Source organism: Hakea prostrata, chromosome 1 (genome assembly GCF_041222555.1).
Source record: "Hakea prostrata isolate BN-2017 chromosome 1, UWA_Hpros_2, whole genome shotgun sequence".
NCBI classification, from domain to species: Eukaryota; Viridiplantae; Streptophyta; class Magnoliopsida; order Proteales; family Proteaceae; genus Hakea; species Hakea prostrata.
In genome coordinates this window covers 66,782,229-66,834,737 of record NC_142600.1, presented here as the reverse complement: position 1 = coordinate 66,834,737, position 52,509 = coordinate 66,782,229, and the positions used below count along the sequence as shown (strand labels likewise).

General features: G+C 37.7%; 4 protein-coding genes across 4 annotated transcripts; all 4 read right to left on the bottom strand.

Annotated features, from left to right (window-relative positions):
• Positions 1-15,433: 15,433 nt before the first annotated feature.
• On the bottom strand, positions 15,434-16,641 carry LOC149029485 (expansin-B15-like). Its single transcript, XM_089143476.1, has 4 exons — positions 16,446-16,641; positions 16,229-16,341; positions 15,921-16,108; positions 15,434-15,803 (listed from the first exon to the last, which is right to left on the bottom strand). The coding sequence occupies exons 1-4, from the start codon at positions 16,639-16,641 to the stop codon at positions 15,434-15,436; spliced, it is 867 nt and encodes a 288-aa protein (XP_088999602.1).
• A 3,515-nt stretch (positions 16,642-20,156) lies between these two features.
• LOC149029484 (expansin-B15-like) lies at positions 20,157-21,351 on the bottom strand. Its single transcript, XM_089150944.1, has 4 exons — positions 21,165-21,351; positions 20,919-21,031; positions 20,618-20,805; positions 20,157-20,487 (listed from the first exon to the last, which is right to left on the bottom strand). Exons 1-4 carry the CDS (start codon positions 21,349-21,351, stop codon positions 20,157-20,159), a joined length of 819 nt encoding a protein of 272 aa, XP_089007070.1.
• Positions 21,352-24,320: 2,969 nt separating this feature from the next.
• On the bottom strand, positions 24,321-26,288 carry LOC149029483 (expansin-B15-like). The gene is made up of 4 exons (XM_089143470.1): positions 26,090-26,288; positions 25,879-25,991; positions 25,580-25,770; positions 24,321-24,663 (listed from the first exon to the last, which is right to left on the bottom strand). Exons 1-4 carry the CDS (start codon positions 26,286-26,288, stop codon positions 24,321-24,323), a joined length of 846 nt encoding a protein of 281 aa, XP_088999596.1.
• Positions 26,289-44,384: 18,096 nt separating this feature from the next.
• Positions 44,385-45,681, bottom strand: LOC149029482 (putative expansin-B2). Its single transcript, XM_089150931.1, has 4 exons — positions 45,486-45,681; positions 45,238-45,350; positions 44,832-45,019; positions 44,385-44,715 (listed from the first exon to the last, which is right to left on the bottom strand). Exons 1-4 carry the CDS (start codon positions 45,679-45,681, stop codon positions 44,385-44,387), a joined length of 828 nt encoding a protein of 275 aa, XP_089007057.1.
• Positions 45,682-52,509: the final 6,828 nt, after the last annotated feature.

The following is a 52,509-nucleotide window of genomic DNA, read 5'->3' as shown; positions in this document are numbered from 1 at the left end:
TTTATTTTCGGACCAGAAACGTAAAAAGCACATTGAAGTGTCAGACAGTATCATTTCAGCATGGCAATGGATAGAATTGAGAATTAACAGGCCTCCCTTCAACCCTTTAGAGCCCGAACTTCCTACATGCCCAGAAACCTCAAAAGTTTTTAACAGTCCTTTTTTCCTCTCTACAAAACTAGCATGATCTCGACATTTAGTTTCACAGAGGAAAACCAAATCCGGTTGATGTTTTTTCAGTGTTTTCATCAAGCATTGTTGAGTAAAAGACCCATTAATCCCCCTAACATTCCATGTCATGAGTTTCATAGTGGCTACGAGAACAGACCCCCTATCGTAGGTTGAGACTCCAAACGAACTACAACAACTCCACTTCCCCCACCCCCAGATCCTTACCCTCTCAATCCACTGAGTACAGCACAGATATAAAAACAAAACAGACCAAACTGGATTAAAAACTAAAGACCAACACAACAGTTTCCAACTATAGACATACATATAGAATAAGTTATGTGAAAGAAAAGCAAGCAGACTAAAGACGATTCTAATTAAGCATAGAACCTATTCCTAGATTTAGGATCCAGCTTTTTCCTCCACACATTAAGAATTGCAAGAATAGAGATAAACAGCACAATGCAGAAATCGAAAAACTCAGAATATTTGTGATATGGGAAAACCTGTGGAGGGCCCTGGGGGATATCGACAACCGGATCCGCTATCGCCGTGGACATCATAGGTTGAGAATCATGTTGAGGATGCACCATTTGCTGTAGTGGCATTGCCAAAATGGGATTGTGCATATATCTGGCCTCCATAGACCCCCAAGCTTCAAAGAAGGTAGATCTAGGGTCTGGGGCTTCTTTTAGCAAAGCATCCAGAAGAAGGTTGAAACGCTCATTAGGACTGAGTTGCATGAAGTTAGGTACCTCGGGAATTTCGGGTGAGGTCCTACGGTGCTTGCGGCTAGGATCAGAAGATAATGCATTCGAAACTCCGAGACCAGTCCCCACAGTAGAATCCTCAACAGTAAGGGTCACAGCTTCAAGATCAGCAAGGGAAGGGTCCAAGCGATCCGGTTCACCACCCTAAGTGGGGTCAGCATTACCCGGACCTCCATTAGTCACAAACGTCACTGATTGGGTTTTCAGAGTTTTGATCGAGACTCGATCGAGCTTCTCAACTCTTTCTAGTGCAGCAATCAGCTTGTTCACCAATTCATGATCACTTCCTAATTTCCCCTCATCCACCTCGATGTGAATACCTTCTTTCTTTCTTTCTTTTTTCCCCATCTTCTCATTCAGGGCAATTTTTCCTTTTGTTTCTTTTTTCCCGTTTTTTCCATATTTTCCATACTGTTCCTCACCGTGTTTATTTCATTTCGTTTATCAAGACCCAAACCCAGTTCTTCACAGTCTCCGACAGCACCTTCGATCGTTCCCATTTCCTCAACTTCTTCATCTTTATCAACTGGCACCAATTTTTGGAACGGATCCACGGAGATCGACTTTTCCATGTTTTGAATGAATTCTTCCAGATCTAGGTCTCGAAACCCTGAACTCAGGAAGGAAGAATCCTTCAACATAGGTGTTTTCTCGATGTTCTTCCCACCCGTCTCACCTGCATTCAGTTTCTGCAAGCACAAATTCTGATCGACGACATCGGAAGGCGGGACTGGGTCAACCAGCATGACACCCTCAGCCTCCGTCTCCATCTTCTTAGCGTCGAGGATAGCTTCCTGATCCTCCGAAAGTGCAGTGCCTTTTTTTGTTTTGGAGATCGCATTACCATCTCCATTCTTCTCCCTTGGTTTTGATGTCCTCCTTGAACTGACATCATTCTTCCTCACGCTTTCCTCAATCAAACCTTCTTGATTAATCAGACCCCTTCCCATACTCTTAACCGGCACCGGCAAAGAGAGCAGATCAATCAAAACCATCGTAGAGAGGACTCGATTAATCCCAGATTTAATAGGTCTAGTGATGAGATTGCAGTAAACCCTCTCCATCACCCAATCAGAAACATCCCCAGCTTGTAGCATCGGACATCTTCTCGACGGATGAGTGATTTTACCACACAGCTCACATAAAACCCAGAGTTCGTAAACCACTTTTACGTTAACCCATTCACCGTCACTGCTGCAGATTTGCGCCATCACCTTCACCGGGTTGTTGATATTCAACATTATCTTAACCCTGGCCATCCCTTCAGGTAGATTCATATTTCCCATCTCAAGTTGTATCTCCACTATCTTCCCCATCTCATTAGCTGCATTTGAAACCGAAGCATATTCGAAACAGTCCGTTCGAATGCCTTGAAACTGTACCCACACCGGAGTAGGTGGTAGGAGTTCTCTTCCTCGGAAATCAGGGATCGGGTCCAGCGATAGAAGCAGCATCACTTCTCCTAGCCACCATGGTGCCCTGGATATTACACTGTTCCGATCCTTTTCTGAAGCAAAAAGCACCCTCACCCCATCTTTGCCGACGATCGCAACATCGACCGCCCCCATAGGAACCCAAAGATCGACAACCAAATGACATACCTCCGATACTGCCATCACAACATCTCCTATAACCTTTCCGAAGAGCGATCTTGACATCGAGTACCGGTCAGTCCCGAGAGCACTACCCTGTTCTTTCCTGCCTCTAAACGGCGCCCCACCCCTAAAGCCATCCACGCTCCACACTTGTTCCTTCCCAGAAGCATTAGACCCATAATTGTTCGAAGAGTTTGATTGGAACCAAAGACTCTTAGCATTCCCAGATCAACTAGCCTGCGCCATAGTCCCTCACCCTTCTATTCCCAGAAAAGGCAAACAGCGCTGCAGACGGAGTTTGAGACAGGGTCTTGGTCGAAACCTGCACCAAAATAGCAAAAACACGAGGAAAGCACAAAGCAGGGAAGAAATGTTTTCACAGTCTATGCTAGTTAATGCACTCGAAGACAGGCAAGCATACTGAGCCGGAGATGGGATGTTTAATAAATGCGATGTATAGATTTGGTTCAGGGGAGAATTAAAAAGCTTGGGGAGGTAGGAATTAATGAAGTACTGGGAGGTGTCACTGTAGCTGAGGGCCACAGTAACTCCCGGACGGAGGTAGGTATAAGCACAATCCATTTTCTATTTGCTTTGTGATTCTCACTCCCACAATACTCCACTAGGCGATAGCATAACCGGTGTCGACATCCCCCAGTATGAGCTTAGCTCATATCCGCCGTAGAACAAAGACGGAGCACCGAGAGTGAACGGCGGAGGAAGAAGGAGATGAAGAACCCGGGAGAAGGGCTACTCGTTTTCATACTCACACCAACTTGATAGAGGGAAATAAACTTGATGACCACCACCATATGCGGGCTTTGCTAGGTATTGTCTCTGTTTTCTCTCACTCTTATAATATCTTTATTCTGATTGCACCTTTTCTTTTATCTGTAAGTTTATCATCTTTAACGACCACCCTAGTAGTGGCAGCAGCAGTAACATCTTTAGCAACCACAGCAGCAACAGCAGACGTTGAGGTATCTTCCTTTATTTCTTTTTGTGATTCAATCAACCATTCGTCTACCCGTTCTCTCCACATACGAGTTTGAAATCTTGCCATTTCACGAACTCTCTTCGAGCTATGTTTCGTCAAAAGCTTCACAGAAAATCCAATTAGGGTGGCCTTGAGTGTTTCGACAGAAATGACCAACAACTGAAGTCTCCTTAGAGGTTCCATTAAAACCTCAAACGGTTTATCGACGTTTGCTTCGATTTCATCTTTAATCCTCAGAACCTCTCTAACGATCATTGTCTCTCCCTCACGGTTGATTTTGTAAACGTCGGCTGGCTATGACGTTTTGTTTGTCTTGATCACCAGAATCGCTCCAACCCAACTCAAATTCGCCACTCTTCATGGCAGTTGAATGCTGAATCGCCAGCCAAAACACACAACACCGCTGCAACAGAACGCAAAAGCTCAAACTAGTAAAAAAATCCAAATAGCTCACTCTACTACTTGAAAAGAAAAACGGAAACGTCTATGATTTGTTTGGACGTTCTTCTATTTCGATTATGATTGGAACTCCCATATGAAACGCTAAACCTTATCTGTATGTTCCCGCCAGAAAGCATCAAAATAAAGAAATTCTTTATAAGAGTTGTTTTGGATAACTTAACTACCAAGCTCACTCTACTTAAAGAAGATCGAAATGTCTCTCGATTCAGTTAGGACTTAGAATCGAAATGTCTCTCGATTCAGTTAGGACTTAGGATCTCAATTTCCTTACAAAATTAAATGTTTACGTTTTTTTTTTTTAAATCGTAAGGGATGATAGTGACAGTCTAAAGCAGTTAACCTCTTCTAGACTGTTCATTCCCGCCAAAAATTTAAAATGAAGGCACTTGATTAGTAGTTTAGAAATATTCCAACAATTCAATTTAGAAACGCGTTTACTAACGACATTTTTTTCATAGTTTTTATCTTATTCCAAATTATGAGCCTAGGCAACTTTAAATGTTCTTTCTAGACTTCTGTACGAAACAAATGTTATTCTATCTAAATAATTATAAAATATTATAATCTAGAGGGAAAAAATCAAAAATCAAAAATCAAAAATAAAATAAAATAAACAAACAAGCACCAGAGGAGACGGAAACCAAACAGAGAAAACCGAAAACACAAAGGACGGCAGAAGCCGACAGGGGGAAACGGCCAAAGCCAGGAAAGGACAAAGCCCCGCGAGAGGGCGCCACCCCTCTAGAAATAAAATAACACAACACAAACGGAGGACCAGATACAGCCCATGCCGGCGTAGTCATCTCAACAACAAACCACGGGCCCACAAGTATCTTGGAAAAGTCATTATGCCGAGCCCATAGCATTGCTTCCCTTACAACCAATGCTTCACCACATAATACTTCATCGAATTCCATTGGGATTGATATTGCATATATCACTGCTCCACAGTAGTCCCTATCTACAAACTCAATTTCACTCTTCCCATCCTCCAAAGAGCAATCACAACAGAGCATCGTTTCTTCTCTTTGGATGTTTAGCTCCTCCATGGCCTGTTGAGCTTTCTCCATCTCTTTTTTCTCTTCTCCAAAAAAGTCCCTTGTTGCCCAAAATTTAGATAAGTAGCTAGAACTTCTAGCTATTACATCTTCAGCCAACGGACCTTTCCCATTAAATAGCAATTCATTCATTGCTAAACATATAGCCCAACAAGTGAATGTCACTTTTGCTAATAGCTCTCTCCTTCTTGCTTTTGATGTAATTTTTATCTTTTCCCATTTTTCTATAATCCCATTTTTCCCATTTTCCTGTTGTCCTCTACTTACAAGAAAATCAATGTTAAGATCAAACCAGATTGTCTTTGCATATGAACATTTGAAATGATATGATTGATTGACTCAATCTTTGCATAGGAACATTTGAAAATGATATGATTGGTTGACTCAATCTGCTCCCCACATCTCCTACATGAGAAGTCCAACTTCAATAGGAGATTTATAACCCAACAGAAAATCTAAGTGGAGGGGGCGGTCCCCATTTTTTCATAATATAAATCTTATTCTTTCTAGACTTTTGTACGAAACAAATGTTATTCTATCTAAATTATTATAATTAAGAAAAAGAAGGGGAGGGGGAATACAAATAAATAAACAAGTCACCTAATAGGAGATTTCTACCCCCAACAGAAAATCTAAGTGGAGGGGGTGGTCCTCTATTTCCTAACGCCCTATGTTGCATCTGTTTCTCATATGTAATGGTGTTTTATTTTGAAATTCAAGAGTCAGTTACAAAATCTATGATACTATAAAGTCTTCGCCCAACCTACCCTGGCCCTGTCAAACCTATTAGGGATAATGGATGCACAACCACGAACAAAGAAGAACACAAGCAAAGAACACAAGAGAAATTTAACGTGATTCGGCAAAACCCTACCTACGTCCACCAGAGAGAAAAGAAGTTAAGTCTAAACACCAACATTGATCAAAACACAAAGATACAAATTTGGAAACAAAACCTTCCATAATAGTAACAATCAAGGTTTTTGATGGAAAACATAGTATGGACTGAAAGAAAAATCAGAGATGAAGAGATTTTTGTTCTAGTAAAGAATAATCAGAGAACATACACTAATCTATCAAGAAAAACAAATCTAAATATGATAAGAATCAAATCAAAGATTGAATCAAAGGATGGACATTTTTGATGATGAGGCCTTCGAATAAGTTGGTAGCATTGTGGTCGATGTTTGGACTTTTTATGATTGCAACTAGAGATGTATTCCACACAACCTGAGCTTTCATCACTACAAATGGTTTTCAAAGACTATTCCATATACTTTATACCCAAGGTTTAAAGTAATTGGTATCGAATATTGTATTAGTCAGGTGATTTTAATAGACGCATTGTTTGGTATCGAGTATAACATTATACTGGCCAATATATTTTGGTGCAATCCAATACATACCATTCATAAAGTAAAATAAAATAAAATAAGGAAGAGAGAGACGTGTCAATATTTATCAAATCGGATTTATTCATTATAGATGCCATGAGCATAGCTCTCTTAGGGCCAAGGGGGGCCATGTCCACCCCCCCCCCCCCACACACACACACACCCAAACCCTCAAATTTTTGAAAATTTTCATTTGCTCTTCAATTTGTTGAAATTCTTCTATAGAGACTCTTTTTGCTCTCTTTCCTTGTGTGAAATATCAGCACTTAGCTCTCCGTTATTGGAAAAAAAATTTAATGATGAAGACAATGGATAAAAGGTCATTGTGTTTTTGTGGACTTTTCACTAGCTCCTATTTTTGTAAGAAAACAATATTAATTTTTAATTAAAATATAATAATTCTTTTTTAAAATATGATGTGCAGGGAGGCAATACTAGTTATTAGGTTAGAGAGAGAGGCATAGCCCGTAAGTTGGCCCCCAAAAAAATCCATTACTTGATAAGGATTTGTTATGCGCGATATGCCGACAACTCACTACTGGGAATCGAGGGTGCCGTAGAGCTTCTCATAGAACTACAAAAGCGCATCACCCACTTCCTACATTCCGGCTTGAACCTTTAGGTAGGCTCTGTAGGATCAACAACAATAGCTACATGGAATACGGTAGAATTCCCTAGTACGATCATTCAGGAAGTCCCTCCGCCTATTAGCAATATCTAGCTTAAGTTGTTTATGGTGTGATTGTTCCTAGCATCAAACATATAAAAATAAATAAATACATAAATAAACTATGGGATTCTTTGGATGTGTTGTGAGCATTGAAAACATCTTTGATTCATTACTTTTGCCCTTGTTTTCAGTTTACAGTTTATTTATTTATTTTTTGTCAAAAAAACTTAGATTAAACTTTCCATGTTGAAATAGAATTATCTACAATGAAGAAGGGGTGATATTCCACCACATCCTAATTAATGAAAAAAATCTAGCTCCACAAGCTAAGTAGTTTGTATAAGCATTATGTGATATATTAACAAAATAGAAATAAACAATTGGAAATAAACAATTGTGTCAAAGTTTCCTAGTATATCTCAAAGTTTTAAGATAAAAGAGTCAAATTATACATGTAACAAGAAAGTTGAAGTTGTAAGGGATAACAAGTACCCCTCATCAATAGCTTCAACCTCACATCCTAATTATACCGGCTCTGTTACCATGTTAGAAACTCATTATCTCACACAATGAAGGAAAAAGGAGAGCAAGAATTAGAGAAACAAGTATAATTTTACTTGGTTTAACTTCTAGTGTAGAGAACCTATATCCACAGCATAACAGCCCTCATCTCATCAAGTCGCTAATGAGGGGTACTTGTTATCTTTAATTGAATGATATAAAGTAGAATCCCTTACAATTTCAACTTTCCTGTTACATGTACAATTGAACTCTTTTATCCTAGGACTTTGAGATATACTAGAAGATCTTGACATGTAGTTTTTATCTCCAACATAAACACTAGAAAAATTAGAACCCAACTTCTTGATCTCCTTAAGTAAACTACAACTTGCCCAATCAAGAAAATGAACACTTGTAGTTATGAGAGATGTTGGAAAATGTCATGTCAGCATTGATCCATCAACCTTCATTAGTATTGATGATAACAACATGAAGTACTAATGTCTATATTGAATTATATATGTCCAATTAAATATAAAAGCAAATGGACCTAATCCAACTCACCAGATGCTCAAGCTTAAGCAAAGATGAACATAAAGTCTAAGTCAAAATGAGCATGAAGAATGGAGTACAAGAAGAGTCAAAAATATCAACTCAAGCTCAAGCAAGAACTTATAAAATTTAGGACTTAGGACACATCTATGTATTCCCTTATGTAATCGCACTCAATTGCATTAAAATCACATATATCATGTCATTAGATTGATCAAGAACATGTTAGAAAAGTGTATGAAGACAGAGGGTAGGCAAGAAATCCCTAAAGCCCCTTTATGTACTTATTAGGAGTTCTGTGATGATGACAAATGTTTGTTTGGTTATAGAATACCAGGCGAAAATTCTATTTGGTCATAGTAGCTCAAACGAAAATTTTGTCTTGTTAAAATATGTTTAGCGGTTGTATTTGAATTGCCCCTACTTTCTCAGACGGAATTCCATCAAAATCAAACAACAATCTGTCTAGATTAAAAATTCATTGAATTTTATATCCGTTGGGAAGTTGGACCAAGCAATTGAATATCATTTTTATAAGCTCAACCAACCCCATTTACAAGCTTCTACCTTGCCAATTGAGTTATTGATCTCCAACTACTCTCAAGTTTTCAAAATTTTCAAGATTGACTTACTACTGCCTTTCATCTTCTCAAACCTTAAAGAACATATCAAGGTGTTTAAGCAAACTTATTGCAACCAAGCTTGAGGTGATCGAAGGCTATTGAAGTTTCATTGATTGTGCATATCATCTTTCTTGAGCATACATCTCATATTGCATCACTTCACACAAAATGTAAAGTGACACACCCCTTGTTAATTAATATCATTTCATCTCTTGCATTTTGTTTGTTCAATTCTAGTCTAGATTTATTAGAATTGGTTAATGATGCCCTAGTCCTATTGAACATAGATTGTAAGAGTTTGACTCTCTAACCACCATATTGAAACAAAATTGCTAATTGACAAAATAAAAAAAAAAAAAAAATTGCTGATAGAATACTTTGTTAAGGCCAAGAGAGAAGTGGATATAGACTTATAAAATTAAACCACTATAGAATCCTTGTGTTATGATTAATTACAATTGTTTGCTTTTATTTTAATTTCATAATTATTATTCAATTTGCCATTAAATTGAAAAAATTAGGTAAATCTACTAGTTGCAGCCTATTTACTCTCCCCCCCCCCCCCTTCAAGAGATTTACACAAGGCATATTGAGGCAAGCACGTACCATTGCCAGGGCAGCCTAGAAGATGTCTTCCATATGAGATCTACTCAAATACAAAGTCAAACTTCTATGGTTACAAATAAAAATATAAGGATATATAGAGCACATTGCCATCAACAAATTGTTGTTGTCCTTGTTATATTAAAATATATTCGAGTGACCTGGTCTTTGTGTTTTATGATGAAAGTAAATTCTATTTTTTTTTACTCTTCTTTTTTTCTAAGAAATATGAAAATCTCTTTGTTGCCCTTTGACAACCAGTAGAAGAAGGTTGGTATTGGAATTTAAATAAACTATTGCTCAAAAGTTATATTTCATTCATAGGCCTCAATGGGGGTATTTATAATTACAATTTGATTAAATCTCATCTTGAGTAGAAAAAGAAATACAAAGAATAAGGAGAAAAGTTTATCATAGACTTATTAGGAAACCAATACAAAAAATATTTTTCAACTAAGAGATTTAAAGAGGAATCCTATTCAAATTAATAAACTTTAGTTATACTTTCAACACCCCCCCCCCTTTAAGTTGAGGCACATACATCACACGTGCCTAATTTGGTTAAAATAAGATAAAACATCTCTCCATGTAAACATTAGCAAAATGATGTTCAAACTTCATTAGTTGCATATAGATTATGCTCGCCTTCAAATTTTTTTCTAATAAAATATATAGATTTCTATTTGCTTTGTCTTCCTTTCTGCCTCAACTAGGTCTCTAAAATGCCCACGAAAAAGGTAAAACCTTCAAATATTGAGAAGACCAATTTCTACATAGGTCTAAGAGGAAATATATTTCAAAGGGTAACAATTATTAGGGTACAACAGGAAAAGTAGAATTTCAGATTTGGCATATTAGATCTCCAAAAGGGAATTTTGTCAAGATAAGAGGCAAACTCATAGGGTAACAGAGATTAGATTTTGCACAGGTCAATATATCAGATCTGCAACAATGTTAGATCTCTAAAGTGGAAGGTTGTCGGTAACAAGCAAATTTCCAAGGGTAACAGAGATCAAGTTTTGCATAGCTCTGAAGAAAGGCACTTCAACAATAATATGATTCACTATTGAGTCCATAAGATTTTGAAGTAGACATTGAATCTGTAGACATCTTCAATTTTTCCTTCACATGCTTTATACGTGAGCAAAATAATGACCAAATCTCAAAAGAACTGGAATATAAAACTTGATATATCTTCAATATCCCAACACAATGACAAATGAAATCCCAAGGTGGTATTGTCCATGGTCTATCAAGGTAAGATAATGGTCCAAATGTAATTAGGAAAAATCTCAGAAGACACAAATTAAAACCAATGGGTAAAACTTGAAAAGAAAGAAATTTTAATGGCAAACATATAAACAATTTGAAAGGTGTAGGTAATAATTAGAGTGAAATTCCTAAAGAAATTGAAGAAGAATTAATCAACATAATGTGGCAGCTCAAAAATTATAGGAATGTAAAAGATGGAATACAAGAAAGGGCACGGACAATACTATCAATTAGAAAAAAATTTTAAAAAATAAAATAAAAATACTTAAACCCAACTTCCAACTACCATACCTCAAGAAGAAGACAAAAAGTTCTCTGCAACTTTCTCAACCTGATCGCCACCTCCAACAATCGCAACGCCTGAGGCGGAGAGGCTCGCCTGGTAGTCTCTCCGCCTCGCGACTGTTTCCATCTCTGCTTCCTCTCTCCCTCTCTGTCTATTTCTCCATCTCCCGGCGCCTCCAGTCTCTGCCTCTTCTTTCCCTCTCTGTCTCTTTCCCGGCCGCCTCTTCCCGCATCCCGCCTCCTCTTCCATCATCCCACCTCCGCCTCTCCCCCTCCGCATCGTCTTCCCCGCTTCTCACCCCTACCGCCTCGTCTCTCCCCATCTCACCCTATTTCTTCTCCCATCTCAGCCTCTCTTCTTCTGTTTCTTCTCCCATCTTCCCCATCTTCTCACTTCCCATCTCCGCCTCGCCTCTCCGCTTCCATCTCTCCCAGATTTTCCTTTGTCTATTTCCTGTTGAGGAACACCAGATCTGGTGTTTCTTTCCCGTCTCCGTTTCCCTCTTCCCCATCTCAGCTTCAATAACCAAATCTAGGGTTTCCCCTTAGATATGTTTTTTTTTCTTCTTCTGGGGTTGCAGCACTTTGTTTTTCTTTTCTTTCTTTTTTTTACATAACTACTCCTTTGATTGCAGCGGCTCTTTGGTGCACACCGCAAAACAACTCCAAGTCTCGGTACAAGTTTTTTTGCGTCGAGCTTGACCGGTACGCCTATATGGCATCGCTGGATGGGAGGTCTGAACCTTATCCGCACTTTCGCTGCTACAATCACTGTAACTGTAGGAGTTGTGGGTCCGCCCTTGAGGAGTGTATTTTGTCCCCCTATGTGGGTGTTATGTCCGCCCTTGAGGCGTGTAATTTGTCCACCCTTGAGGCGTGTAGTATGTCCTCCTTTGAGGGTGTTAGTGCTTTTTTGGTGTTCTTGTTCTAAGGGTTTTGTGGACGTGATCCACTTTCGGCTTGACCCAACCCTTACCCTAGCTAACCCTGTCTATTGCATGTATGACAGTTTGGTCATTTGCCGCTCCTTGGTTCGGTTTGAACCTTGTGTACTCATGCAGGTGTGTTTGTACTTTTCTTAGTTATCTAAATGAACTGTTGTTTACCAAAAAAAACTACCATACCTCAAGAAAGTGTGCATAACTGTCAAAAATAGTAAGTTAAATACTTTAACTTGACATGGAAATTCTTGAAGGAAATAAGAGTTTGTTGACGAAGTAGGGAAAGGGATCAAGCTTAGAACCAATAAAAAGACATATAGATTTGGAAGAGAATAGAATTACTAAATATTATGTTGCAACTGCGCCTAAAAGGATGATGATGGTAATGTTGTTGCTAAACTGCCGAACTGTATTTTTTTGTATTAAATCTTTTGGGAACTCTGGTTCATCTTTTTCATTGAATTAAGGTTCGTTCTTCAAACTAGAAACCTAAATGACTCTCAAAGAGACAATTTTAAGGAAGCTCTGATATCATGTTGGAATTTGAAAAGTTATTACTCAAAAGATATATTTCATTTATAAACCCCAATGAGGAATTTATAGTTACAATTTGAGTAAATCTCACTTTGAACATAAAAAAGATGCTCTTATCCTACGCTTATTAGGAAATATATTTAACACCAAATAGGAAAGTTATATAGAAATCTATTAAAAAAAAAGAAAGCATAATTAAAATAAGAGATTTAAAGAGGAATCCTATTTCAATTAAGAAACCTCAGTCATACTTCAAACAACTGGCTTTTAATGTTTACTAATTGAGATTAGATATGAATTTCAAATAAGATTCCTAACAAATTACTGAGTGAGTACAAAATTAAGGTGACAATTGATTCCTTAATTTTAATAAAATGACCTATGGAAGCTTCTAGAGAAAAGAAGAAGCATTTCAGGTTTTCTTATCGATGAAATCCATATGGGTTCTCTTTGTAAATGGGATCTTTTTTTCCCCCTCCACCAAAAGGTCATTTGTAATAAAAATAAATAAATAAAATAAATTAAAATAAATTAAAAAGAAGAAGAAGAAGAAGAAGAAGAAGAAGAAGAGAGATTGAATGAGGGACTATCAAAAAATTAGGCATAAAACACGATATAGAACTTTGATAATTAAGTCTAAAATTCATAAAATATCCTTCGATAAATCATTACATAATTAACATATCTCTTTTAAGATATAATCAAAGCTTATAGAACCGATAGAAAAAAACAAAGAAGATGTTACATCACCAAAGCAAAGCGACATAAAACAAAGGTTGTAGATGATCACCACAAGATGAAACCACTGATGATGCTATGAAGGATCTCACAAGCAATCAGAGTGCTCACTCCAGCTAGACATATATACCATCAATAGGTATTTTGAACTTCCAAAAAACAAATGCTAGCCATCTAATGCCAATATTCAAAATGCCTTTATAGCTTATCTTGACAATTACTAAAATGCTCCAAAATAATGAGGAAACTAAAATTATATAACTATCATTATCTAAAACAAAATAAGATCGATTTTGCAAAAACCAAGAAGAAAATAGATAAGTTTTTACTAATAGATAAAAACAATTTTGCAAAACTTTTTTACCAATATATCTTTCAATCTTTAGGTTCACGTACACTTTCAGAATTGTTAAGTCACTGGCAATGGAGTACCAGTCACTAAGATTAATACTCATCGCATACATGATCTTTACATGGATGGACTTCACAAGTTCAAAGTTTACTAACCATAGAGAAACTAGTTGTCATATCTCCCATAGTCTGAGCAATTTTAATTTGCACCCATCAAATCCATCAAAGCCTAGAAATGTGTAATTATTCAAATAATACATTATGATGGGTGTGGTCTAGTCAAGGACTACACAATGGTTCAAACCAGACGATCATCCATAAAACCAGTCCAAACAATCTAGTGGACCAAATAATCAATAAACCACTAGAAATAATAAATGTCACATATAAACAAAATAACTTTAGAAATGTCTAATGTAAATGTGCAAATAACATAATAACATGTGCTGGGCCATACAATTCCTACAAGAATAACTAACAGTAACTAACTTATGCACATTATGACTACATCTCACAGGGTAGCTTTTATATTTAAATATAAGGCAGGTGGTCTTTGCGCTTAGCCCTGTTAATTAGGATTTGAACTCTTAACCTCATACTATGAAATGTTGGTGTTGGTTTTACTAATTAAGCAAACCTTCAAGAGTTTTCCTCCTTTCTTTCTTTCTTCTTTCTTCTTTTTATTTATTTATTTTTATTATTATTTTATTTTAAAATAGGTTCATCCAAGCCAACATATGCAAATCTTGACTACATCCTCAAGGGGGAGGGGGGTACCTATAACTTATAATTTAAATATAAAGCGGGGGTTTGCCCTTACTCCTTAGACTCGAGGGGATTCAAACTCTTGACTTTATACTATGACGTGTTTGTTTTTTATTAACTATGCAACCTGTAGTGGTTTTGTCCAACTTATTCGTGGCTCTAAAACAAGGTATTTTGTTTTTGGGAAAAAAAAATTCTCTCTCGATTGTACTTATTCTCGATTTACTCTTATTCCCCTCTCAAAAGCTTTACCTTTGATTCTACCGAAAGAGTGAACTTTTACCCCTCATTTTCCCCATATATTTTAAAACAATCAAATTACCAAGATTTTTACATCTTGATAATTTATTTGTTGCAATAACCCCTATATTCTGCTCAGTGGGATTTGACAGAGTTCTTAATTAGCAGTATCCATCACTTGAAAACCTTTCCTCTTTCTTGTAATTTTGTTTATGTATCTAAGGAGGCCAACTCAGTAGCAAACTCCCTAGCTTAGGAGGCCCTATCAATTGAGAATTCAATAGCTTGGCCAAGTTCCACTTCATGGTTCAGAGCCTTCCTCTTTTTTTTTTGGCATTTCTTCAGGTTTTGATAAGTGGACTTCTTACCAAAAACAAAAAAACCGTTAGCAAAATGATTCCCTTTGCATCGCTTAGCAAATATATTTTTTTAAAGTTTTTCAACAAAATTTGTTTGGATAAGGCTATGTAAAAAAATTGTCCTCCCCCAAATTTTGTCACCCCAAGTTTATCCCATTTTATATGTTCTTAACATAGTTTCATTGGGCAAATACTAGAGATATATTGGACTTCCACACATTGTGTGGTATGGAATGTCCTCTTTCTCCAAATGATTTTTTTTTAAATGGTTCAAACTTATGGCAAGGACTTCTGTACGGAAGGAAGCCCCGGAATCAGGAAATCAGGCAAAAGGACAAGAGCAAGTGTTACTTGAAAATAATAATACAAAACAAAGTTACATAAATTAAAACAGACAGAGTCACCAAACTCTAACTATTTTTCATTGAGACGGTAAAGCCTCCAAAACCTAACTACTACTATTACCTTTAATCTGCCGCGTGACAAATTAGGTTAACACCATCGTCTATCTTTTATTCAACACTACTTACTATATAATGCACTTAATAGAAATCAAACATGCATGGACTCATCATCAGCATTATCATCAGATTTGATTGGATAATTGACGCGGGATGAGTAAGTAACACCGGGCTTCCATCCTGCCGGAATGACGTCGCTTACCACAAGTTTCTCGCCGGACTGAAGCGTGGTCAGCCTAAGAGAGAAAGGAGCTTGCAACTGAGAGCCATAGCCAAGCTTCCACACTGCACCCCACAAGTGGTCCATGGAGATCCATATCTGTGAACCCTTTTGCCTGAGATCAACACCTCTGAGATCTCCATTGCCGTCCTCAAATTCCATCGCCACTGCAAAGTAGTAAGGGTTGGACCCAAGTTCAACATGGAAAGCAAGCTTTGTTGCTCCATAGTTGCACCGCACTCTACAATACAGTCACATGAAACAAACATGTCCTCAGTACTCTTCTGCTAGTACTAATCTTGCTAGTTGACTCTAAAAAACGAATTAATTAAGCATGTTCATGGAAGAACCAACCCACCTTCGATATCGAACAGTCAATTGACCAGCATTGCGTAGTTGATCAGCTTGGCGTGACTTGGCCATGGCTCCAAATGAAGTCCCACTCATATCAAAGTGAACTGACTCCACTGTGCATCCGGGGCAACTGTCGGCGATTGTGATGGTCACCGGATTCCCTGAACATGCAACATTCTCTGTGCATTTAACCTGAAATTAATGAAGGATCATTAATTAGTTAATTGAGTTCTTTAATTCAAAAGATAAAATGTAACCCAATCCAGTAATTAGCTCTACTAATGATACATAATGTGATTGATTAATAATTACCTGGTAGCAAGCCCCACAGCCTTTGCCTGATTTAAATAAAGAAGGGCCTCCAGCTGATACCATAGAAGAATAAGGAGGTTTTGCTACAGAGTTTTGATACCCACAAGCACCACCTGCACGTATGTATTGTTTAGTTTAACTAGTTTAACTACAGAATCTCTTAATAACTAAAAGTTTCTTTTAGAATGATATATGTAATAACACTGCTCTTTCTTACCATCAGTTCCTGGCCCAATTGCATTTCCATACCAAGTGGCTCCAGCAGGTGACCAACCAGACTCAGCCTTGGATGTATTATAACCTACAAGTGATCTTGGATTAAAGCAAGAACAGTAATCTGGGAAAGAGAAAATGGCTAAGAGAGCAAGTACAATGCAGAAGAAAGAGGGAGCTTGAGTAAGTGAAGAAGCCATGTCTACTACGGAAAGAAAGAGAGAAATAGGTTTCAATGCTTTAGTGCTAGCTTACTTCCCTTGGTTTGTTGCACTGATAAAAGAAACTGACTGGTATTTATAGAGAGGAAGAAGAGCAAATTTTCTATCAAGTTTGCCTAATCCTCTCATGATAACTATTGAGACTTTTGTCTAATTTCTATTTCAGTGCAAGCACGGTTGAATACTTCCTCATCCACTGCACCGTCAAGATCGTGAAACAGAGACCAAGATCCATGTTGGGTTTATATCTCCAAAACCTTTTCAGCAGCACAAATCTTGCTTATTGCTTGATCTACTCAAACACAGTAGGAAAAACAGAAACACCTCATTGATCTACCATTTGACACTAAAAACTTCTCCCTCCCACCGGAACCTTCCCCAACCCGTTCCTCTAGCAATGTATAAAGGAACAACATAGAGCACATTTACAACATGGAGGAAGAGCCTTTATATGTCGCCTTTTAAGAGAAGACATGATCTAAAGAAATTTATATTTGCGGCTCTACATTTGGCAAGGTTTGATCTAGCGGTTGACGGAAGGGTCAAATTGATAATTTTAAAAACAGGAAAATTTTATACAAACCCAACCCCCGACATATGTGAATTGGACAATTTTTTACTCCAAATAAGAGAGGTCAATCTGAATCCAAGATTTCATTGCCTTCTTCTCCAGTGATGATGAGGCCTCGGAATACATCTGGTGGCGTGGTGGTTGATGCTCGGACTTCGTATGATTGTCCCTCAAAGACATATCCCACAACTCAGATATAATACAAATTATTTCAGGGACTTTTTTGTATGCTATATACCGAGATTTAAACTATATCGGTCAAGTGATTTTAAGAGATATATTTTAATATCTGAGTATTGTATTTTACAATAGATTTTGGTGCAATCTAATATATACATTATAGTGTTAATATGTATTGAATTGGTTGGATACTTAAACTATGTCTAATCCTTCACCACCACCTCCTATTAGCATTATCCGTAAAAGTCCAGATATTTATGGCATGCCAATTTTATTTTGCTTAAGCATCAGACATCAAATAAATAAAATAAAAAGATTAAAAAAAAAATTAAAATAAAACTGCAGTCTGCAGGCCTCTTAGATGTATTGTGAGCATTTGAAACCACCTCATTCGTTGTTTTTGCCCTTGTTTTCAATTTCAGGGAGTAATTCAATGATACATGTTGATGATACTCAAAAGCAACTGCAATTATGAGAGTTCCACAAGGCATACTGTGGCACACGTTTAGCATTGCCATCTATGTTAAAAAATTCATGGATTTTTTGCAAAGCCCTAATCAAAAATCATACAGAAAATTAGAAATACAATGTGAAACTTTCATAAAAAATATTAGATACAGTTTACACCAACATATGTTGAAGAAATTTGATATAAATCCTGAAACTTGGAAATTGATGAAGCCTACTCCAATCTCCTCATTTTCCTCTCGTGCCTTTTACTTGTGAAGAGAATAGAGAACTAAAAGAGTAGAGTGATCGGAGAGACCCCATGATAATTACTTATAATAATAATTTCAAACTTTAGTTCACTTCAATCCTTATATAAGTGTATTATGTGTTACTTGAAACATTTTTTTGTTTATTTTGCATACTTCATATTCCTTGAATTACCAATAAAATTAAGTAAATTAGCTTTATAAGTCTTAGATGTTTTTCTCATAAATCAATATAAATGTGCTTGAGTCATGTGTGGAAGTTCTTATTGTTTGAAACAATCAATCATATATATTCAACAAGAAACATGTGTCATCATCGAGCATGGGTTCAAATTAATCATCTGCGGCCTTCAAAATGGTGGCCATTTAGCAACACTAAACCTGAGTGTGACACGTGTCTTAAAAAAATTGTCAGCCGTTGGATGGTTGCAACATAAAATCTCAGTGAAACCTAATCAAACCAAATTACTGGTTCGTCTGATTTAGAAAAATCAGGCCGGATATGGTTCAACCTAACACGTTTTCACTCGCCTCAACTAATAGCCGTGAGTGTCACTCCTGTCCTCTCTAGTCTCTACTCTCCTCTCCACCTCGTCGTCGCCAAGGTGATTGTCGCTGTTGTCGATTATGCACTCTTAACATCTTCCAGATGGTAGTGTAAAACTCTTGATCACCTGAAAGAAGAGGAAACAGATGAGGTAGAGGCAGAAGAACCCGATGAGGAAGTACAATTCAGAGACTCTTGTTTATCTGCTATGCCATTACGGCACATTGTAATATACTTTCCTAGGATTAGAATTTCTAAAGAAAAATCAAAGATGAAGTGATTCCTAACCTTTTATTTGATCAGAAGAATATCCAATGGGGCTGTGGATTTACCTAATCTCTATTCATGGGTCCTTCTCCATCACCTACTCGAAGGTGCAAAACCTTCACCACCAGAAGCTTAGGCGTTTGAAATGTGGGAATTCAATTTACAGAATAACTATTATGAATTAAACCTGGTGTTTAAAACTGAAATGAAAAAAATGAAAATGTTTGAAACATTTAGATTGCTTAAAACTGTAAACCGTCTAAACCTAAATTGTTACCTTCGACTATTTTCATGGCGATCCAAAAGGCTGCTAGATTAGAGATGGAAGTGTAAGAAAAGGTTAACAGCGATCGTTTCACAACATTCCTGCTCCTGATCACATTACAACCACAAATTTTAAGAGACTCACAGAGATAGAGATGTTCATCTGTATCCTATTGGTTATATCCAATATGAACACGTATCGGATAATATCCTATATGATGGGATACTTTAAACCTTGAGTGGTAACCCTCTGGTATGTTTGTATAGTTGATGAATGCTAACAAATTTGTAATTGTAAACTGCTAATAGAATTATACCCTTTACATCGTCTACCCAAAAAATAGGGCCAAGCCTCTCAATAAAAAATTTTGGGATATGACTGTTGTTGCGAAATCCTGCTTGTCCAATCACCTGAGAGTACCTACAATAACAAGCTCGACTGGGGTGATCGAGTTACACCTCCGCCAATTAGGTTAGAAGAATTCTTTTTGATAAGGAGAAGACTTCCAAGAATGCAACAAACAATAAACTGTTGAGTGATTACTCTTTTGAACCTACCTCATCCTTCCTTTGCTCATCCTTTTATATATCCTTGATCTCTAAGTCTTTGAGTTTTATCTTAAACTCAAACCTTACTTGGATTTCTCTTTAGACTAATTAGTTGAATTTATGAGAAATGGGGAAAATCAAACTTCTACTATTATTATAAATAAATAAATAAAAACCTCCCACGTGTGAAATTGATTTAACACCATTTCCCATGGGCGACATCTTTTTTTTTTTTTTTGAACACTACATACTAATGATGTCGTAAAACACTACTACTAATGCACGTAATTCCATCCACTACTACTACCCTGGCTACGTAATAATGCACTTAACACTACACTACGTACAAATGCACTTAGAAATCGGACATGCATGCATGGAGTCATCATCAGCATTATCATCAGATTGGAAAATTGACGACCGATCGGTAAGTGGAACCGGGCTTCCATCCTGCTGGAATGATGTCGTTTACCACAAGTTTCTCGCCGGATTCAGGAGATATCAGCCTCAGAGAGAACGGAGCTTGCAACTGAGAGCCATAGTCAAGCCTCCACTCTGCACCCCATGCGTGGTTCATGGAGATCCATGTCTCTGAGCCCTTTTGCTTGAGATCAACACCACTGAGATCTCCATCGTCATCCTCGAATTCTATCACCACTCCAAGGTAGTAAGGGTTGGACCCAGAATCAACATGGAAGGCAAGCTTTGTTCCTCCATAGTTGCACTGCACTCTACGATACAATCACATATATAAAACATGTCCTTAATTAGTAGTCTTTCTGCTACTAATCCAGATGGTTAAACTCTAATGAATGAATTAAGCTAGCATGCATGCATGTTCATGGAAGACTAATCAACCACCTTCGATATTGAACCTTCAAGATGCCGGCATTGCGTAGTTCCCCAGCTTGGCCAGACTTGGCCATGACTCCGAATGAAGTCCCACTCATATCAAAGTGAACTGACTCCGATGTGCATCCGGGGCACTCGTCGGTGATTGTGATGGTCACCGGATTCCCTGAACATGCATTGTTCTCTGTGCATTTAACCTGAAATTAAGGAAGGATCATTAATTAGTTAATTAAGTGACTAAATCGAACCCAACTCAGTAGTTAGCACTACTATGATACATAATGTCATAATGTGATTAATTAATAGTTACCTGGTAGCAAGCCCCACAGCCTTTGCCTGAATTAAATAGAGAAGGGCCTCCAGCTGATACCATGGAAGAATAAGGAGGTAGCCCTACAGCGGATCCATACCCACAAGCACCACCTGCACGTACGTACAGTAAAGTTTAACTACAGAAGCTCTTAGTAAATTTCTTGTAAAATGATATAAGTAATGATGCACAGTGTTCTCTCTCTCTCTCTCTCTCTCTCTCTCTCCTGCGTCCTTTGATATTTACCATCACTTCCTGCACCATTTGGACTTCCATACCAAGTGGCTCCAGCAGGTGACCAACCAGACTCAGCCTTGGATGTATTATAACTTATAAGTGATCTTGGATTAAAGCAAGAACAGTAATCTGGGAAAGAGGAAATGGCTAAGAGAGCAAGAACAAGGAAGGGAGCTTGAATAAGTGAAGAAGTCATGCCTACAAATTGAATGAGAGAGATCAAATATCAAATAAGAGCACACACACACATACACAAAAGAGAGAGAACCATTTACGAAGTTCGATCGACCTAAGAAGCCTATACGTCTTCCAAGAGATCTCTTGTTCTTTAGTAGAGGAAGACACAATGAAGCTGCCATACCTAGACGGCTTCTGATAAAATAAGAAATACAATATTGAAATACTCTTTCAATATCTCCTACCAGGAATAAAAATATGACCACAGTGTGTAATAATTTATCCCCGTATCCCCAGATAGAAATAAACGATAGGATCATACTAAAATATTTAATATTCCAACAATAGCTCATACTGGAAATAGAAGATTCAATGTCACTCAGAATGTTCTCATAATAGCTCCTACTGGAACTATAAGATTCAATATCTCCTAGAAATCGAAGCTATTTCCTCGCCAACAGATTGGCTTCAATGCTTTGGTGCTACTAGCTTACTTCGCTTGGTTTGCTGGACTTATCAAACAAGCTGACAGGTAACTATAGAGAGGAAGAAGAGCAATTTCTCATAACACTACCTGTGGTGTGTTATTCAGAAGTCAAGTTGCTGAAGACGTACCCATTAATATAGAATTTATTATATGTTTGGAAGCAAATGGCAAAAGATCTCTTCCAACAAGGGGGGGGGGGGATCTCATAAGATTTGATGGGACTTTTGTTTAGTTACTATTTCAGCATAGGCATGGTTTAAAATTGCTTCAGTGCTGCTGCAGCACCATATGCAGCTTAATTGAAACTTGTGGTCAAAACGAAATCGCGACAACTTATTTTGTCTCATTTCACATAAATGAATTTCTATTTGGTTAATTTAACTGTGAAATTAGTGGTCCAGATTTTGTTTCCACCACAAATTTTGATTTTGACAGTAGACTGTATGGTTTTGCGCATTTATTGCACAATACCAAATAAAGTCCGACATGATTACATACTTTCTAATCCACTGAATTGTCAAGATCGTGAAACAGATTTTTTTTTTTTCTTTCCTAAAATCATCTTGATGGTGGAAGTGTATATTTATAACTGATGTGGTTACAAATGATTTTCAAATTTTAAAATACATATTATATCTCATGTATAAGAGATGAGGTTAAATATAATACAAACTCTTAGAAGATTAGGTTGGTTACTTATCTTGGCGTTGAGTTTGATTTCAAACTTGAATTTGAATTGACTTTGAAATTAATTTTGTTACACTCTCCGCAGGTCTATTGCATACTATGAGCTTGTGTCGTAGAGTTTAAAAACGTGAAGCAAAGAGACCTTTGGTTAGAATGTTTGCAACTTGAATTTGAAGCTTGTCTGTTTGCTACTTGTTTCTCAACAAAAAGAAAGTCAATTTTTATGTCTTTAAGGCGGGCATGAAATATTGGATTTGCCACAACATAGGTTGCCCCGATGTGGTCACAGTAGAATGTTGGAGGTGGGATATGTTATCCTAGATCCGATAGTAGCTGGTGAATCTAGATTAATTCTGCAGAAGCATTTGCAATTCCTTTGTATTAAAATTCTGTGGATGAGTATACAACCGTTTGTCGTTTCTTTGAGCTCCAAGAATCAAATTTGGGACCATGAGATTTAATGTCGTCACTAGCTTTACAATCCCAGCCTTGGCTCAGAAAAAAAAAACTTGTGAGTCTCTTTGGATGCGTTGTGAGCATCTGGAACCACCTAATTCGTTGCTTTTGCCCTTGTTTTCAGTTCTGGAGAGTAATCCGATGATACATAATGATGATACTCAAGAGCAGTTGCAGTTGCAGAACGCATATTGCTAGAACATACCATTGCCACCTATGGCGCCTGGAAGATTTCTGCCGTATGCGTTCTACTCAAATACAGAGTCAAATGGGCTACCAAAAGATATTTTGCAAGGGAGTGAAGGCTCAAATGGGTATGTGACTTAAGAGGATAGAAGCGTGAATATTGTACATACCAATGTATTTACATAATCACTTCAGCCCCTTCTATATTAGTATCAAAGAAGACAACTTGTGGAAGCTTATGGAGAAACGAAGAAGAATTTCATGTTTCCTGATTAATGAAATCCATATCATCAGTTCTCTGTAAATGGGATTTACAAGCTCATGCTCTGGCAAGAATTGAATTCTTTGAACCTCTCCGAACCGTAATTGCTCTTCACCTCAGATTAAGAACTGCATCATAATTTTCGAAGGAAAAGGAGGAAACATTGAAGAAGAAGAGACCGATCAACTCAAGGGTGTCGTCACCGTGATGAGGAAGACTTCATAGTTGATTTTAGATTTTCTTAAAAAAGATGAAAATTAACAAAAACTAGTGCGTTTCCTTGGCTTTTCTTGGCTTTATAGCCTCAGCCATTAGTTTTCATTCCTTCTTTAGATTTTGCTTAGGGCCTTCGAAATCTTATTCTTAGTTGTGGTTGGGCTTGACACTTTAATTCTCTTATACGCCCTTCCCCACTTTCTCTCCATTTGATAGTGATAATATATGGTACATTTTGAATTTAACAAAGGCAAACAAAGTCCTTTTATTTCTTTTTCCGCGGCAATAGATTTTTATTCAACCAAATATTTATTATGGGTTGTTTATTGGGTTCAATTTAATTACATAAATTAAAACCTAACTATTATTATTACCTTTAATATGACCCGTGACAAATTAGGTAGAGCAGCGCTGCTTCCAGCAGTGCATGGTCCAGATCCAATACCGTTGAATAAACACTTCATTCAACGGTCCAGATTTGCTTTGGACCTCAAATTAAATCCGAGTGGCAGATTGCTGGTGTAGCACTACTCACAAGCAAAATGTGTGAGCTCTATAGCTATCGAGTAAGACTTTCTCCTCATCTATCACTTATTCAAAACTACGTACTATATAATGCACTTATTAGAAATAAAACATGCATTGTCTCATTATTTAAAAAATTCTTCACTCATCATTTTTTTTGTATGACTCATCACTCATATTGTGAGGTTTTAAAATTGACGATCGATCGGTAAGTAGCACCGGGCTTCCATCCTGCTGGAATGACGTCATTTGCCACAAGTTTCTCGCCGGATTGAAGCGACGTCAGTCTTAGAGAGAAAGGAGCTTGCAACTGAGAGCCATAGTTTAGCTTCCACTCTGCACCCCACGCTTGGTTCATGGAGTTCCATGTCTCTGTGCCCGTTTGCTTGAGATCAACACCACTGAGTTCTCCATCGTTGTTCTCGAATTCTACAATCACTGCAAAGTAGTTAGGGTTGGACCCAGGATCAACATGAAAGGCAAGGTTTGCTCCTCCATAGTTGCACGCAACTCTGCAATACCATGAAACAAACATGTCGTTAGTACTCTTTCACTATGAATCCAGTTGACTTTGAAGTGGGGTTGGTACAAGCCCATCCTTAAGGCTCTTTTTGGTACAGTTTAAATTTATGACTATATGACTTATAAACATAAATAGATGTATTTGGTATGATTTATTTTCATTAAAATAAATCATTTTAAATAGAAATTCATAAATAGGTAAGAAGCTATTTAGGATTTATCACTATAAACTGTTAATTTTTATCTATCCGAGTATCATTAATGAACATGTGCAGAATTACTATTTAAAAAGGGATAAAAATGTACAATTACAAAAAATTAGGACAAAATCATGTTTTTCTCTCAAACTAACCCCATATTTGCCCCATTACCACTTTATCAATATTTTAAGAATGTCAAAATTAGCCAAAACTAATAAAACGAGATAAAACCAAGACTAGAAGCCAATATATATTTCAAAAGGTTAACCAATACTACTGAAAAATAAATTCATAACACATAATATATTATTCATCCAATGGTGTCAAACTTATGTCTTATTATATAATTATATAATGTACTATATTTAATATTAACCAAACAGAAATTGTTTCTCATTCATATCTTATTAACATAATTGATTATTGATAAATATCTCATAAACATAAACATAAATTATGTCAATGAGAGCCTTTAGAACCTCTACTTATATGGAGGGAAAATTTTACAAAAATTCAATCTCCAAACAAGATCACTTAGCTAATTTACAAGAAAAAAAAACTCTTGCTTCGAGATTGTGCATGTATCAAGAATCCAATCAATTGCTTTCAAAATTACCACTCCGTGTGGGTAGAGGATTAACACTCCCATCTATGTGGGTAGATTCTAACAAATAAATTAAACATGTTCATGGAGGAACCAACCCACCTTTGATATTGAACATTGTTCAATTTGCCAGCATTGCGTAGTTGATCAGCTTGGCCTGACTTGGCCATGGCCCCAAATGCAGTCCCACTCAAATCAAAGTGAACTGACTCTTCTGTGCATCCTGGGCACTCGTCGGTGATTGTGACGGTCACCGGATTCCCTGAACATGCACTATTCTCTGTGCATTTAACCTGAAATTAATGAAGGATCATTAATTAGTTCATTGACTTCTTCAACTCAAAAGATAAAATGTAACCCGGCCAACCCAGTAATTATTAATGTGATTGATTAATAATTACCTGGTAGCAAGCTCCACAGCCTTTCCCTGATTGATATAGAGAAGGACCTCCAGCTGATATCATGGAAGAATAAGGAGGTTTCCCTACATCGGATCCATACCCACAAGCACCACCTGCAAGTACGTACAGTCAAGTTTAACTACAGGAACAGAAGCTCTTAATAAGTTTCTTGTAAAATGATATAAGTAATCATGTCTCCTTCGATATTTACCATCACTTCCTGCACCATTTGGAGGCCCATACCAAGTGGCTCCAGCAGGTGACCAACCAGACTCAGCCTTTGATGTATTATAACTTACAAGTGATCTTGGATTAAAGCAATGACAGTAATCTAGGAAAGAGAAGAGGGCTAAGAGAGCAGGGACGACAAAGCAGAAGAAAGAAGGAGCTTCAATACTTGAAGAAGCCATGGATGGAGGGAGAGCAGGTAGCTTTCAATGCTTTAGTGCTTGGTTTGTTGGACTGACTGGTATTTATAGAGGAAGAAGAGCGAGGTCTCTAACTCTACATGTGGCGTTGTAATTCATCAGCAGCTTAGTTGTTGAAGATTGTAAATTAAGTAAAAACTTAATGCATGATTTTATTCTATATATATTTGAAAGTGTAGTTAATCTTATTTATTTTATAAATTAATGAGAATGGATCCTTATCCGAATTTATTTTTCCCAATATAGAAAGGTCCCAACGGAAGTAAACTTGGATCCACGTCCTCGTTCTTCCACGAAATCGTCACTCTGAAAGGAAATAAACTCTATAACCCAAATGTTGTGTAGATGAACAGTATAAGATCAAGATCCAAAACAATGAGAAAACAATCCTTGAAAGCTTCCTCTTTTCTTCGTTTCATGGAAAAAGAGAGAACGAGAACCATTCTCTAAAAACCTCACGAATACTGTAATCCAATTGTGTTATTAATTAGTGATTCTAAGGTTACATAAATATAATTATATATTTGGTAGCAATCTAAATGTGAGTTTCTAATTTTATCTTTAGGCATATTATTATTAATAAATACAAGAAGAAAGCAAATATATATTCATTTGATATCCAGCCAGAAAAAATTTATAATAATTAATGATGCACACTACGGTAACTAAAAACTTAATGTCCTACCAAAAAAAAACTAAAAACTTAATGCATAATTTTATTCTATATATATTTGCTTTTCATTTGATTTCCAGCAAGAAAAAATCTTATAATATTTGGGGTTGTACAGTAGGGTAACTAAAAACTTAATGCATAATTTTATTCTATATATCTTGGAAAGGAAAAATATATATATATATACCATGTGATCTCAAAAAAAAAATAATAAAAAAAAAAAAAATTCTTATAGTATCTGTTGCTCTACATCTTTTTTTGGTAAAATCTGATGCTCTACTCCGGGGTGACTAAAAATAGCAAAACTTCACTGAGTCAAATGACTCATCTCGATACAAATTCATCTTATCGAACTCAGTTCCTGATTTAATAGAAATTACCCATGAGCAACGAGTGAATGACGAGTGGGCCGGATCGAGTTAGAAGTGAGACCGATCCAGAGTCAGCGGTTGCCCATGTAGACGGTTAATGAGTTTGTTACTTAGTTAGTTAGCTACATGGTGGAACCCACTAACGGTTAACGTGAAGCCGCCTTTCATTTGAGGATTTCTTTTGGCAGTAAACACTTTTTTTGGTAAGAACTATAATGGGTATTTCAGTTACACTGAGAGGGAAACATGGTACGCTAATTTTGCCGAATTTGGGCGGCGAATTGAAACTGCAACTGAAACAAGATTAGCGAGATATCGTCGTATTTTATCGCGATATATCGAAAAATATCGATATTTTGCCTTTTTTATTGCGATTTTTAGGCCATTTCTCTCGCAATTCTACAGTAGAATTTTTAGGATCTATGAACAATCTTACTAATTCTATTCCAATGATTCAATACTCAAAAGGTAATGTACTAAATGTAATTAAGAGGAGAATCTACATAAAATAATTTTTGAAAATATTTCAAATTAGAAAGACATTTTATAGCAAAATCTTCAAGATTAATAAGCAAGTTTACCAATTATATTCTAGTGATTTAGGCTTCAAAAGTCAACATGCCAAATGTGGTAAGAAAAGAGTATATACATGAAATAATTTATGAAAACAATTTAAATTATGAAGCGATTTTGTAATAGAATCTTTAGGGTGAACAGGTAATCATTCCAATTATGTCTGAATAATTTAGGCCTCAGAAGGTAACATGTTAAATGTGACTAGACAAAAAATTTAAATGGAAGAATTTATAAAAAATAATTCAAATTTACCATATATTATCATCAAATTATGGTAGACATCAAATTTGAGCTCAAAATGACCAAAAACACCCCTGAATTGAAATGGGGTCGAAATCGGGCACTTTTTGGACGAAATCTTCCTGAAATTTCAGCAAGATTTAGCCAATTCGGCCGGTTCACCGGGTAGCGAATCGGGAACTGTAGCAGTATTTCGCACGTTAGAGGGAAATCCATTTACCAAAAATGAAACTGAGAGGGAAACCCTCGACTGGGCCTGTAAAGTTGCCGTTGATGGAAGTTATTGGCCGTTGAGATATGGATGGTTTGCATGTGATCTGACGGTTGACATAATGTAATACTTGGCTGGGATTAGGGTTTTGAATGACGTTGTTGATGTAATGTAAACACAATAAAAAAAGACTTTCAGACTTCTTCTCATAGATTTCCAAGGAAATGCAAATATTTAGAGGGAAAGTAGTTTAAAAAAAAATGAAATCCAGCGACTCATGTAATCAAACGGACCCTAAGTGCATGAGTCCAAATAAAGTCTACTTTTTCTTGGTAAAATAATGATAATTTAAATGCAAGTAATTTGGATAAGGATCTAAACCTCCCACCGTTAAGAATTTTCAAAAAAAAAAAAAATTCAAACAAAGGTGCTTTTTACATATAGGAAAATTGGAGATGGGATATTACATATGTTGCCAACACCCACGACCTCCCCATTTAGAAGTGATGTTCTCAACCATTCTACTGACCCTCTATTGGATGAAGTACTAATTCGAATCTCAGCACCCTAATAAAGATTGACTTGTGGATGAATCTCACTCAAGGCCCACCTCAAGTAAAAGGATTGAAATGGATGTTCTATAGGTTAAAAAATAAAATGTTGGATCCCCAATTGAGGATTAGTGGAACGATTGAGAATCTCACTTCTAAGTGAGGATCGTGGATTCAATCCTTAGGGCCTGTGTGGTTACATGAGTCTGGAGATTTCAAATATCTAAAGATTTGAAATCTATAGATTTGAAATCTATAGAGTTATAATTTATAAAATTAGGTGTTTGGTTGTGGAATGAAATCTGTGGATTCATCCTAAAAAATTATTTGATCGATGTGATTTTTGTAAATGTGTAAATGTAAAGCTTTTTTGAAATCTCCGGTTTCACCCCTTACCCATAAATCTCGATTCACGTTAGTGTAAAAGGTAATCTCAGATTTCATGAATCTAGAATTTTACAACCAAACTGGTATAATTCTCAGATTCATGAATCCAGAGATTTCAAATCTCTAGATTCATGTAACCAAACAGGCCCTAAAAGAATTAAAAGAAAGAAGAAGAAAATAATTAGGAAAAAAAAAAAAATCATCTATTGTGCACATTTCTCTGCTATAACAGTGCGTTTTTGTACCAAATGATTGGCTAAGATTAAAGCTTAATTTTCAATAGTCTTGTACTTACTTTGTTTTTTTTAGCTATATATATATATATGTATGCACCGATGTGTACAACAGATGATGTTTTCCAAAAAATGTGAGTCATATAAATTATACCATGATTATCTTATCCTTTGTTTTTATTCAAATGACATAGTTTTAATTTTTTTTTTTTTATTTCCATTGAATTTTTGCTGCTTTTATATTTTTCTTTTATTTAAATTTTTATATAATTATAAATTTTATAAAATCTAGGTAATTAATAATTACCTTTTAAGAAAAAGTTTTCTTCAAAATTTTATAGCATTTCCACGATTTTATATTTTTTAATCAAATTCTAATAATATTTATTATTTTCCAATTTAAAGAAATCCTCATTGGTGTTTTAGTTCAATTTTTTTTTAAAAAGTCTTTCCTAAATTTTATCCAAAACTCATGAATTTTAGTTTCCTTTTTTGTGGTCAAGATTTAAATTTTTATACGAAAAAAAAATTAATGGAAACTTTGAATAACTTTCTTCAAAAATGTATTTTAATTACTTTTATTTTCTTGTTACCTAATTTTTTTTAAAGAAAAAATCTTCAAATTTTTATACTAATTCTTGGAATTTTGTAATGAAATTCTAATCATATTTATTGTTTCCAAAGAAAAAAAATCCTCATTAGTATTTTAGTTCAATTTTCTCTAAAAAAATATTTCCTAATTTATCCAACTCTTATGAATTTAGTTTCCTTTTTTTCATGCGATCAAAGTCTACATTTTTAGATGAAAGAATTCTTATGAAAACTTTGGATAATTTTCTTTAAAATTGTATTATAGTTAATTTTAATTTTTATTATCTTAAACTTTTTTTAAGAATAAATTTCTTCAAAATTAATACCATTTCTACGATTTTATTTTGTTTTATTTTATTTTCTTTCAATGAAAAACTAATCATATTGGTTTCCAATTAGAGAAAAAAATCCTCATTGGTACTTTAGTTCAATTTTCTTTTAAAAAAATTAAAAAATATTTCCTAAGTTTTATCAAACTCTTGTGAATTTAGTTTCCCTTTTTTATGCTGTCAAAATCTAAATTTTTATATGAAAAAAAAATCTTATGAAAACTTTGATTTTTTTTTGGCAAAAAAAAATTTTGATTAACTTTCTTTAAAAATGTATTTTGGTTACTTTTATTTTTTATTATCTTGATTTTTTTTTATCACAATCTTCATAATTTAGATTTTCTTCAAGATAGTTTTGATAGTTTATTTTTATAAAATTTTAAATAGAAAAAAATCCTTACGGATAGTTCCATTAATATTTCTTTAAAATATAATTCTTTTTCTTATATTTATCCCACTTTAGCTTTCTTTTTTCTGTAGCAATATCTTTTCTTTCTTTCTTTTTTTTGGGATACTTTAAATATTTTCTTCTCCTAAATCCAATTCTCTATGGTTTGAGTTTCTTTTATTTCTTTTTTATTTCTTTAATCCCGATCCGCAGTATGAGAGATCACGAGAACACGGACGCCGGAGAAGGAAGATGGCCAAAGGATGCTGCGCGCAGACCACCAACGAAATGACCGCCGAATGCCTCCTCCCCGGGGAACGGCGGACACAATAGTTTGAAAGATCCTATCATCATCAACTCGCGCAACCCAGGAATAAAGGGAGAGACGGCCTCAACAGGGCGGGAAGCCAATAATATGTCGACCGGAGAAAACGGCCGTCAACATTTATGGAACTAACCAAGCCGCCTCTTTGCCACCGGCGGCGACGGGGTGGGTTGCGCTATTCATACGCGGGGGGTGGGGAGAGAAGAAGAAAAGAATGGACGGTGAAGGATCGCATATGGAATGATCGAGAGCCGGAGCGAACAACCGTGTTGTGCGGTGAGTCACAAATGAACCGGAAACGGCATCGGACATAGAACCGGCATATCCACCGAGCCGGCCTGGCAGGCCACCCACATGCAGGCATCAGCAATCAATGTTGAAAGGAGGTAGATAGGATGAACTCGGCCCTTATTTGAGTTGGGAGAATCACACAGACGAGTGGAATGAATTGCTTGCAAGGGTGCCCACGAGAAAATCAATTTAATAGCAACTGCGGACAGTCGGCCAATAATTCTTGTCAAGTGGAGGGTAAAGTCGAACTATCTCAAATGGCAGCACGAGCCTCAAGCAAAGAATCCCCAAACAAAGGACAAGGATAGAGGGCACCAACACGGACACGTGTGGTGGGACGGCCGAGAGCGCGAGTATTTAATTGTAGAATGATTGTTATCATTCTCTTCACCGGGACGAGGCATCATCACGGTGATAGTACCAGGACACGGCTCTACTATGATATAGTGGTGATTTCTCACCAGATTATCGTGGTAGGTGTACCACATGTAATTTGGACTTGACTCATCATCAAGTGCCACCATCCTCTCCAACAAGTGGAAGAGCAAAAGGGGAGTTCGAGGTGGACTATAGCGAGGAGGCGACGCGGACGCCTACGCTCCGTGGGGGGGGGAGGCCCGGGCCGGCTCGGCCGTAAAGGTTACCAAGACAAGTTGTAAACAATGCCAATAATGACAAGAAAATAAACACAGGCAACCAATAAGGGCAGCCCCCACGAATAGGGGAAGGCCATCCGAAGGCTCGATTAGAAGGGGCTCGAGCGAGCCTTGATAATCTTTGATTGCTTGTCCAAGGAAGTGGATAGCACCACCCTCGAAAAGAGGCGGGGAGTTAACAGCGGGACCGTATGCTGATTGGAAGCGGGGCGCACAGATGGCGAGGATCCCAAAGGAAACCAACCGGGCTCTACGAGAGGGGGCGAATCACGCCCACGCAAAGATTAGCGCGGGATGATACCCGATAGGAGCGGGACAACCGCCGGAGTAAGCAAAGAAAGCGCCCTCCACCGCCTCTCAACTCCCACAACAAGGGGCACTCCCACCATCTCGTACGAATGCGGAGAATCATCCACATTTGAAGCTACGCAGCCAATCAGAAGCCTAGGAAGGCGCATTAGCAAAGTCCATAGACGGAAATGCTCGCCTCGCTAGCGGACTAAAAGGTAGAACGCCACGTGAGATCCAACATCAAAGAAAGAGCAGTGGACCGCCTTCTCTTGGGCATCAAGCGATATCCATCCGTTCCACCATCCCGGTCTCCCAACCTGGACAAGGCGACTTGGGCGAGGAAAGGCAAACCGAGAAACCATGAGAAAGACGATAAGAAGAAAAAGGAAAGAGAATCCTCGGGTCTGGCGAATGCCTGTGGGTGAACAGCCTTCGACCCTTGTTGAAATAGCGACAAGGAGATATGATGAGATGGAGATGAAGAAAGGCGGGACGGAGAGGATCCAGAACAAGACAAGGGATCGGAGAGTAGCGGCGAGGCATAGAAGCGAGCGGGAAGGAATATCCGCCCTCTCGGAAGGGCTTGGCCCGCTTTGCCCTCGGACCAGGATGTAGCGCGGGGGCTTCCCATGAGAAGAAGACACGAGCCAAATCTAGGGGTGGAGAGTAAGCGAAAAGGGGCGCCAATAGCCAACTGCCAGCGCACCCATTGGGGAAAAGCCGGTAAGACAAACTAAAGGAGGGACTGACCAGGAAGCGCCGAAGTAAAAGCAACCAGGTGGGTCACCACTCCTGAGTAGCACAACCAAGATATGGTATATGGTCGGTCTCCAGCTAAGGCGCATTCTCCACATTCAAGGTAACCCTAACTCAAGTCATCCCCGGTGTGCCCGACTTTGGAAGCAGACCTTTCTCGGCTAGCTATTTTCGGTATTTGAAAAACATGGCTAAAGGATAAGGTATTTTATTTTAAAAAGTGACTATCCTTTCAATGTTGGTAGGTCGGCACTCAACTAAAGGATTTGGGGCTGACGAAGACAAAGACGTATTGCTATTCGGGATTTCTTATTACCAAAGCACAGCGGACGTTGAATTGACTAAACCATGCCAGTGGGCCTATATTTCTCTTCAAGAAGAAGAAGGGGACAGGACCACGCCTTATGACGAAAGGGGAGAGTGAAACCTAGAACGATACCACTCCAAGAACGAGACACGGACAGAAAGCGGCAAGAGTGAGACCTCGGAGAAATTTCCCTACGGGACTCAATCCAATACCTATTTGAAGTCAAACCAGTTCATCCATCTAGGTGAAGGGCAAAGGAAGCAGCCGGGATATGGTTTATCCGAGGTCTTTTCGGAGTTTCCTCAAGCCAGGCGAGATCATTCCAGTTTATGGCTATCCAATGGTTGTCTCTTTCTCCCTCAAGTTATGTTACATCGCCTTCCATTCCTTCTCCGGGGACTCCTTCTTAGCTAGAGATTAAGTAAGGGGCTCTGCTCTTCTAATGAATAGTGCTCTATCTAGGCATGTTAGCTTTCTTTTAGGATAGCAGATTCATTTTCACGCCTTTACTTTCCCCTATCTAATAAAGATAGTATCAGCACTTGTTATTGCAGAGTCGCCCTTCCAGCGAGTGCTATTTCCCTTCCCCGATCCAGTACAATTTGAGTTGCTTTTGGAGATAGGATTCCTTCCGCACTCTCCTTCAATAGCAATAGCTAAGGCCTTTGTGCTAAGGTAAGCTCTCCGGAAAGTGCCGGTCCTTCTCCATATGAGTCAATAGGATCCAGATCAAATAGGCCAGCCAATAAGGTAGTAAGAACGGCCGATAGATACTTTATATATCTTTCTTTACCAGTTTATCCTATTTTATAGAAAGATTTCCTTGCTTTGCTTGCATCCCTTGTTGGAACTAAAAAAAGTAAGGCTCTTGGATTTGGAAGGTCTTCCACGTCTCTATGTCATCCGCTTTTCCATATGCATAGTAAAAGCTTATCTGCGGCAATCAACGAGTGAAGCCGATTTAAGACCATGGGATAAAGATGTGGAAGTTTTTCCGAAACTAAAATGCATTTACGTGAACTCCTCCGCCAACACAAACCCGGCAAAAAATGCCCTTCCAATATATGTCCCTCCTATTATAATAGTATAAATGAAATTCCCATTCAATGAAGGTTTGACGCTGCAGGCTTGATTAGGTTGTATAGCTGAATCTGGTTGATTAGGGACGTCCTGGATTGGATGAGATTTGCGAAAAAGGCTAGCAGGATTAGCGAACATTCGGGGTTTGCTGGAGAAGCTGGATTGCGTGATTAGCTTGCCTAGCCTGATCATCGGGAATAGCGAGACCGCTGGCCTGGCCTTTCCTAAAGCTGTGAAAGCTTAGGATCATTTTGATAACCATTCCGCACCCCCCCATCTTGAAGGACATAAAAAGAGCAGACTATGTGGGGAATATCATATCGGATGTGGACTATTCTACGCGTCACCCCACCAAAGCAATGGATTGGGACGAAAGAACGCATAAACCACGGAACGGATGGGCCGCACGCAAGTACACGACGTTGCCGGACACCTAACGACACACCACGCGCAACGCGCCCTGTCAAACAGAAACTCGATCACCGCCGGGTTGGTTGCTGCCAACAAAGCCCTAAGCAAGAGGTCCCAACAAGCCGCCGAACTAGAACCAAACTACGGCACTTAGCTAAGGGACAGACCGACCTAACAGCCAATAAACTACGGCGGAATCAGGTATAATTCACTCTAGAAAGCTGAACGAAGCACCGACCGCATGCCGGAACATTGGACCTCAAACGGCCACTTGCAAAGAGCATGGATAGAACGGGAGCTATTGCTAATCGAGGCTCACCGCCGGTTCAAGACACAGGTATCCCCAGAGACCACGCTAGCGAATAGTACGAGCGCACGAGCCTCGAAGGAATGCGGAGCGCTTATAGTAGCGAGCACCCCCTTAGAACCTTAAACCAAGACAGAAAGAAAGCAAAAGGAGAAGGAAGAGAAGGGACTAATAGATGTTATCCTACAGCGGGACTAGAAGGAAGGGAGCCAAGTCACTAACTAGAGGAAGGGCACGATGCGGTCGGTGTAAACCTATAAAGAAGGAAGACACCGGAAACCGAAAGAGGCCACCACCCCCACGAAAAGGGGTTCGCAAAGGAATTGAAGATAAGTCTGGCGACTGACGAAGGGTGACAACTTTATCTATAGAAGTGCCAATAGCCAATAAAAGATAAAAAATCTACTATTTAAATATAGAGATTCTAGTCTAGCTAGCGTAGTTCAAAGAATTAAATGTTGAGAACAGCGACAGCAACGCAACACCCAAGGCGAGAGGGGGGAGAGACCCAGCAGAGGTACCACCATGGCTGGGATGTACACAGCGGGAAGGCACACGCCCCCCGACCGGGACCCCAAAGGGCGGAAAGGGGGGAGGGGGGCCCAAAAGGAGGGGAGCGGGGGAGAAAACCCCACAAAAAAAAAAAAAAAAAAAAAAAAAAAAAAAAAAAAAAAAAGGAGAGAAATAAACCATAGACCAAAAAGAAAGAATGAACAAAAAAACAGAATAATAGAATAATCGAGTATCAAACGGATAAGTAAAGTGAGGCAAAAATCCACACAACCAGCGAAAAGTAGCTCAAAAGAGAATAAACTAAATAAAATCTAATCCCAGAGCTAGTACATTGGGTAACTAAATTGTTCCACTATAGACAACATCCTATAAGTGTAAACTCATAAATAGCACAAGGACCACCAATGGTCGGACTAAGCATCGAGGAGCAAACCACCCGGATCTTGAGTAATGGTAAGCAATCACCCCAGAGATATGCCTCCGCACTCCATAGGGACCGTCATAGTACTCGGACGCAGGATAGTCTAACAACATGTACAATAAAGGAATGAGTTTCAAAGAAACTCGGAAAGCATTAAAACCATAATAACATAAATGGCGGATTCGAACAAACATAAATGCAAATGATAGAGACAAACAATGAATGAATGAACTAACCAGATCGGTCTCAGGCGACATGCTTTAAGTCATAGCACCGACTCAGGAAAGCCACCACATCCTCAACCATTAAGATATCTGGATCCTCACGGATCACACCGGCTTGAGCAGCGAGTAATGGGTCCATCCGGACAAACCAGAGGGTAAGCAACACACCTCCACAACCATGAAAGCGCCATGTCGGGTAAAACCTAGCAAATGCAAGTCTTCACAGTACCCAAGTAGATCCAGAACTCCACCCGCCCGACGATCCCGGTACCACACTAGAGTCCTCAAGTCACGACTACGGACTCACAACCAACACCACAAGGAACGGAAGCCACGCCCCACGGGGTACGCAAGCGTGAGCCCAAGTCTAACCAAGCAACCCACAAAAAGGCCCCCAAAGGACCCACGGGGTAGGCGAGCGCCAAATCCCAGCTACCAGGGTGGTCAAACCCCATAGGCGACATAACAGACATCCTAGCCAAACACACAGACAATCCAGAATGTCACCAAACGGTAGGAAGGTGTCCAGAGGGACGAAACATCCCAAAATCCCGTAGTAGTCCAAGGACAGAAGTGTCAAAAGGACACCTCTCCCAAACCAACAACATACACATGCACAATCAACACACATATATGGTAACTCATATATGGAAAGAAACAATGAACAATCACGTATAACATTGGTAAGTAAATCATACATGAATCAAAAATGAAAAGAATGCACGAATCAAAGATCAAAGAGATATCATGTAAGAATCTAATAGGAATCATATCTATGATATCAAATATAGAAACTAGACAGCACATGTAATTAAGAAAAACAACCAAACCAAAGGATCCAAGAAGTCAAGTAAGATCTCGGCAAACGAGAAGAAGGTCCAAACAAGTATATACAACATAAGAAAGACTCAAGAAAAAGATACCAAAAACAAAAGAAAGGAACTAGGAGTGGAGTGCACACCAATCACACCAAGGAAAGCCAAAAAAAAAGAGAAGAAGAAATCCGAAGGTGGTTCAAAAGGGACAACAAGGAGACTAATCAGAACAACAAAGGGACCTCAAAACACCAATCAAATCAAGATATCAAGATCCAAATTAGGAAACAAAAAGTACCATAAAAACAACCATGGATCTGATGAACAAAAGAAACAAAGACAAGAACAAAGGAGGATGGACAGCGTAAAGGTATCATAAAACATACAGATCCAAGGAACAAGGCTAGAACATAAATCTAAAAAGGAAAAAAACCACCAAAGAACACCAGCACAGAAGAAACAAGTATGGAGAAGAGAACACTAGAGATCTATAGATTATGGACATGGAAGGAAAAAAGAATAACACTAATATGATCAATATAGAAGATCCAAAGAGATCAGAACAAATCAGAAGTTAACAAAGATTAGATCATGGTTGACATGACCAAGCTGCAATGACATGGTAAGATCAGCAGCCTCAAACAGGATGACAGAGAACAGCCAGAGATGAACAAGAATCAGATTCTTCTCGTCTCAACTCAAAAAGGAAAGAAAAACAAAGATGGAGGAGAAGAAGAGAGAGTAAAACCGATCAAAAAGAAGAGTTGAGAAGACCGCAAGAAAACACCAAGGATGCAAAGAGATGACGAGAGGTCGTGCAGAGAGTTGGAGGCAGCAAATACAAGTGGACTCGAGATTGGACTAAATAAGCAAGAACAACCAATGCCAAAGAAGAATGGTAGTGGATGGTAGGAACAAACAATGGCAAAAAGACCAAAAGAGGAAGAAGGTCAATCAAACCAACAAAGGGCACACATGTCAAGTACACCTAAAGGTAAAAGCCAAACCAAGAAGAAGCACCAAGTCCACAACAAAGATAGAACATAAATAGAAAATCAACCAGACAAAGGACACCAAGAGGATGCCCAAAGTGAAAGGTAGACCACAAAAAAGCGGTCAAGGTAGGCTGGGTTAGAAGAACGTATAAAAGCACAACGAACCGATAGATAGTCAAGTAATGGCAAGAGAGAAAGGCATGACAAAAGAAGGCACAGAAAGAAGGAGGAAACAAGACAGTGAGTGCAAGGATAGTAAACCGAGAACCGCAAAGAATCCAGATGCAGGCAAAGGAAACCGGAATAAAGAGGCGACATAAGACAGCTCAATGAATTGCATCAAAGCTCTCGTTCGAACTTCATCTACGAGAATTCTAAACAAGAACTCGAGACTTGAAATGAATCCAAATGGAGGTTCTTTCTCAGGGCGTAAGGAATAGCACGCAAAAGACAGCCTGGAAAGACAAAGACAGGATTTCTTAATAAAAAGCGGTGGATGAGCGGTAATGGCTGGGGAAGGGGGCAAGTACATCCATTCATCTCCTAAATCTTTTATATTGTTTGTAATAAAAAATAAAAAAATTTCTTACTCTTCTTTCTTTTTGTGATGATAAGTGATAACTCATATTTTATTTTATTTTTTTCACAAGAATGGTAAACTAAAAAGTCTTGCATTAATGATAAATATGTACATTTTTTTTTCTTCGTCTTTCTTACTCCTGCTATACATCTCTCTTTGACCAGCATATGAAGTCATGTAGGACCTATTACGAAGTTCTTCCACAACTGCGACAATGCATTTTATGTTAGTTTATGTTCACAAAGATATTGAATATGTAATAACTAATATGCATTTTTAATCTTGTTGCAGTGCATTGTATCATGTTCACTTTTACAAAGAATATAAACTAGGTGGTAAGAGAAGTAGTTATTTAATCATTTTTGTGGCAAGATAATCATATTCACTTACAATGGTATCATTGTAGATAGTCCTTTGAGATATGCTTGCTCGGATCAACGAAAGTTGCATTCCTTCTCCAAGTAAGTATTTACTAAGATTTACTTTCTTGTCATTTTCTAATCTAGTAATCTTAATTTCTTGTGATCAATTCAAGGATTATAGAATGGATTTTGTAGTATTTGATTTGAAAGTTTATTTGAAGCTAAAATTGTCATAGAAAATGCAATGCTTTTCCTTTTTCAAAAATAATTGATTTGTATTCACATAGAATCCTTCAACTTGAATGGATCTCACTTGGGATTTTTAAATAGAAAAATTTTGATTACATCATTGAGGGCTCACAGTAGAAAGTTATAGTGAAACAACTCATTCAACTTCCTTCAGATTTCGTTTTTTTCATTCCTTGGCTCTTTACTTCTTCTCAATTTCATAATATCATCTTACATGTGTGGTAGTATTGGTCATTGTCATTATTGCTATCCTTAGTTATGTCCTCTCTCTCTTTTGGTTCTTCTAAGAAAATATATTTTTTCCTATGTTTGCAACGGGTTGGTTTTTCATGTAAGTTCAATCTAAACTCCTAAGTATATTATATTGACCAATGCTTAAAGATTCAATCTGCATCAAGGTTTTGATAGACTTCTTTGGTTTATATCTTAGTCCGCATTCTTTCACAATTATTTTATGATGTAATCCATCTTTTTGTCTTGTTGTTTGGATGGACTTGTTAAACCATCCAACCTCCATCACCAAAGACCTATGACACTTTCATATTCTGTAGTGCTACTTTGAATGATGTGTGTGCAATTAAATTTGTGCTAGATATTTTTGGGAATATTACTGGACAGGTAATCAATTTGGATAAAAGTGAAGCATTCTTCAGCAAGAATACCCCCCGTGAGTTAAAAGAATCAATTCTGAATTGCTTGGGGATTAAAGAGATGAGTAATTCATCTACCTATCTGGGTAGCTCTCTGAACCATGGAAAAGCAAGATCTGGTAGCTTATGTCCAATCCTGGATAAGATGAAGAAGAAACTGGCGGGATGGAAAGCTCATTCCCTATCTTTTGCAGGGAGAGCCATTTTGATCCAATCTGTGATGTAGGCCGTGCCCATTTATCACATGCAATATGTGCTGTTCCCGAAAAAGGTGTGTAAGGCAATGGACTCTGTGTGCCAAAAATTTTGGTTAGGGAAAGCTAATGAAGGTAAGAATCTCAATCTTATTTCCTGGGCTAAATGCTGCAGACCAAGACAGTATGGAGGGATAGGGTTCAAAAATTTAGAAATGATGAATAGGGCCCTGTTGCTCAAACAAGGATGGAGAATCCTTACTGAGCATTCCTCGGTATGGGCCCAATGTATTAGAGCCAAATACTTTCCTCACACCACTATTTTTGATCCCAAGGTGGGAAAAAAATCGGGCTCCCCCTTTTGGAATAGTCTATGTACTATGATTCCGGTGCTTAAGACCCTGATTGTTAGAGTTGTGGGTAATGGGGAGAGTACATCTTTTTGGTTTGACCCATGGATTCAAAACACACATGATCATGTTGTCGGAGAATTCAATATGCATTTTGCACAGGATAGGGTGACTGTGGCTGAAGTGGCTAGAATGAGAGGTAGACTTGACTCGGAAATCTCTCTCACTTTCCGTCCTTTAATTGCATTAGCTATTAATAATGTTATGCTTTCTGATGAACAGGATTCCTTGGAGACTTAGTTGCTCAACTGCAAAGTTTCTAACTACTAAGTTAGCTTATCAACAATTGATGAAAACCTCTTAGTCGTTCAATCTGTCAATTTTATATAAACAATGGTGGTCCATCTTGTGGAAACTTCATATTCACCCCAAATTTATTATGTTTTTTTGGCGATTGCTCAATGCAGGAATTCCAGTTAATGCAGTTCTCACAAAATGGAGTAAGAATCCGGATAGATGTGTGCTTTGTGGTCATAGCGGAGAATGGAGTTGGCATCTTTTCTTCAATTGTGAATGGACGAGAAGAATATGGATCGCAGGGCCACTAGGATTATGGACTGAAATGTTACCTTTCTCTGACATTAACAATTATTGTTTTGATTTGTTTTATAACTCTTCATATGGGAAACCTATGCTAGGCTGGATTTTTTTGTTATCATCATCACTTGTTACATGCTATGGCATGTACGTAATGACGTGTTGTTTAGAAAGGCTAATCCAAATTTAGAAAGGGTGATGAAAAACATTTATTCGTGGTGTCAATATCTAAAAATTCACCCTTCTGGGAACTCAAGTCATTCCCATCCAAATGTAACTCATGTTTCTCATGATGAGCACAGTGGGATACTATTCTCACACATGCAAAACTTAGCACCTATGCATCTAACAATGTTATTCTATGCAGGTACAATGCAACAATCAACAAAGGAAGTGGGATGTTGCTGGGGGATCACTTACTCAGGGAAAATCGTGTATTGTTGCTATGGCAAACAAGAAGGCGGTTCACTAATATCATCGATAGTAAAAGGATTAGCATCAGGGCTGCAATTGGCACTAAATCACAAGCTCCGGATAGAGTTAATAGCAACCAATTGGAAATGCATCAATCAATATTTGCCGAGACCAACTACTCCTTGGCCGATAGAAATAATCCATGATCTTCTATTCTTAGCAACCAAGACACAAGCAATTCCAATTGATACATCTGAAGAACACGAGTTTCTATGGAAGGCCAAACTCTTAGCGGAAGCGGCATTACAGGATCAACAGTCAGGCGAATGGAACCAGATAATAAATAGTTTGTAATAAGATTTTTTTAACTGCTTTGTATCAAAAAAAAAAAAAAAAAAAAAAAAAAAAAAAAAAGACCTATGGCTCTCCCACTAACCCAACTATTACCACTTTTAGAATAAGACACCATGATTGAAGGATTTTTACCCATAAAGAAAGTGGTTTCTTCTCTATCTAGGGCTTACATAAGCTTATTTAGGTTCATGGATTCAACTAATGTAGATATGATGTGATGACGCTTTCCCTCATAAATATTTATTTATTTTTGTTTGATTCATCTTCTTCTTGTTTTTATAATTTTTATTCTTCTTTTGATGGCAGGTTTGAAAAATTAGGATCCATGCATCTAAGAATCTCCATTTTTTATTTATTTTTTCTTTCCCCCATTGGTTAGGCTTCAAATACAAGACACATATAGCAATATTTTGGCATATTAACTAGTACTATAAATAGATAAATTTTTACATAATAAGCAATCATTACTTTTTTTTTTTTGGTAGAATAGTCAATCATTACCATACCTTGATCAAATAGCAATTTTATAATCAAAGGATCCAAATTTCAAAGTGTGTTAACTTCATTTTTAAAAATTACTAAACTCTAAATGTGAATTCTGCATTATTGCTAAAAGACAAACTTTGTTCAAAAATATTCAATATCTCTGTTTGTTGCTCACGTTTAGAAATATAAAGGATCAAGTGCAATTTGTAAGACCAAAGACCTAATCACATAAACTTCTAGTCAATAACATATCTATGCAACCCTATTTGCCGTAAGCTCTGAAATTGTGAACCATCAAAGACAATAAAACAAATACGAAGACTAATAAAGACAACTCACACTTGATACTCAATATATGTAGAACTAGCATAGGATTCCCTCAGTTGCAAACCAATTGATCAACAACCATTTAAAAGAGTAGAGAGAATGACTTGCATTTGCACATGAGAGTTCTAACTAGTATATATATATTGGATCAACTTAATCAAAGGGAGTGATTGAACAATCTTTATAGTGAATTCAAATTTTGAATTGATCTAGGAAGACAAGTATAATGATGTAGACCCTCATCCCTATAACTCTCAATCTCAACATTGTTTATTTTATTTTATTTTTATTTTTGGGAATAGCTAGTTGATAATATTAGAAAAATAATGTACAAAAATTACATTCGATAATAAATCTTCCCTCTTGCATCATCTAATCTAAAATGATCAAAATGACTGAAGCTCAAAATCGAGATTTATAATTATATCAATGTTAATATGAAGATAAGGTAAAAATCTAGCATATGATCAGAGTCAAATTAACATTAAGACTAGAGCCAAAATTATGGTCAGGATCATGGTTAAAATCAGATGAATACTTATTACATTGGTAATGAGGATATAATTTATTTTTATTAATTTTCTACAAAACATGGTCATGTTTTTAAAATTTAACACTTGTCAAGTATTCACCCATGTGGATTAGAATTAATTTCTCTCCATATGTGTGGTAGGTTAAGACTCAAATCAGTGCCAGGATCAGGCAAAGATCAAGGACAGAGTCAGGGCCAAATTCATGTTCAAAATCAGTGTCTGGGTCAGGGTATAAAATCAAGGACGGGCCGGGACAAGCTGGGCGGGCCAAAGAATAATCCCAAGCCCGCGTTTGGCCCTAGTTTAGGGCCAGAATATTTTGGCCCTAACTCGCCCTTAGGGCCAAAAGCTTTAGCCCAAGCTCTATTCGGGCTTATGGCGGGCTTAGGGTGGGTGAGGGCCGCCAGGGCCAAACTTGCACCCCTAACCACGTGCAAACAAAGTTACTGTTTACCAAAAATGAAAAATAACGAGACAAAGTTACTTAATCTATTATGTAAAAGTTAGATTTCTCGTAATCAACATTACGTTCAGACTCAGTTCTCCCCTTTGAATAAAGGATATAAGAATTTTGTTTGGTAACATGAATCCATAGATTCATGAATCTGAGAATTATACCCATTTGGTTGTAAAAATCTCTTGATTCATGAAATCTAGAGATTCACCTTTTTACACTAAAAACATGAATCTGTAGATTTATGGGTAAGGGGTGAAACCCAGAGATTTCAAAAAAGCTATTTGCACGTTCACAAAAATCACGTTAATCAAATAGTTTTTTAGGATGAATCCACAGATTCCATTCCACAACCAAACATTTAATTTTATAAATTATGACTCCATAGATTTGAAATCTCTAGATATTTGAAATCTCTAGACTCATGTAACCAAACTAATTGAGTTAAACACCATTTTCCACTGGCGCCTTCAGCAAAGACACACTTTCTCTCCTCGTCTCTATCTTATTCAACACTAGTAATACACCTAGAAATCAAACATGGGTGGACTCATAATTGATTAAAACTCATCATCACCATCATCGATCAGGTTTGATAATTGGAGACCGATCGGTAAGTAGCACCGGCCTTCCATCCTGCAGGAATGGCGTTGTTTACCACAAGTTTCTTGCCGGATTCAAGCGATGTTAGCCTTAGAGAGAAGGGAGCTTGCAACTGAGAGCCATAGTCAAGCCTCCAAACTGCACCCCATGATTCCTTCATGGAGATCCATGTCTCTGAGTTCCCTTGCTTGAGTTCAACACCACTGAGATCTCCATCGCCGTCCTCAAATTCGATTGCCACCGCAAGGTACTCGGAGTTGGAACCAGAATCAACATGGAAGGCAAGCTTTGTTCCTCCGTAGTTGCACTCCACTCTACAGTTACAATCGCATATATAAAATATGTCCTTAATTAGTAGTCTTTCTGCTACTAAGTAATAAATGAATTAAGCTAGCATGCATGCATGTTCATGGAAGAGTAATTAACCCACCTTCGATATTGAACCTTCAAGGTGCCGGCATTGCGTAGTTCATCAGCTTGGCCAGACTTGGCCATGTCTCCAAATGAAGTCCCACTCATATCAAAGTGAACTGACTCCGATGTGCATCCGGGGCACGCGTCGGTGATTGTAATCGTCACCGGATTCCCTGAACATGCATCATTGTCTGTGCATTTAACCTGAAATTGATGAAACTGTAAATATATATATATATATATATATATATATATATAAATATATAAAAAAATATATATATAAATATATATATATATATATATATATATATATATATACGTAGAGAGAGAAAGACCAAAAGAAGGAATTCGAAAAATTAAATGTAACCCAACTCAGTAATTGGCTCAACCATGATACGTAATGTGTTTAATTGATAAATTACCTGGTAGCATGCGCCACAGCCTTTGCCTGATTTGAATAGAGAAGGGCCACCAGCTGATACCATGGAAGAAAAGGGAGTTTGCTCTACAGAGGTTCCATACCCACAAGCACCACCTGCACGCATATGTATGTACAGTTAAGTTTAATTATAGAAGCTCTTAGTGAGTAAAATGGTATTAGGCAATCACACTGCTCTGTCTGTCTTTCGTTCTCTTTCGTTCTCTTTCGGTTCTCCATTTTAATATTTACCATTACTTCCCGCACCAGTTGGATTTCCATACCAAGTGGCTCCAGCAGGTGACCAACCAGACTCATCCTTGGATGTATTATAACTTATAAGTGATCTTGGATTAAAGCAAGAACAGTAATCTGGGAAAAAGGAAATAGCTAAGAGAGAAAGTGCAAAACAGAAGAAAGATGGAGCTTGAATAAGTGAAGAAGCCATGGCTAGATACTAAGAGAGAGAGAGAGAGAGAGAGGTTTCAATGCTTTAGTGCTACTAGCTTACTTAGCTTGATTTGTTGGACTAATCAAAGAAACTAGCTGGTATTTATAGAGGAAGAAAAGCAATCTAGATCTCTAATTCTACATGTGGTGTGTTATCGAGAAGTCAAGGGGATGAAGATTGTTGCTCAATCAAGTAAAGAAATATTTGGAAGCAAATCTCATAAGATCTCCGACCAAAAAGAATCTCATAAGTTCTGATGCTCTACGCTAGGGTAACTGAAAATAGCAAAATCTCACCGAGTCAAATGACTCATCTCACTACAAATTAACCTTATTGAACTCAGTGCCCAATGGTAGTAGAAATTACCCATGACCAACGAGTCAATCACGGCCGGGGCAAGCCAAACTGAGTTAGAGGTGAGACCGAGCCCAGTCAGCCGTTGCCCGGTGTAGACGGTTAATGAGTTGGTTAGTTAGTCTACATGACGGGGCCCACTAACAGTTAACCCGAAATCACCCTTTCAGGGTAAACTGTAAAACTGAACGTTTGACAACTTTGGCTGCTGCTTAATAAAGCACAATTATTACGCAGTACTGAATTATTACGCAGTACTGAGCTGCCAATGGTCAAGATTAAAAGGAGTGCTTGACCACCCGTTTTGTTTTTCTTTCTTCTTTCGATTTCAATGGTGTAGTCCAAAAAGTAAAGAAAAAAATAATAACTAACTAAAACGAGTGGTCGTGATTCACCAGAATTAATTTGGACAATAATCACTCAGTACTACTCAATTAATGTTCGAAACTGTCCCATAAAGTTGTCAATGCAAAGTTGGTAGAGTGGTAAGATCAATACTTTTCAGTGAAGAGGTCATGGGTTCGACTTGAACAACAAAGCTCTCCCTGAAGATGTAATCGAGGTGTGTGTAAACTGGCCCGATGAACTTAAGATACAAATACAACAAAAAAATTGAACAAATAAAAAAATATAAAATCCCATAAAGTTGCCGTTGATAGCAGTTATTGGCCGTTGAAATACAGGTGATTTGCATGTGATGAATTGACGGGTGAGATTGAACTATTTTCCCATCGTGGTCTAAAATTCAAAAACCAACGGCCCGTAACACCTGGCTGGAATTAGGGTTTGAATGACGTTGTTGATGTAACCTTAGGGACCTAGTGTCCCTATAAGTCCAAAACTTTTTTTTTTTTTTGGTAAACCCTGTAAGTCCAAAACACAATACGAAGACTTTGAAGGCTTCCTCTCAAAAATATTTTTTTTTTCGTATTTTGGGTAAAGATTTTTTTATCAGAGATTCGGGATCTAGTGGAATTGCGAGTAATCTTAAACGACAAACTCACAAGTCACAGCGTAATTTTTGGTTACTTTGAAAATAAATTGTTAGATGAAAATGAAAGGTTACAAGTTATAACTTGCCGTATATGCATTCTTTGGATTAATTCTAATTGTTGTTTTATCCTAGGATTGATAGCTGAAATCATGGTTTGAAGAGTTAATAAAGATCAAATTGATAAGACTTGGTGTTCATTCTGTTGGGGGTGAAGACTAATTTTCATTTTGTAAAGTTTTGAGCTTCTTTTTTTTTTTTTTGTAAGCCGTCGTTGGGTTATGGGCCCTCAAAACGACTGCTTATAGGATTTAAACTGTTCGTATGTGTTGTTTTGTTGTTTTCGACCTTTTTTTGAGTACAAGGGTGTTTTGCCCCTTTTTTTTGCTTTTTCAAAAGTGGGGTTTTCACATTGTTTTGAACCTGTAGTCTCTCAAAAGGATTCAAAAGGATAGAGAACAGTGAAGTTGTAATATTTGCTTGGGTGTGGACATAGCCTTTGGGTAGATCACAAAAAAACTTGTTTCTATTTGTAGGTGTACTTAGCTGTTTTGTTGATGATTCCCAATCAATCCTTAGGGTTATGTATGATATGATAGTTCGATTTGAATTGATAATAAACCAGCGTTAACTGAGATAAAAATTTCCACTTCATTATGACAAACAACTCCATCTAGTGTCTCCATATGAGAAACTCTCATAAACTAGTGAAAAGACAACCCTAACCAAGAATCCGAGAATACCAAATGGGGAGTAGTATCTTGAGCTATGAGAATATGTGTTCAATTTCCTAAATGTAATCTCAGCACTACACATAGATTTGTTGCTTATGCATTGTCATTAAATTAGACAACCTAATACAAGTTGATTTAAGGGCTTGACTTAATGTGCTTCATTTGGAGCCTCTCATAATATTTTGAGGGAAAAAAAAGTGATTTTTTGTCATGCTAGCTCTTTTGTTTTCAAATAGTCACACCTTTGTCTTGAGAGATGAATGGGCCAACATACCATGTTTGAGTAGTTATTATTATCTAGCAAAACAGTACTTGTATACAGTTAAAGTCACCCTATGTGACACCCAGCCCAAATCTAGCCCGAAGACCCGATCTGTTTTGGGTGAAGTAGGGTTTGTTTAATGTTGACTTTGAAGGTGGACCGTGTTTTCAATTTTACTATCCTTTAAAATCTTAGGAAGCCATGTCAGACCTTTCCCTTAGAGTTGATCCAATGTCCCAAAATGAGGAAGATGTCTTTGTGGGCCATCTCAGTAGAAGATATGGTGTTTGACCCAAAACCCATGGATATTGATGATGGTGTTTCTTTATGGAAACATTTTCTTGATTTAGAGTTGAACTACTCGTTTGTGATGAAGAACTTGGTTGATGGACCTAAAGCTTAGTTGGACTTAGTTTGAAGACATCCCTCCATACTAGGTAAGTAGTATGATGTGTTGAAAGAAGCCCATCCAAAAATATTGAAGTTAGGCCCATTAAATCCCTATTTTTGAACAAGCTGTCCAGGCAATGGCATTTTGGTAATTTTCTGTTTTGAAGGTTTTTAAAAAAAGTTTTATTTCTTTTAAATTCGTGTTAAGCTATCCCACTATGTTTCTAAACCTCTTGATGGCGTGGGATCGACCTTTGAACTTCCTCTTTGGCGACCAATCAACCAACAGGGTCAGTTTGGTCAGTTTGGTGAAATCCTAGTAATTATTGAACTCTTTGTGCTATTTAAAAAGGGAAACTTCATGTTTTTCACTCTCATTCTGTTACTAAGCCTTGGAGAACGTGGGAAAAGCCCTAGAACCTCTCCTTCGAAGCCAAGAAAGATCATCAAGCATCTGTTATGATTTCTTCATCGGTTTCTCTTCTATAAGGTTGGTATTCAATTTGTTTCTTCTTTAATTCATTATTTCTTCTCTACTTCTGATTTTCTGATCATGAGAGGGGTATTACACTACTATAATGACCTCTTGTCAAATTATATTAGCCCTAGAGTGAATTCCCCCAATTCACTCTATGTTCTTGAAGCCATATGGCGATGATTCTTGAATTGGACTCCACCAAAGATCTTGATGATACTTTCCCTGAATTTTCTACCTATCTTTATGATTGTGGGGAAGGTCTCATATTATTACCATGACCTTCCCTTGTGTCCTCATGATTGAGGAGTTGATCCCTGATATTCTTTGGACCATTGGAAACCAGAAGGGTGAGATTTTGAGGGGAAATTCTTGGGTAACCTTCATGAGAGGGTAACCAATTGGGAACCCTTTTTATTTCTATTAATTCATTGGACCCTCCTCAAAACTTTTCTTGATTGTAAATTCTTTGCCCTAAGGGTGAATCTTTATTCTTCTTAGTCTTTCCGTGGGATACACGGATTCTTGTTAATAATCCCTAATTGTATGATTTGAATTTCTTTCCTTTCACTTTAATTGTGAACCTTATTTTTCTCTCATTGGTAGACCCTTCCTAATTCCATTCTTTATTTTGATATACTAATGAGATATTCAGCTTTATCTATCTTGGGTTGTTTTTGTGAGAGTTATTTATGGGTAACTCTCATGGGAGGTAACCAACTCTCATGAGAGATAACCATATATGAAACCCTATTGTTCTTTTATCTATTGGAAACTCCCCAACACCTTTTCAGATTGTGCATTCTTTGTTTCTCTTTCCCTTGGGTGATATTTGTGTTAACCTAAACTTGATCATCTTTATTTTCTTGCTTTATTGGCTATCAATTTACTTCCCTTCATCCGGTGCTCTCAACCTTTTCATTGGGAGCCAAAAAAAGGGTGAGACCCTAACCTCTTGGATCGATCAAACCAAGAACCCTTATTTTGATCTTGTTAACAGCCAATCAATGTGTTTTCTTTACTAAAATTGTAACCTATCATTCTCTAATTCTTTATCCTTGATCACACTATATTTTCTTCATTATCCATGTTTAACCTAATTAGGATTTCTAATTATTCTTTCTTCGTTCTTGTTCTTGATTGAGATCAGGAAAAAGATGATGCATCCTTGCAACCATCTATTCCATGATCTCATTCTATTCTTTGAGATCTATGATCATCATCATAATCTTAACCCTAGCCAATAAATTCTTGAAACCTTAACCCTAACCCTTGAATGATCTTTCTGAAAACCTTTTGTAACCTTCCATGTGAGGGAAACCTCATGGGTAATGTTTCTATTAACCTAAATTAGATTTCCTATGATTTCTTGTTATTTTCTTGATAACAATCATTCCCTCTCTTTCCGTGATCATAACCTTTTCATGAGCCATATGTTATGATGAAACCCTAACCCCTTTATTATTGATCTATTGAGATTGATTTTTCGGACTATGATCTCCCCCATGTCTTCATTTGGCTTAGGTTGTACTTGGTCTTCAACCCCATGAGCAAAGCACCCTTGTATAGCAATATATATGGGGGCGGTTGCTAGTGGCGGTCGATTGAACCAAGCGACCGCCTGGAGCGACCGCCCGATCTGTTTTCGGGGTTTTGCCCTATTTTGCCCCATGTTCGTTATAAATAGCATCCCTTGCCCTATTAACGCATTATTATGTTCGGGATTGCTATTTTGGGCGATTAGGCGGATGTGGAAACGTGCGGGATTCAGATCTGAAGTGCTGTTAATGATATGAAACATTTTCTCTTCTATTCTTGGTGATTCTGATTAAGGTAATGAATCTCCATCTGTAATTCTCTTCTTTTTAACCTCTGATTGATATGAACCCATCCCCTTTTTGTTAGTGGTTACCCATTTGTTTTGTTGTACTCCCTTTCCAATGTTCTTGATGAGATCCTGTCCAGAAACGAATCCCTGCATTTGTTAATGGATAGAACTAGTCAAGGGGAGAGTTTCTGGGTAATCCATTTATGATGTTTGTTAGTTTTCCCTTCACCTATTGTCTTTATGAGTGTTAGATTCGAGACTTAGGCCATGATCACTCGAAATCCGGATTGAAAACGGATGATCAGAAGCCTGAGTTTCGGATTTGAAACTCTTTGTTTTTGGGGCGGTCACTAGTGGCGGTCGCTCAACCTAAGCGACCGGCTCAAGCGACCAGCTGGTTTCCAGTGTCTGTGTAAGTTTGATTTTGGATTTGTTTTGACTCTTGACTCTTATATATATTCTTGTAACCCTATGCCTAGGTGTTCTCTGTTTCAAGTAAAAGTCTTATAATAGTTTCTGGAATTCAAGTTAGAGGAATTTTACATAATTACAGGTAAGGACATGCATTCTTATTTATATGCAATTACATATACATGATGATTCAGATGTTCTATTTACTATTCTTTGATCGTGTATCTTGCTGTAATTATATAAAGCATGTGAATCTTATTGTATATTGGCTGTTTGTGGTATTCCTTGATGTACTTCATCTTTTATGATATTGCACAACTGTTCATGATATGATAAAGAGTGATGTAGTGTGATTGTGATGGAAGGGGTATTCCATTGGGATATCTTGGCTTGAGATATCAGAAGGCTGTGGAATGGGACACATGCCTGCTGATGTCTCCAAGCACTATCATGATTACTTGATGACATACTTAGGGAGTCTAGAATTGCATGGCTAGATACCCCACATGCTATTACCCTTTCGGCAGGGGAATTGAAGCCGGGTGACCATGACAATGGTGACGTGACTATGTTTCATCCTACAGCGGTAACCAGTCCGTGCGGAGACTTAGTGGTCCACTATTGGTCATGTAATGGTAGGGTTGCATATGTTAGGGTTGGGCTCATGGACGTCCAAGGAGCGAACCGGGTGTCGCGAGGAGTCATGAGAGCATCTGCCCCAATAATATGTGGATGACCATAGGGTTAAGGAGTGGAGTCTAACAATGGCGGTAGCTGATCCGTGAGGGTTCTCACTCCTAGGTTGCGAAGGATCTTGAACCGAGTTGGTTGGTGCCATAGGGGAAGTATCTCGGACTTCATATAGTATGTTACCATTATGACTTGCATTGGATTAGAAACCCCGACATGCGCCAGTACTCATTGCCAATGGTCGTGGTGAGAAAGTGTTGACTTAACCCCTAGCCATGGTTTGAGAGCCAGGTGTGGACTTACCTCTTTGCCCAGGATCCCTACAGAGGTAACCAGTCCTTGCCGGATCAGAGTGATGAGACTTACCCAAAGGAGGGCTGGTGTATATCTTAAAGCATGTCAGCTATTAGAGACTTGCATAGTTAGATTTTAGTAGCATTCATATTTCTGCATACCATCCATATCATTTCATCTGTGCATTCGTGGATTGTATTGACATATATATGAGAATTGCTTGTTCCTTACTGAGTTCGTTGGAACTCATTCCTTTCATTGTATATATTATATAAATTGTACAAATAGTTGCACAACGTCGGACGTTGGAGATGATTCGTATGAAAGAACCTTCTCGTATGAAGCTGATGTGGACACAGACAGTGATACAGAACTTGCAGAGCATGAGGCCTTCTG

Coding starts and splice junctions, on each gene's coding strand:
- LOC149029485 (XM_089143476.1), bottom strand. CDS start 16,641: ATGGCTTCTTCACTTACTCAAGCTCCCTCTTTCTTCTGCATTGTACTT. Junction 16,342..16,445: donor AATTGGGCCAGGAACTGATG/GTAAGAAAGAGC, acceptor ACATACGTGCAG/GTGGTGCTTGTGGGTATCAA. Junction 15,804..15,920: donor TTGACTGTTCGATATCGAAG/GTGGGTTGGTTC, acceptor ACTGTATTGTAG/AGTGCGGTGCAACTATGGAG.
- LOC149029484 (XM_089150944.1), bottom strand. CDS start 21,351: ATGACTTCTTCACTTATTCAAGCTCCCTTCCTTGTTCTTGCTCTCTTA. Junction 21,032..21,164: donor AAATGGTGCAGGAAGTGATG/GTAAATATCAAA, acceptor ACGTACGTGCAG/GTGGTGCTTGTGGGTATGGA. Junction 20,806..20,918: donor GCTGTGGGGCTTGCTACCAG/GTAACTATTAAT, acceptor CCTTAATTTCAG/GTTAAATGCACAGAGAACAA.
- LOC149029483 (XM_089143470.1), bottom strand. CDS start 26,288: ATGGCTTCTTCAAGTATTGAAGCTCCTTCTTTCTTCTGCTTTGTCGTC. Junction 25,992..26,089: donor AAATGGTGCAGGAAGTGATG/GTAAATATCGAA, acceptor ACGTACTTGCAG/GTGGTGCTTGTGGGTATGGA. Junction 25,771..25,878: donor GCTGTGGAGCTTGCTACCAG/GTAATTATTAAT, acceptor CATTAATTTCAG/GTTAAATGCACAGAGAATAG.
- LOC149029482 (XM_089150931.1), bottom strand. CDS start 45,681: ATGGCTTCTTCACTTATTCAAGCTCCATCTTTCTTCTGTTTTGCACTT. Junction 45,351..45,485: donor AACTGGTGCGGGAAGTAATG/GTAAATATTAAA, acceptor ATATGCGTGCAG/GTGGTGCTTGTGGGTATGGA. Junction 45,020..45,237: donor GCTGTGGCGCATGCTACCAG/GTAATTTATCAA, acceptor CATCAATTTCAG/GTTAAATGCACAGACAATGA.